Genomic DNA, 72,089 nt, shown 5'->3' on the forward strand with positions numbered 1-72,089 from the left:
CCACGTAGTATTGGTAGTGTCATAAATTTAGATGCCCTCCGTGCCGATTTCCAACCCCATAGAAATCTATCAGTTACAGAGTGTAGTTTCTTCAATTGTATTATAGGTATCTCCAATGGCACGGATCGAAAATAATATAAAACTTTAGGCAAAATGGTCATTTTTAAGACATTACATCTCCCAACTAATGACAAATGTAAACACTCAATTTTCTCAAGTTGGTTTCTTGTAGAATGTAGAATATCTGACCAATTTGCCATGACTAGCTCTTGAAGCGATAATCTAATTTTAATACCAAGATATTTAGCCTCAGTAGTGACCCTATTATCGTTAAGACAGAGTCCTGATGAACATATGACCTGGGTTTTTTTAATGTTAAGTTTATACCCCGATACTTTACCAAATTCACTAGTCAGATTTTCAATCTCGTGTAATGCACTTTCCGGATCAGACGTTATAATCGCTACATCATCAGCGTAAGCTAATACACGTATATTGCCCCCAGGTAAGGCCATAGATTGTATATGTGGAGAGATCATCAGCATTCTTAAAAGTGGTTCTATATAAATAGCAAATAATAATGGTGAGCATGGACATCCCTGGCGTGTGCCCCGAGTAATGTTAACTACTATTGATTCTTGACCTGACAGACATATCCTAGCTATAGGGTGTCTATACATTACTTGTAGAGCAGATATGAATCGAGGTCCAAACCCCATTTTCCCCAAAATCGCCCATAAAAATTCCCACGCTACACGATCAAACGCTTTTTCGGCGTCTAAAAAGATCAAGCCAACGTTTGCGTGTTTTACAGTTGCATAATCCAAAGTTGCAATGACGAGATGTATGTGATTAATCGTACCGCGCCCAGGAAGAAAGCCATGTTGTTGATTAGAAACCAGTGCAGGGACAGCTTGTATCAACCTATTCGCAAGCATTTTAGAATAGAGTTTTGCGTCTGTATTGATAAGAGAAATAGGTCGATATGACCCAGGAAGATGCTGCGGTTTATCTTTCTTTTTAAATACAATTATGCTAGCATTATTCCATGATGGGGGAGGATTTCCATTTTGAGCATCTGAGAACGTTGCCAGCATGTCATCTTTAATATTGGGAAACAATATACGGTAAATCTCTAATGGAAGTTTGTCTGGGCCAGTGGCCTTCCCTAGCGCGAGTTCATTAATAGCATTTTCAAGCTCTTGCATTGTGATTGGTAAGTCTAAATCCTCTTTATTCGCAGGGTCTACTTGTGTTAGGTCACACCTATCAATGTATTGATCAATTGAATCACTAGAGAATTCATCTTGGGTATATAAATCTGTATAGTAATCACGAAATACCTGTAGGATGCCTTCTGGTGACTCTATTAAATTACCGTGTCTATCTTCTAAGGAAGTTATCCGTTGTGCTGTCTGGCGCCCCCGCATTCTTTGGGCCAAACATCTTCCCACATTTTCACCATATTCGTATCGCTCAGCACGGTAACTTTTATATTGACGTGCAATATCCTGACTCCATATCCCATTTATTTTAGCTTTGCATTTGGCAACTCTGGTTTGTGCTGCACTATTATCTCGGTGTAGGCTTATTTCATGTGTAAGGTCTAGCTCTGCATTTGTTGGATCCTGCAAAAGTTGTGTCATCTTTTTTTTCCCTTCCTGTTGCAAACTCCAGCCATAGCTGCAAGTCTCCCCAGGTAGGCCTGCCTTAAAGCAATCCCAAACCATTGCATAAGAGGTAGAGCCTCTATTAAGATCAAAAAAGTGTTTGGCCCATGTTACAACTTGTTGGACATATGTTTCATCTAAAAGCAATTTCCTATTGAATGAAAAAGACCTTTTTATACGTTGAATTTTAAGCAGGGGCACATCTAAAACAATAGGGGCATGATCAGATGTGATGCGTGGCATTATGAACATTCTTGATCCCTCTGCCATAAACCGAGGTAGAAAAATATAATCAAGGCGCACAAATTTCTTATGAGGTGAAGAAAAAAAAGTAAATCCGGGATCACTCGGGTTAGCCAACGGCCATCCATCGATCATGCCATGTTGAAATAGCAGTTGCCGTAGTTCTTTAAATACTTTAGGTTTCCTACCTACGTAATGGCTAAACCCCCTGTCCCAAGTATTCAACTCCCCATGGATATTAAAATCCCCCAGTAAGAAGAGTGGGGTCCGCCATAAAGCCAGTTCTACATTCAAAAATTCTATCACAGCAGTGTCATCCATATTGGATCCATATACTGTACATATAGTAACCACAGCATGACCTATAACACATTCAACAATTGCCCAACGCCCCAAGCTATCCACTTTGCTTCTACCTGTCGTAGATATAGATTGTCGCCCCAATATGGCCACCCCTCGATTCATTGTAGATTGTTGGGAAGCCGCAAATACCGAATACCCAAGGTCATTCAAAACTTTTCTATTGGTCCATGGTATATGCGTTTCTTGAAGACATATTATATCTGGTTGATTCAAACGAATTTCATGCATCACTCGTTTTCGCTTCTGGGTATTATTGAGACCACATACATTAAATGAACATATGCGAAGACTACAACTAGTCATGGCTATTAAATACATACCATGCATATTTACACCCAAAGCAAAACAATACGTATGTTTTAAACATTTTGTGACTTTGACTGAATTTTTTCCCCCCTGTTTCTCCCAAACACGACCCCGTGCCCCCCCAAACCCACTCCCCCCCATCAAACCCCCCCCCCACCCCTTGTGACCCTCCCCCAACATTAAGGCAAAGGGGCCAATCGCCCCGTTGATGCGTGTGAGATCCTCTCTCAAGCTTGGAAGAGTCCGTTAACCAATAAAGATCAAGCATGAGATATAAACAATATACCCAAATAGGAATTTAAGATTAGTAAATTTTCTCATGCTAAAGAGTTTAGATATTCCTTCGCTGGAGCCTCCATTGTAAGAAACCGATTCTGTCCTTTATATATCGTTTTTAGGGTAGATGGTTGAAGGAGAACAGCTTGAGCACCCTGTTTTTTAAATGGCTCAATCAGCTGACGCAATCTCCAGCGGTTTTCAACGGTAGCATGACAATAATCAGGGCGAACAAAAAATTCAATACCCTTTCCAGATCGCTTTCTATCTGGTCTTGCAAGATCATACACTTTTTGTCTCGCCAGAAAGTTATTAACGGATATCAAAATTGCACGGGGGAATTGTTGACTTTGATTGGCCCGTGGAGTTTGCTTACGAAACGGAACACGATGAGCCCTTTGAATCTCTTGAGACCACTGCCAGTCTTTAACCTCTGGGAAAGCTTCTTCAAAAAGTTCTACTATAAACTGTCTCACATCTGATCCCTAGCATCCTTCAGGCACCCCCAGAACTCGTAAGTTATTGCGGCGAAGCCGATTTTCCAAATCCACCAGCTTGATATTCACGTCATCTTTCTGAGCTTTGATTCCATCAATATCAGTTCTATTAAGTGATGCCTGATCTTCTAATGCAGATATACGACCTTCCGCTTCTGTCATCCAATCGGTAAAATCATTGCATGATTTTGCCAGCCGACGTACAGTATTTTGCAGTTTTTTACAGGCATTGTGAGTTTTCAGATGTTCAGCTCTGGCCTCCAAGCGTTGCTCCGTGATGGCTTTCAAAATAATGTCTACGGGAGTTTGACTAGGAGATCCAGAGTTTATGCCATTACTGCCATTTTGCTCAGTAGGAATTACTTGGTCTCCCGAACGGGATTGATCCAAATTTATTGTAGTCACATCTCCATTAGAGATTTCCTCGCTCCAATTACTATCCATTTGTGGATTAGCTGTATTTTCCAAAGAGGAAAACTCCTCATCGTCCTCTAAGCTGCCCTCCAAATCAGAGCCCTCAGAATGCTCAGAAAGCGAGTAGAATTCACTGTCTTTGCTGCTAATTGGATCACCTCCCCCTCCATCAATCCCTTCTTCCTACCCCGTTATCGCTTTGATCCTGGGGGGGTCCAGTTCGAGATCCCCATCAATATCGATATTAACAGCGGCTTCCATGCTAAGCTCCTGCGGTGGCTTAGGCTTTTGTAATATAACAGGTGAGGGAGCAGAAGAGGGAATCGGTGAGACCATTAATTGTTCAAGTGCCTCAACCAGAGTCTTGTCCTGTTCCTTTTCGGCAATAGCAGCCCCCAAACCGTCAATAGCCTTCTTGCTCCCCCCTCCATCTCCATATCCAACACCAGCACCAGCACCAGCATCTACTAGGAACGTATTTGCCATTGGGGTTTTCCCTTTTGTGTTAAACATTTGTGGTATTTTCGGAGTACCTGTTTGGCTAACATCTACTTCTGCTACTTCATTGTTCCCAATTTGTTTTGTCTTTGCTGCTAAAGCAGCTCGTGTACCAGTCTGATTCTCACCGCTGGGTCTTGTTTTCCCACCACGTGCGGTTTTTGGGGCCATAATAGAAGCTTATTAACCACTCAGCGAGGTACGGGCTTTCAATCTAACAATTAAAGCCTAGAGAGTTTTTATCAATATCAGCAGTATTTTCTTCATTAATGGATAAAGTCTTTATTAACAATTGTCAAAAGTACTTCCAATGTTATTAAAGTCGAATCCACCGACTAGCAGACTGCCAGTGCTACTCTCACCGCAACTGAGCACAGTAACAGCCCGTCTCCCTCTGCGTTTTCCTCTCAGCACTTTTTTTTTCCCCCTTTTAAATTTGTCGACTTGTACCTTTACATAGGTGTCTTCTTAACCTCAGGCTTACTCCGTCAATACCGCCGTACCGCCATAGCCTCCAAATGGCTTCAAGCCCTGCGGCCGTGATGACCAGGCAGCAAGCCGCCAGAATGTCCCCCGACAGCCGCCTCAAGCACCGCCGTAACCGCAGTCGAAGCCGCAGCAGAAGCAGCAGTCATCCACGCCTCCACTCCTGAGGCTCCCCGCCCAGCGGCTCAACGGCTCAGCCGGCGTCTCAGCTGTGCCACGTCCCTCTCCAATGATGGGGGGCAGTGGAGCTTTTCCAACACGTTATTTTTTGCCTCGCCTCGGCTCCAAGTAATGGCAACGCAGGTCCGGTAAGGTGGTGTGCGAGCGGCGAGAAGCAGCAGATAGGGCTCCAGTATAGCCTTTTAACGGACCTTCAAGCGGAGCACCTCACACACACGCCTGACGTGCAGGCGCCATCTTGCCGGTTGGTTGAGCACTCATTTTCTGGAGAAAAAAAAAACATATTAGATTTGAGTTATTTTATTTTTAAAATTTCACATAATTCATACACACTATCCTGTTTTTTAATTTCTGCAGCACTTAACTGGAGTTTGAATATTACTTGATACTCATACAATATCCTGCACTTACCCTATTGCAACACTTAAGTGGAGTTAAAACAGTAATTAAAACCCCTACACTATCCAGCACTTTCCCTAATGCAGCACTTACCTGGAGTTAGAATAGTAATTAATACCCCTACACTATCCAGCACTTTCCCTAATGTAGCAATTACCTGGAGTTAAAATAGTATTTAATACCTCTACACTATCCAGCACTTTTCCTAATACAGCACTTACCTGGAGTTAAAATAGTAATTTCTACTCCTACACTATCCAGCACTTTCACTAATGCAGTACTTACCTGGAGTTAGATTAGTAATCAATACCCCTACATTATCCAGCACTTTCCCTAATACAGCACTTACCTGGAGTTAAAATAGTCATTTCTACTTCTACATTATCCAGCACTTTCCCTAATGCAGCACTTACATGGAGTTAGAATAGTAATTAATACCTTTACACTATCCTGCACTTTCACTACTGTAGCAATTTCCCGGAGATAACAAAATATTTGATCACTGTCATTGTATTTTTTATTTGTTTTACCTTCAAAGAAAAAAAAAACTATGAATAGAAATAAAAATGTTTTTGTATGTTTTTGGATTTAAATGTTTTATTAAGTTTTGAAAATATCTGCATTGCTGTTCATCTGTTTAATGTTTACAAACATTACGACTTTGTAACAATCATACATTTTCATTACTACAGCACTTTCCAAGAGTAAGATTAGTAATTAATACCTCTACACTATCCAGTAGTTTTTCTAATGCATCACTTACTTGGAGTTAGAATAGTTTTAAATACTCCTACACTATCCAGCACTTTCTCTAATGCAGCACTTACATGGAGTTAGATTATTCATTAATACCCCCAACACTATCCAGCACTTTCTTTAATGCACTACTTACCTTGAGTTAGAATAGTAATTAATACCCCTGCACTATCCAGCACTTTCACTAATGTAGCACTTACCTGGAGTTAGAATAGTAATTAATACCCCTACAGTATCCAGCACTTTCCCTAATGCAGCACTTACCTGGAGTTAGAATAGTAATTAACACCCCTACACTATCTAGCACTTTCCCTAATGCAGCACTTACCTGGAGTTAAAATAGTCATTTCTACCCTTACACTATCCAGCACTTTCCCTAATGCAGCACTTACCTGGAGTTAGAATAGTAATTAATACCCTTACACTATCCAGCACTTTCCCTAATGCAGCACTTACCTGGAGTTAGATTAATAATTAATACCCCTACACTATCCAGCACTTTCCCTAATGCAGCACTTACCTGGAGTTAGATTAGTAATCAATACCCCTACATTATCCAGCACTTTCCCTAATAAAGCACTTACCTGGAGTTAAAATAGTCATTTCTACTCCTACATTATCCAGCACTTTCCCTAATGCAGCACTTACATGGAGTTAAAATAGTAATTAATACCTTTACACTATCCTGCACTTTCACTACTGTAGCATTTTCCTGGAGATAACAAAATATTTGATCACTGTCATTGTATTTTTTATTTGTTTTACCTTCAAAGATTGGTGTGTTTTTCTTCTTTGGTTGTCTGATTGGCTTGGATTTGGATTTATTTTGGAATTTCAAAAGTTGGTTGGTATTCTATGAATAGAAATAAAAATGTTTTTGTATGTTTTTGGATTTAAATGTTTTATTAAGTTTTGAAAATATCTGCATTGCTATTCATCTGTTTAATGTTTACAAACATTACGACTTTGTAACAATCCTAATGTTTCATTACTAAAGCACTTTCCAGGAGTAAGATTAGTAATTAATACCTCTACACTATCCAGTAGTTTCTCTAATGCATCACTTACTTGAAGTTAGAATAGTTTTAAATACCCCTACACTATCAAGCACTTTCTCTAATGCAGCACTTACCTAGAGTTAGATTAGTAATTAATACCCATACACTATCCAGCACTTTCCTTAATGCAGCACTTACCTGGAGTTAGAATAGTAATTAATACCCTTACACTATCCAGCACTTTCCCTAATGCAGCACTTACCTGGAGTTAGATTAATAATTAATACCCCTACACTATCCAGCACTTTCCCTAATGCAGCACTTACCTGAAGTTAGAATAGTAATTAATACCCTTACACTATCCAGCACTTTCCCTAATGCAGCACTTACCTGGAATTAGAATAGTAATTAATACCCTTACACTATCCAGCACTTTCCCTAATGCAGCACTTACCTGGAGTTAGAATAGTAATTAATGCCTCTACAATATCCAGCACTTTCCCTAATGCAGCACTTACATGGAGTTAGATTAGTAATCAATACCCCTACATTATCCAGCACTTTCCCTAATGCAGCACTTACCTGGAGTTAAAATAGTCATTTCTACCCCTACACTATCCAGCACTTTTCCTATTGCAGCACTTACCTGGAGTTAGAATAGTAGTTTCTACCCTTACACTATCCATCACTTTCCCTAATGCAGCACTTACCTGGAGTTAGATTAATAATTAATACCCCTACACTATCCAACACTTTCCCTTATGCAGCACTTACCTGGACTTAGATTAGTAATCAATACCCCTACATTATCCAGCACTTTCCCTAATACAGCACTTACCTGGAGTTAAAATAGTCATTTCTACTCCTACATTATCCAGCACTTTCCCTAATGCAGCACTTACATGGAGTTAGAATAGTAATTAATACCTTTACACTATCCTTCACTTTCACTACTGTAGCACTTTCCTGGAGATAACAAAATATTTGATCACTGTAATTGTATTTTTATTTGTTTTACCTTCAAAGATTGGTGTGTTTTTCTTCTTTGGTCGTCTGATTGGCTTGGATTTGGATTTCTTTTGGAATTTCAAAAGTTGGTTGGTATTCTATGAACAGAAATAAAAAAAAAATTGTATGTTGTTTGGATTTAAATGTTTTATTAAGTTTTGAAAATATCTGCATTGCTGTTCATCTGTTTAATGTTTACAAGCATTATAACTTTGTAACAATCCTAATCTTTTATTACTACAGCACTTTCCAGGAGTAAGAATAGTAATTAGTACCTCTACACTATACAGCAGTTTCTCTAATGCATCACTTACTTGGAGTTAGAATAGTTTTAAAGACTCCTACACTATCCAGCACTTTCTCTAATGCAGCACTTACATGGAGTTAGATTATTCATTAATACCCCAACACTATGCCTCACTTTCTTTAATGCACAACTTACCTTGAGGTAGAATAGTAATTAATACCCCTGCACTATCCAGCACTTTCACTAATGTAGCACTTACCTGGAGTTAGAATAGTAATTAATACCCCTACAGTATCCAGCACTTTCCCTAATGCAGCACTTACCTGGAGTTAGAATAGTAATTAATACCCCTACACTATCTAGCACTTTCCCTAATGCGGCAATTACCTGGAGTTAGAATAGTCATTTCTACCCTTACACTATCCAGCACTTTCCCTAATCTACCCTTACACTATCCAGCACTTTCCCTAATGCAGCACTTACCTGGAGTTAGAATAGTAATTAATACCCTTACACTATCCAGCACTTTCCCTAATGCAGCACTTACCTGGAGTTAGAATAGAAATTAATACCTCTACACTATCCAGCACTTTCCCTAATGCAGCACTTACCTGGAGTTAGAATAGTTATTTATACCCTTACACTATCCTGCACTTTCCCTAATGCAGCACTTACCTGGAATTAGAATAGTCATTTGTACACCTGCACTATCCAAAACATTTCCCTAATGCAGCACTTACCTGGAGTTAGTATAATAATTAATACCTAATCACTATCCTGCACTTCATGTACTGCAGCACTTTTTAAAAGTAAATATAAAAATATTGATCACTGTTATTGTATTTATAATTTGATTTACCTTCTTATTTTGTTTTGTTCTTTTTGTTTGGTTGTCAGATTGGCATGGATTTGATTTTCGTATGTTATATCAAAAGTTGCTTCATAATCTATGCACAGAAAAAAATAGGATTTTGTATGTTGTTACTTTTAAATATATTATGAAAATTGGAAAATGTATATATATTACTTCAAAAGTTTATTACAGAGATTATTAACGTATTAAAAAATGGAAAATTATCTTACTTTCAATAACTTTTTAATGTTGATGTAATCTGTTTTTTATTGAATCAGTACGAATCTCTGGTGTTTTGATGGCTTTCTTTGTTGTCAGCTCTGTTGATAAATACGATTTAAAATTTAAGTATTGGAACATTTTTTTAAGGTTTAAAAAATATTAATACATTTTTCAAAAAAGTATATATTTACCGGTAAATAAATTTTGAAAAGGAATGTGGTTAATAAAACCTATTCCTTTATTTGGTGATGTTATTGTATCAACAGAGTTTGTACGATTTGTGCTATATAAAAAAAATATCTACAGAGTGTTATCGAAAATTATTTTTAAATATTGTATACATTTCAATTCAAATTGTATGTTTAATTTCATAAATAATTTTCGAATATAAATGTTTTAGGCATTGGTATTAATATATATAGGTTAATAGTTAGAAACGATACATTTTAAATTTAACGTTTAAACCACTATTAAGTTATTATTTCAGTTAATCATTGTTCAAACTTACTTGTATTGAGGAGAAAAATGATCGGAAAAACGCTACTGCTTTAATCAAGTAGAAGGGTCAGAGGGTCAGCATTTGACGACTGCTTTCTCTGGGAGTTGTCAACCAACTGATTATAAAATGGTGTCTCGTTAGTATTTATAAGTTTTTTACAAGTATATCATTTATTGATGAGAAATATCGCGTTAGTAATGTAATAAAAAAATCTGTATAATAATGTGGAAACTCATAATTTAATTTAACCAGAGAAAAAGTATAGTTTAGTGATATTTCATGAAATTTGTTTCGTTTTGGCATCCATTTTGGATGTATTGTTGTGGTTTTATTTCATGAAAAGAGTTGAAGGACTAATAAAATTACAGTTTATTATAAATTGGACTAATAAAGTTACAGATTAGTTTAAAATGATTTTTAATGGCAGCTGTGTGTATCTATAATGTTAGTTTCATTGTTCAATGTATTGTTTTACATGTTAAATATATTTTTATTTAATCGTCGTTTTGGTAAAATATATAAATTTTCAACTATTAATAGTATTTATTTTGATACTCGAATAGTAAGTTTAATAATGGAGTATTAATATTTAGAAATCGGTAGTATTTAGTTTTATTGTGAAAAACTATTGGTTAGAGAAAGTTCAGTAAATTAGATTTGTTTTGGCATCCATTTTGAATGTTGAGTGGTTTGATTTCATGGAAAGAGTAGAAGGACAAAAAAAAATCAGAATGGATGAAAAACGTTTCAAATGGTAGCTATGTGTTTGTATAATATTCGTTTTAGCGTTAAAAATATTGTTATGCTTGTTAAATAAATTTTAATTTAATAGTTGACTTAGTAAAATTAATTAATTTTGTTTTAATATTAGTATTAATTTTAATACTCGGGTATTAATTTTAATACTCGAGTATTTATTTTTACAAATTGGTAGTATTTCTTAATATAACGTTTAGTTTTTCCCCACATTTTAATACACTTCCCCACCCAAACCCCCTATTTTCCCTGGATCCCGTCCCAGGAATTATTTGACAAATTTAAAAAATATATATATATATGCGTTGTAATGGTATGCGTTTTTAAAGATATTGTTGTAATGGTAGTTTCCTATTAAATACATGGTATAGCGTTGTAATAGTATTCATTGTAAAATACTGCGTTGTAATAGTATTTGTGTTGTAAAAAATGCGTTATAAAAGTATGCGTGGTAAAAGTATGCGTTGTAACGTCATACATCCGTGGCGCAAGTCCGACATAAATCTGCCCGAATGGGTCTTATTCACAAACGTAATCTGAGACAAAATCCTAAGTTTTCGACTTTCAGTATTCACAAAGGGCAGTTAGGAGTAGTAAAGTTAGGAATCCTAAGTTTACTACCCCTGAATGCCTTTTGTGTCTACAGAAAGTCATAAAGTTAGGATTTTGTCTCAGATTACTTTGTGAATTGGGACCTGAGACAATGAGCAAATAGATAGCAATATAACACAAATCTTGTGTAGGGATTCTCAAAGTTTTAGATGTTTCTAGTTCCAAAAAGCACAAAACGCCAACCACTGGTATTTGTTTGTGCTAGACTAGTTCAAACTCAAGGGTTAAGGCTGACCAGTTGGAGTGAGGGTTGGATACAGGGACCAGGTTCATCCTGGTGGGTAGTTTACCTTTTGACTTAGTCGGTTATCTGGAGAAACGTCCTCGTTGAGGTCATCTGTGAATCAGGGTGACAGCTGGACCCATAGAGGGGCTCGTTGATGGTAGACCTGGTTAGGCGTCTCAGCTCCAGTGGGAAATTTGAGACTTTCGGCATCGATGGTGAGAAAACTCCATGGGGGCGAAATCCGAAGTCTGGACCGGGAAGGCATCATCGTTGGCAGGTTGCTCCTCCTTCTGGGGGCACTGGATTGCCTGATCAAAAAGACTACATAGAGTACAAGCAATAGCTGCAAAGCTTACACTGAAGAAATCCAGATATGATTCATTCTCTAACACGTAAGAAAGCTACCTTGGCTTCCAGTCGAAGAGGGGATAATTTTTAAATCTATTGCTTTGGTATATAAGGCCCTAAACAGGACATGCCCATTATCATTACAAAGGAATTTTAGGTGCTACAGACCACAGAGGAATCTACGATCTGCCTCTGCCAATTTTGTCTTTGTCCCGAATTTGAGGAGAGCAAGGTCAGGAGGAAGAACATTCCAGGCAAAGGCAAATCAACTGTGGAATACACTTACAGTTTCCCTCATAGCCAGTTTGAGTCTTTCCGGTTTTAGGAAAAAACCTAAAAACTTGTCTCTTTCTGAAATAGTTGGTAGAGCCATAACTACTTTATCTTGAGTATATTGATGCAGAAGAGAGGCAGTTGCACTGTTGGAACCGGCAAGGGTTGATAGCACCAAGATACCTGTCAGGTGAACGTCTGCACTTTAACAAATGTCTGTTACTTACTAAAATGACTAAGTGTCCAGTCTTGCAGCTTTTGAGGGACAACTCTGACAGCAGCCAGCTCTAGGATCTTTGTGGCACCTCTTGGGGTTCAGGACTGAATCTCCTAGAATTCGTCAGCAGGACCAAAGGCAAATTCAGTTGGAACTAGCCAGCTGAACTCAGCAAAGATTTGGTCTTCTTGCAGCTTTTGTGTTCATGTAGCTGAAAAGGAGGCAAGTCTCTTACACCTTGGAGTCCACTCTTCTTTTCTGGATACAAGTGGGGAACAGGTCCAGCCCTCAGACCCCCCCTCCCTGCAGGTAGGTTCAATGCCAGGTTCAGGCCTTCTTTCTCCCACAGGTTCATAGGTGTTCTGAAGAGGGTACTGAGGGTGCTGCTCCTATATCTAGTACCAACCTGTTAGGGGGGATGACTCCTGGCCACTCCCTAAACAATGGGTAAAAAGTTCCCAGGGGTGCCCTGCCCATTTTTGCAGCACTTCCAGTTCTCTGGGTGTTTTAATGTACATCACACCACAGTGCCCCTCTCTACCTAAAAAACAACATGGCAGAATATTTCTTGATTGTACAGAGCTCTGGGAACACCCCTGAGGCGTGTCCTGACATTTTCTCCTCACCTCAAATTTGTGCCAATCTGGCTACTTGTACAATGGCTGGGGCAGTTTGAGGTGTGAGTGATATCTGTCTGAGACAGGGTAGTCCCTTTTGAAGCTTTTGCATTTGATGAGCACATCCTAATGCCATCCCGTCAGAAGGAGGTCACACCTCATCCCAGCCAAGACACTTTTGATCCATTTTGTCAGAGCCACTAACCCCTTCCAGCAGGATGCAGGTGACAGTTGTGGATTAACTCTGAAAAGGCTTCTAGAGGCTTTTGACAAGTAATGCAATTGTTCTAAAAGGGACATTTTCAAGATAGTACTTCAAAATAGGACTTGGCCATTAGATTGGATTTTACATTTCAATTCATTTGAGTCCTTGAATTATTGTTCTGGCTATTCCCAAACTGATGTTATGCATTATAAAGTTTTATAATGTAATCCAGTGCTTTTCTATGAAAGAATTAGCCTTACCACAGTGAAAAATGACATTGGAGATTTTTCATTGCCTGGACATGTAAAACTTAAGAATACATTTTCACCTTTTTAAATACCCTGCACTTGGGCATTTAGGGCCTACCTCAACAGTTACTTATAAGTATTATAAAGAAAGGTTTAAGTCTGCCAAATTGATTATTTTGCCCTGTGAAATTTGCAGTTCTTATGCTTTGTATTCTCACTTGCTTGGTGACACAGTAGGTGCTGCAGTTCACCAGTGACATTTAACTTCCGGGCCTGGATACAATGGGTACCATATATTACGGACCTATAAGTAAGTTCAATGCGCCAACTAGGATTTCTAACCAATTTGACAAGTGTTAGGTGGCAAATCACATGCACTGGGGACTGGATAGCAGGTTCACAGAGTCCAAAAACCAACACCATCAGGTCAAAACAATTGGGGTTCTCATTCAAAAAGATGTATTTTCCTACAGTCTTACAGTACCCCACAGATGTGGTTAGTCCACAAAAGGAGTCCATCCCTTCAATACTAAACCTGATAGGTCCTGTATCTTTTGCCCTCGTTAGTGAAGTGGTAACACAGTAGAATTTCTATGTTGTTTGTAGTTCTTGATTCAGAGAAAAGAGCACTAGAGGATGTAGTCTTTCCATAATTACATTTTTTCAAGCACGTTGAGCAGGGATGAGAAAATGAGATACATTTTCCTTGAATAATTCCACATTAATAACCTACAAGAACTGATAAATCTGGAACACACTGGCACCCAGGTGCACATTTCCATTGAAAGAAAAATAAATAAATATAGTATATCCTTATAATGCTAGAAAATGCCAAACCCGAGAACTTATTTGCAAAGAATCATCTATAAGAAACACATATAATAATAATAATAATAATAATAATCCACATTTGTAAAGCGCACAATCACCCGTATGGGTCTCTAGGCGCTGGGGGCCGTCAGGAAGATTAAGCAAGCTATTGCCCAGAGTCACATGGTGCTGGGCTAATCTGCCACCGGTGCCAGGGATCGAACCGTGAGTCAGTCGCCCTAGCCGCGGCGCCACACCTCTTCAATATAATTGAAAGATAAATATTTAAGGAGCACAAAACTGCAAATCAACAAATGGTTTATTCCTTATCCAATGCATGAAGTGTCCACTGGGATGATAGGTTGGTGAGATTTTCCAGAATCTAGATAAAAAAATAAACCAATGCAAGTTTAGCATCACAAAATAGAAACTCTAAAAGACACAAAATACAGAACCTATTAGATGTGGTATTGAGTGGAACTTTATGAAAGCACCATATCAAAACATTATGAAGTGCAAGTCCTAAAGATGCTTTACTTAATCAGATTATGGGCCTAATTACAAGTGGTCTGTGCCACATGCGATAATGATTGCATCCAATCAGATCTGACAGTAACATGTTTGGACTTTATCGGATGTGATCAGTATCTCCTCTTCCAAATTTTGGGGGAAAACTGAGTGTCCCTGTAAAAAAGGGGGCCTTATTTATGAAGGCCTTGCAACACTTGTGCACTGCAGTTGTGTCACTTTTTTCTGACGAAGCGACGGCGTAAACGATGCACCACATTGCGCCATATTTACAAAGTCCTGCATCTAGGCAGATGTGTCACCTTGTAAAGCCCTGCACCACACTATACCTGCATCAGGTATAATGTATGCAGGGTGGGCATTTCTCTGCAAGAAAGCCTGGTAGAAGTGTTGCAGTGAAATCTATGAGATTGCCCTTCGACACTTCTGGGACACCAATGCATCAAAACCTTAGGGTGACGCAGTGCCATAGGCACAGGCGTACCCCATGCATTGCTGGAGTTGCATTATGCTTTCGACACAACCCTCAATGCGTAACTTTTGCCCCGTATCTGTCTTTCCTTGCGACATGGAGTGCTGTATATTAAATATGGCACATCCATCATGTCGCAAGGACGGCGCAGTGAAAATTGTTGCATCGCTGTTTTGTCACAGCGATACAACACTTTTCATAAATGAGGCCCAGGGTCCTTACTCCTGCTTAAATTCTGGTAGGTTATTATAGGATTGAGAGCGATAAACTTTGCACCACTTGTCACTGTGATTCATGCACAAACAGTTGTTTGCATAGGCATCACAATGTTATGATACACTTGTAACCAGGCCCTAAGACTGTAAATAAAGGATTTTTGTTTCATATTATACTATGATGAACATTGAACCTGCACCATCATGACAACTACGGCAATAATTGGAATACTGGGTCACTTCCATTGCAATCCACACAAGCCTGTGGGGAACCTTATTTTGTGATCATTAATGGCACCACCACAAGAGGCCACTAATTGCATGTTTTAACTGTGGTGTTCGGGTGCCTTGCAAGTGCCACCTGCCTGGATACAAGAAAGATCTGTGGAAGACCTCCCAATTCTATCCACTTAATCAACAACAACAATGTGGTCCTACCACATAAAACTAATGCATTAGTGCAGTCATTCCTTGAGGATAGACAAATGAATCATTGGTTGTTTTAGGTACTTGGGCCAGTAGCCATTGGTCAGGCCTGATACTGAATGGGGAATCACTTGCTTGATACAGGAAAGGACAGATGCTTTGCACAAATTTATCAAACATTTAAGAATTCCCAGCATTAGTAGTGACACAACAATCCAAGTAAAGAGGAGATTGTGGCTCAACGGTGGGACACAACCGAAGCCTTCAAAATTATACATAGTGGATATGGAGCTCAAAGGATCTGTTGCTGTCACTTTGTAAATATCCTTTGTAAATATTACCTGTATGTTGCTGTGCACATCTCTAATACAGCACATGCACAAGAGACCACCAGTGCAAAGGAGGGATCACCCACTTGGAATCGGCAAGCACAAAATGTGCACCAACAGAATCTAGTTTACAGAAGGGACTGCACATGTGCCTTTGGCTCCTACACTGCACAAGGGCCTTGTGTGTGCTGTGGAAAGAAATGTGTGCACGAATGCCTGTTGAGTCAATAAGGCATTTCTGCAATGTGTCCTTTAGTATCTTTTCATAGATCCACAAGTCAAATGACGTGCTAGAGCGCTGGGTAGAATGAAGTTTGCCCAAAAATGCCATCAGCAAACGCTTCATCTACTAAACAACATTGATTGTTTTTCGCCCAACTCCTGCAGGTAGCTATCTGAACATGGGGTCTTATTTATGGCATTTTGGTGCAGTGCAGTGCAGCAAGGCACCTTGCTGTGCTGCCCTATGCCAAAGTTAAAGGGCAGGAAATTACCCTGTTTCAGCAATAAAGTGCATTCCTATCCTTTCTCCCTGCACTGGTGCCGTTTTGGCAGCCCATCGCCAACATAGGCACCCTTTCACCATGGTCAAAGGTGCCTCTGTTGCAGGAAGGAATGTGTAGTAAAGAACCACTACATTTAAGGGTTTCCAAGTACAACTTTATTCTGTCATAGGTAACAGGTGCTTCCAGCTTGGCGGCAGCAGCTCATCTCAACATTCTAACCCACACTCCAGGATGTGGGGTGGTTCATACCAAGAGGCCGGGGAGGAGAGGGGTGGACGGGGAGAGAGAGAAGGAAAGAAAGATTACAACACACCTCCCTCCTATAGAAAAGATAGAGAGAGGATGGGCGAGGGGAGGGTACACAGGGAAGGCGGGGATGGAGAGAAAATATAGGTGTGTTCCCAAGGCACATGCTGTATCAATGGGGTGGGGGTCCCTGCTCTGATATACGTTTGCAGAGATATGGTAATACTCTATAAAACATTGCTCAAGGGAAGGGAAGCGTTAACAGATTGCATTTCCTATGTTAATCAACTGTAACTGTAATATGAATTTGAAATAGTTACGGGGTTGCATTACCAACGTTAAACAACTGTAATAAGTCTGGTGCCTTTAAAAACTCAGGACAGGAGTAAGAAGGCTATGCGGTTACTTTGTCAAACATTAGGCAACCGGAACAGTCTGGGACCAACAGGGAGTGTCACTCATGACAATGGAAGAAGCTAATCCATGTGTGCATTATGTAACACTACGGGCCTTCCCATGTTGGTGAAATCAAGGCATCATAACCTTTTCCATTTAGCTCTCCCATGTCCAAGCTTACTACTCCGTCTATTTCTCTCTGGGATTCCGAACTCCTACTGCTGGAATTCCCCTCCCTTGCCCGAAGATTTAGCATGGCTGTACAATCCTTTTCTCTGGGCAGTAGATTGTGCCAGGACGCACCCCTGAGGCTACCACTGATGAAACCAAACTTCCCTTTCCATGTACTTATCGATACCGGGACTGGGCCTCCTTCTGCTCCCACTTCCTTGGTCATGACTATAATTGCCATCTTTGTCGCGTTTCGTTTTAGACGACCCCCGATCATTTGCATGATTCTCCTCAGGCTTGAGTGTGTCCTGCTGTTCCCTCTTGGGTTTGCCATACATGAAATCAAACGTGTCTTCTGAGCCCTTGCTCTTCGGCTTCTTCCACATACCATATACTGGACCCCTCTTCCCTTCCTTAACTTCTAGTGGGGATCCTTCTAGGTCTATCGGCTTTATGTTGCACTTCCTTTCCATCACTCCATACTCGATCCCTTGTATGTATTCATTTTTTTATTTCTCCTTTAGGCTTGATGTATCTCGCATCTCTCACTCTTTCTAGCTCACTATTGTTCTTAAGCTCCTCTGACCACTTGGTTTGGAACTCATCCATCTTCATTCTGTGCTGCATCACTTTGCAAACGGACTGGTCGGTTTTATTCATCTGCCATCTCCGTTCATTGGTTGTGGTATCTACACTCACCACCAGTCTTCCCAAATTTCCAGCCATCCTCATTTTTTGTTTACTACTGTCCATTCTGTCTGGTTTTTTACGTATTTCTCTTTCCTCCACCTGGCTTTGATATGTGTTTTTTTTCTTGTTGTGTTCATCCCTACTAGCTTCACTCTCCCACTTCTTTTCCTTTGCCGTTTTTTCAAATACTGCCGTGATATTAGGTGGTTGCATGCGAACGTCAACAGTTTCTTCTCTGGTATTTTGTTTGCTTTGATACTCTGCCATCTCATTTTTGTGTCCTTTTATTCTTCTTTCCCATGAAATCCTCAACATCTGTTGATCTCTCCACCCTAGTGTGTTGATACTACCTCTCGTTATGTATATAGTACTCCTCGTATTGTTTTCTTTATAAACTACATCCATGACTTTATAACCTATAATCTGCATTTCCTCCCCTGCATATGTTTTCAGGACTGTGTTGGTCTCTTTAAGTTCACTGCCATATTTTTTTGCAAATTTTCTGTCCCAATCTTTTTTGCTCACCATACTATATCTCGAACCAGTGTCAGTAATCATTTCCATCTCAACTTCTTCTATTAAAACAGTGCATCTCAGAGCTACCATGCTGGCACTGATATCCTCTTTGCCCTCCTTTCTTTCCTTGAAACCTTCATCCATATGTGCTATACCACTGGTGGCTAGTATATAATATTCATCCCACACGTTCAGAATATTTTCATACATGTTTCTGTCAGTGCCTGACATGAAAACTTTCTCCATGTTGTGAAACATTTTCCTTCCACCCTTACCTAAGCTGTGGAGTAGAATTTCCGCTTTAGCTTCCGGTGACAAGGATGCTACTTCTTCTTCCAAAACGGACACATAGTTTTCAAAATACACTTTCCACTCCCTCCACTCTGCAATGTTTTTATCTACCTCCTCCATGAACGGCTCAGGTGGAGAGAGATTGTACTTTCGACCCCACTCCATGTTGAGTGTGCTGCAATACCTCTTCTCTTCCCCGGAATGTGCCACCTCACCACAAATACTGCACTACAGTGCCCAAATGGCACGGAACTGATAAACTCTGACTGGATTCTGAAATAGGAAGGTCTGGTTACGTGCTGCTAAACTCCAAAGGGTGAATATTGATGGCAAATACTAGACTGTTTTGACTGTGTGCTTATTGAACAAGGGCTTGAGGAATGAAAAAGGACGTGACTGTATTTTCTCACTGCAGCGCTATGAGGTACTCACAGGGTGCTGGGTACTTCTCACGCTTACCCCCTGCAGACCCCACGTTCCTTAGAGGATTTTCCTAAATTATCGTTGCCCAATCTGAATCCTGGTGCCTTAATAAATCAACCGCCTGTCCTTATGGCGATCGCCTCCACACATTGTCGTAGTCTTTACACTCTCCCCCTTCGCTCCAAACTGCCCCGTCAGGCATTCGACTTTGAATAACACACACACCTTAGAATGGAGCCAATGCACCTTTAACAACTGAGGACTGGTCGGAAGCTGGGTGCCCTGCACGACCCCCGAAATTCAATTCCTACTCCTTGACAGGTTTACCCTGCTGCATATGCACTAGGATATAGAGACAGGGATCCTGCGTCTGAACTCTAATGGGGTGCTACCACTGATGGGTGGTCACTTAATATATCACCTAGCACTCCCTGCTCCACCGAGATATCCTCACACAGTTTCAATGCGTTGCCTCACAGATATCACCAATGACTCAATATGCTGCCTCAGTTAGTTTAGACTCACGGGAACTAGTGTTCACTGCACCCTCTGTTCACTCTGTTCCACTTGGATCTCACTCTGTTCCTCTTGGATCTCCTCACACTGCTTCAATACACCTTTTCAGTTCTATTTTCCGCTGGGCCAGAGGTGTTACACACCCTCACTGATCCTCTCAAATATTTCAAACGGCTCAATCAGTTGCCGCTGTTTAAATTTCTCTCACAGGAATTAAGGTTCGCTAAACCCCAATACCTCGGGTGTGTCCTCACACCTATCACACGCTGTCACCAACTCCTTTCACTAATCACTTCACGCTGGATTCCGTTGTACACTCCTCCCAGTGTTTCCACTGCTGACACTCACCCTTCTCTCGTGCGTCGCACGCTCCGCCTCAGATAAATCCGCTTCACAGAAATAGCAATGCGACTATTTCCTTGCTCTGCACCCTTTCTGCTCCCACAGCTTCCACGGCTCACCTCTTGGCCTGGTACGAATCCCTCAGGTGCAGACCGGTCTTGATTCCCTGCGCCTTCACCTCTGGGCGGCGGAGTCCTTCGTCTATTTCTCGCTTGCAGAACAGGAACTTCCTGTAGTCAACCTTGCGGTTCCTTAACGCCAGAGCACTGTTCCATTCTCTCCCGATTGTATACCGCCCCTCCCTCCGTGAAAGGCAAGCACCACTCAATGCCGTATTTAAACTTTTACAAAGGAGATTTATTCTGCTGACAGTTTTTTTTTTTCTTGAGCATAAAAAGATTCTCTGCTCAGCCTCGGCTCCCGGACGATCCGGTCTGGGTAGAGCCTGCCCCCTTTAATCACCGGGACGGCTAGGTAAGAGGGCGCTGCTTCAGTCGAATTCCGTTTTCGACCCCTCAGACATCGCAGGCAAGGTATGCCTGCACAGCGCTGCCCCCAGCAGTCACGCTCCCAACCAACAGCAAACGAGCCTCCTCACTTGCTCCCCTCCAGAGTCAGCTTTCACTGTTGTGGGAAATCCGTGTTTCGCTGCCTGACCATTCCTTCACCGTCACTTCACAACCAGCTGTCCCGACTCTTCTTGCGCTGGTTCCCGCTATGCTGCTTAATCCTCCACGGAACGCTCCCAGGGAGCTCTGGTTACCAGATCCACAGACGTATGTCAGACCGCAATTGAGGAAGGAACGTTCCTCTGCTCCACACGGCACCCTCTCACATTCACCGAGGCTTCACACCCGACTTCCTTTTCTTTACTTAGTCGAGAAATTTCACGTCCCCCCACAGGAACACCTCGATGACACAGCCTGGGTTACCGGTTTGCTCCACACGGTACCCTCTCGCCTTCACCGAGGCTTCACACCCGACTTCCTTTTCCTTACTCAGTCGAGAAATTTCACGTCCCCCCACGGGAACACCTCGATGACACAGCCTGGGTTACCGGTTTGTCCGTTGTCCTGTGATCCGCTAATCAACTGGTGAGTACTTCATCTATGTTCAAAATTCCGCACAAGCATCAACTTTTCCAGGGAGGAAAGCACCCAGCCGACCCTGGCTCAGCTCCTCGTCCTCGTCGCCAAGAAATGTAGTAAAGAACCACTACATTTAAGGGTTTCCAAGTACAACTTTATTCTGTCATAGGTAACAGGTGCTTCCAGCTTGGCGGCAGCAGCTCATCTCAACATTCTAACCCACACTCCAGGATGTGGGGTGGTTCATACCAAGAGGCCGGGGAGGAGAGGGGTGGACGGGGAGAGAGAGAAGGAAAGAAAGATTACAACAGAATGTTTTTGAGCGGGAAGGGGCACCTTCCTGCACAAAAACAATCCTACAAGGATTTTTCCTATTTCCCTGTGTGCTGCAAGCATGGAAAGAGGCAAAAAACGTGGAAAAATAAACATATTTCTGTTCAAGAAGATAGGAAAGGAAAGAGGCTGGCAAGGAAGGTGGCAAAAATGAAAGATAAACAAGCTAAGCACAGTGAGCAGATGAAGCATATAACACAAGAATAGAGGCTAAAAGGAACAAGAAGTAGAAAGACTAGCCTGATAGTGGAGAAGGCTGCCGTGCTCTCCTCCTGGTGAACACCAGAATGCAAACAAACATTTGTAAGGACAGACAGACTACCTGGGAGTTTTGCTTGAGAAGGTAAAAACAGTGAGATCACTTCAGGTGTTCTAAAGGAAAATAGGGTTTACAGGGAAACCTCTACTCCACCTGCATGACCGGCATCGATGCCAACTGAGCCAATGGAAAACCTTCAAAGTCATTGAGACACAGTCTACACTTGTCTTGATAGGAACAGCGTGAGCTGTGCCAGGCAGTTTCTGGACTTGGAAATGAGTATGAAATCAGTACTTCTTAATAGCAGTGAGATATGAAAGAAAAGACTGGGCACCCACTGTTCTCTACAGTGTTTCCCTTGGGGGGCGGGGAGAAATAGAGAAGTGGGGGCCCGCTAGAGAGTAGAAGGAGGAACCAACCTACCGTGAGAACTGACCCAGCAGTGGAGACCTCAGTAGCTTAAAAGACTTTTGAGTGAGATGTATGCTGTGTCCTACAAAAAGTGGTTAATTTGAGCGAGTGGCTGCCGGTGGTGAGCACTGGCACTAATTGTTGGGGACCATTGGGAATTGAGCTGTTAGTTGAGTGTCCATCACAAGTATCAGATCCACAATCGTCCTCAGAGGGAACCAAATACCCCATTGTAGTGCTTGACTCTCACAGCATTGTGAAGCTGAGCAGTCCAAGGCCTCCTCAGGTGGTGTGGGCTAGTAATCCTCAATCACTGGCACACAATAACACTCAATAAATGATTGTTCAGTCAGTACTTTTTCTTTAGAAAAAGAAGTACATTTATTATGTGCACACTACTAAATACTACGCAGTAATTTAAAAATATACATATGCAGATGGAACATACAATTAATGACATTGTGTAATCATTGGTGACCCCTATAGGGGCCACCCAACCACATTAAGTGAGGTTCAACAGTCATTTTGTAACAACCACATTACTTTATCATGAGTCATTGTTGTTATTGCAAAAGGCTGAACCAATAAACATGCACAATCATGTTATGATGGACCTCTCACAATAGGGCTTCAGAATCAACCACATCACTGAGACTGCTCTCCTCTTCGCCACAGATGACATCCGCACCCTCCTCGACCGACACAAAAATGCAGCCCTCATCCTCCAGGACCTCTCAGCCACCTGCAAAACCATCTCTCAATACACCCTCTGTGTAGGCTCCACAACGTCGGCATCCATGACAAAGCCCTAAAATTGATCCACTCCTTCCTTACCGGCCAAACGCAGAGAGTCAAACTTCACCGTTCAACTCAGAACCCACAGAGATTAGCTGCAGAGTCCCTCACAGATCCTCCCTGTGCTTCACCCTCTTCAACATCTACATGGCCCCACTTGCAGTCATCATCAGAAGCCACAGACTCAACATCATCTCCTATTCCGACGACACCTCGCTGATTGTCTCCCTCATGGACAAGTCTACAGCCACCAAGAGCACCTTCCATGACGGGACGAAGGCTTCTGCCACCTGGATGAAGGACAGCTGCCTCAAGCTTAACTCAGACAAGAATTAAGTCCTTGTCCTGGGCTCTTCCCCCTCCGCCTGGGATGACTCTTGATGGCAAGCAGCGCTCGGAACTCCCCCACACCATGCACAAAACCTCTACATCATCCTGGACTCCTCGCTCTCAATCAACTGCCAAATCAACGTTTTTTTGTTCTCCTTCTTCCACATGCTCCAACTCCTTCGGAAGATCTTCAAGCGGATCCCAACTGAGTCCTAGTAAATGGTCACCCAGGCGCTAGTCAGCAGCAGACTCAAATACAGCAACACATTCTAAGCTGGCACCACCCAGAAACCCCAGAGAAAACTGCAGACCATCAAGAACGCCTCTGCCAGACTCATCCTGACTATCCAACGACTCATCCACATTACCGTCCACCTGAGAGACCTTTGCTGGCTACCTGTCAACAAGAGAATTTCCTTCAAACTTCACACACACACACCTACAAAGCCCTCCACAACACCGGACCTAAATACCTCAATTACTATCTCTCCCTCTACACTCCACCGAGACATGTCTGCTCCTCCCAACTGGACCAAGCCACAATCCCATGGATCCACAAGACCACGGCTAGAGGAAAATCCTTCTCCTACCTCGCTGCGAGGACCTAGAACTCCCTGCCTCTGCACCTCAGGTAATCACCCTCACTGCCACAATTCAGGTAGGACCTTCAGAGCTGGCTGTTCGACTGACCCGCAACCCCAGCCCCCTCTCCCGCCCAGTGCCTTGAGACCCTCACAGGTGGGTATTTGCGCTTTATAAGAATACTGATTAATTGATTGACTGATTGATTGATTGATGATAACCTAATAAAACATTTATAAGAATCTAGCTTACCCGTCACACGTTGCTGCGATCTCCGAAGAAAGGAAATTCAAGGAAACTCGTTATCATAACATTCAATTGTGGCATTTTTAATGAAACGTATTCATTTTAATATAGAAAACATTTCAAAGTGTCGTTTTAATTCTATTTATTTATTCGAGTGCTTGTGGATACATGATTTTTTTGTTTTTCCTTCTGGTACGTACATCAGTATTCGAAAGATTCTGAGGGCCCTGGGGGGGCCGATATTTTTATTCGAGTGCTTGTGGATGCACGATTTTTTGTTTTTCCGTCTTGTGCGTACATCAGTATTAGAAAGATTATGAGGGCCCTGGAGGGGCTGATATTTTAAAAACAATTATGCCAGAAACCTTTGCGGGAGTGTACTCAACAACTTCCCAAAGTTTCCTGGCGATCAGATGAATGCTGTTTTAATTCTATTTAATTATTCAAGTGCTTATGGATACCCGATTTTTAGTTTTTCCGTCTTGTGCTTACATCAGTATTCAAAAGATTATGAGGGCCCTGGGGGCCGATATTTAAAAAATTGTTATGCAATAAACCTTTGCGGGAGTGTACTCACCAACTTCACAAAGTTTCATGGCGATCGGATGAATGGTGTTTTAATTCTATTTATTTATTCGAGTGCTTTTGGATGCACGATTTGTTGTTTTTCCATCTGGTGCGTACATCAGTATTCGAAAGATTATGAGGGCCCTGGAGAGCCGATATTTAAAAAAATGTTATGCCAGAAACCTTCGCAAGCGTGTATTCAACAACTTCCCAAAGTTTCATGGCGATCGGATGAATGGTGTAGTAATGCATAAAGGACAAACAGAAAGACAGACAGACAGACAGACATACATTCGTTTTTATATATATAGGGCCCGATTCACAGAATTAACTAAGACTCAATCCTAAACTTACTACTATTTTGGTATTCACAGAATGCACTTACTACTTTTGGCATTCACAGAATGAACTTACTACTTTTGGTATTCACAGAAGTTAGGATTTTGTCTTAAGTTTGTCTTAAGACAGACTTAAGACAGACTTTTTTTTTTGTTTTTGTTTTTTAAAGAACCTTTATTGTTACAGTACGGAGATACAAACATGGGCCTACAACCAATCCGGTCGGCCGCTATTCAAATCAATTAAAAAGTAATGTAGTATAAAAACATACAGCGGTCCGGAGTTCAAGAGCTGAGTAGCATCCAGGATATATCATATAAATAAAGTACCATGCGATAATAAGGATCTGAGACGGTTCATTTTGTAATAACGAAAAATAAAATGAAAATCAATGTCGCATAATCACACACACCCCTAATACAGCTAACTAAAGCAAAAGATTTTACGCCAGTGATGTACATAGATGAAAAAGATGGGGAGGGGGTATATGAGTCAGGATAGATGCAATAAATACCAAGCAATCATGGCGAACTAGCCCCACCCCTCAAGGCGAAACACAATATGGGAGACATGGAAGACGACAACATCGAAAAAGGAAAAGGGCAAAGGGCTATAGAAACAAAGATAGAACAAAATAACAAACCCATCCCCCAACCCTCAACCCTGCACCCCTGCAAAAGGCTACGGCCTACCCCCCCAGCAGCGTGCCTGTCGCCCTAAATAAGAGACCCGAAATACAGAGAAGAAAAAGAGAAAAAGAAGAGAAAAAATACAGGAGAAGGGCCCTCGATCTGGTCATCCGGCCCCTCCCACCTCCGCGTGCAAAAATCGTATAAACAGTAATGGTAAAAGAAGTACAGGTAGCAGCAATCACGTATAACGCAATCAATGACAACCCCGCTAAGCGCCCCTCAAATCACCATCAACCAGCCATGAGTCCCTCCATATTCCAATCGAATTCACCCCTGGCCTCGTTTGTCAATAGTACCAACTTTGAACCATCCCTCAAACAGGATACAAAGTAGCACAAAGGGTCCGATTACACCGGGAGGATCAGGCAGTGTCGCCGCTCCAGAGGACCCCAGCCACCGAAATTTCGCCGATGATGCATGGCGGAAGTCTGATTGGAACAATGTCAACACCGCCAACAGTCTCGAGTCCGAACACAGTCCCGCCAGACACAGAAAGGGAAACACACGATGCTGGAAGCGCCAAAACCCCGACGGGGCCGCCCAAGCCGTGTATCGATGCTGTTCCTCCACTTGCCGATCAGAGAAAGGCCCCGGTGAGACAATCACATGCGCAACAGATGCATCCACAGTAAGCTCATGAACCAAATCTATCCACGTCTCTAAGAATGTAGACTCATCCGGGGAATACGTCGATGAAGCAGAGGCAGACACATCGGCGCCTCCTTGAGAGCGATCCGTGCCGTTACAAGATGGCGGGACGACAATGGCGGCCATCCTTTGTCCCAAATCTCGGCCCTCTCGGGTCTGCAGGGTTGTTAGTGCAGCCAGTATATGTTTGGGCGTGGGCGGTTTCTCACATAGCCAGACCCCGGGATTCTCTTGTGCACCGGTTTCTCTGCTCGGGTGAGGGGTGCACGGGAAAGTATCATCCGCCATTTCAGCCATCGCGTTCTCTTTCCCCTCCACCGCACCTCAGGAGCGGGTCCGACCCCCGGGATCAGCAGGATTCACAGCGGGATCTCAATAGTCAGGGCAGGCAGCAGAAAGGAGAGTCACCGAAAGGCTAAACAAGCTCCCTGCTGCCCGGGAGTCACCCACCGGTTCCCAGGGAGGGCTGTTAACATAACCGGGTATCACACCGAAGGGGAACTGGGCATCATGGACTCTCTCCGTCCCAGCTATTTCGCACCTCCCGCAGGGCAACCCACTATTGGGGGTGGGTTGGTATCATCTCTTCCGGCTCGCAGATCTCAGGTTCTCTCCGACCGGCTTCCCATCGCAACCAGAGGCCGCTGGTGTTGCAATCACTCCCCTCACTCGAGATCCCGGCCTCAGCACCTCGAAGGCCACCAAAGAGACGGAGACAGTTCCTCGGGTCTACTGCGCGGTGGAGCCTCAAAAGCAGATGGTAAGTGAATGCTTCCCTTCACCTACTTAAATTAGCAAATACTGCTCAGGTTTATCGCCAGGATATATGTGCGGGGCGGGAGGGCTCACGGAGCCAAGCGGTATGCCTAAGACAGACTTAAGACAAACTTAAGACAAAATCCTAAATTCTGTGAATACCAAAAGTAGTAAATTCATTCTGTGAAAGTCAAAAGTAGTAAGTGCATTCTGTGAATACCAAAATAGGAGTAAGTTTAGGATTGAGTCTTAAGTTCATTCTGTGAATCGGGCCCATAGATAAGCCTTGTGTTTATGGATTTATTTAATATATTAGGCATTAAACTGTAATGTTAGAAACAGCCCCTAAAAAGTATCACTGTAAAGCAGCATGATTAAAAAGCATTGCAGTGTAAACATACATTCAGCACCTAGAGGGCATAACAACATGAAAAAGCATTGTAGTCTAACCAAACAATCAGCCCCTAGAGGGGATAACCACATGAACAGCGCATTACACATTTTTAGGCCATCCAGGCTCTCTAAAATTTTACCATATACAAGGCTCCTAGATGTAGAACAAAAGCTCCATCCCTTGAACAATGGGAAAGGTGGTCATAACGTGATCAATTTAGTGGTGGTCCTATTATCCTAGGATCACCACAGGCTGAACTATGGTCACAAATATATGTAGAACAAAGGGCTCCGCAAAGCATTATGGAACAAGTCTCTGTGAGGGGTGAATATTATAACAGTGACTCTCCCGCTGTGCCAGGGAGAGCCGTAGTGATGTTTTTCTTGTTGTTTGCCTTTGTTTAGAATGTGGCTTCGTTCCACGTTTCCCACTTTTCATTGGGGGTGGTGCCCAGGCCCACCCAGGCACCCCAGAGATTGCTTTTGTTGGAGGGCAGCATGGGGAGCCCACTCCAGCTCTCCTTGCTGGCACCCCTTGCCGGCAACGCAATAAATCAATCATGTGTTTGTTAAGCGCTACTACTCAACCGTGAGGGTCTCAAGGCACTGGGGGAGGGGGGGTTTGTAGGTTCCAGTCCATCAAGAAGGGGGTCTGTCGAAGAGCCAGGACTTGAGGTTTCTTGTGAAGATGGGGAGAGGTGTTGTCTAAAAAAACACGAGGAGATGCCTGGTCCAAAGTGCTGTTTGTGTGTCGTGTCAGAACTAAAACCGTGAGTCCATCAAACCACAATTGAAATAACACTGGGCTGAAAAAATTCCCATCAGCCCACCCTTATGGTGGAATATCGTCATGTGGGATACGAATCATAAATCCAGATCTCACCCAACGCACCTGGTGATGATGTGGAGATGGATTTTGAAAGTATTCTTCTAAACCAATCAATCAATCAATCAATCAAGGACATTTATAGAGCGCACTACTTACCCGTAGGGTCTCAAGGCGCTGGGGGGGGGGGGGGTGCCGCTACTGCTCGAACAGCCATGTCTTCAGCTTCTTCCTGAAGGAGAGGTGGTCCTGGGTCAGGCGCAGGTCGGTCGGGAGGGAGTTCCAGGTCTTGGCGGCCAGGTAGGAGAAGGACCTTCCTCCTGTAGTCGCTCTTCGGACGCAGGGGACGGCGGCGAGGGCGTGGTTGGCTGATCGGAGGTGGCGTTTGGGAGCGTAGAAGTTGACTCGGTTGTTGAGGTAGCTCGGGCCCTGGTCGTGTAGGGCTTTGTGTGCGTGGGTGAGGAGGCGGAAGGTGATTCTTTTGTTGACGGGGAGCCAATGCAGGTCTCTCAGATGTCCGGAGATGTGGCTGGTTCGTGGGATGTCGAGGATGAGTCTGGCTGAGGCGTTCTGGATCCGCTGGAGTCTCTTCTGGAGCTTGGCGGTGGTACCGGCGTAGAGGGCGTTGCCGTAGTCCAGTCGACTGGTGACGAGGGCCTGGGTGACGGTCTTCCTGGTCTCGGTGGGGATCCACCAGAAGATCTTCCGTAGCATGCGTAGGATGTTGAAGCACGCCGAGGAGACGTTGTTGACTTGTCTGGTCATGGAGAGGGAGGAGTCCAGGATGAAGCCCAGGTTTCGTGCGTGGTCTGTTGGTTTGGGTGCGGTGACCAGGGCGGGAGGCCACCAGGAGTCGTCCCAGGCGGAGGGTGAGGAGCCCAGGATGAGGACCTCCGTCTTGTCCGAGTTCAGTTTCAGGCGGCTGGTCGTCATCCACTCGGCTACCTCTTTCATCCCTTCGTGTAGGTTGGCTCTGGCGGCGGCGGGGTCGTTGGTCAGGGAGAGGATCAGCTGGGTGTCGTCGGCGTAGGAGATTATGCTGAGGTTGTGTTGTCGTGCGATGGCCGCGAGGGGGCTCATGTAGACGTTGAAGAGGGTGGGGCTCAGCGAGGATCCTTGAGGGACGCCGCAGATGACTTCGGTGGCCTCTGACTTGTACGGTGGTAGGCGGACTCTCTGTGTTCTTCCGTCGAGGAAGGAGATGATCCATTCCAGAGCCTTCTCCTGGATTCCGACGTTGCTGAGGCGCTGTACTAGGGTGCGGTGGCAGACAGTGTCGAATGCCGCGGAGAGGTCTAGGAGGATGAGGGCCGCTGTTTCTCCTTTGTCCATCAGGGCTCGGATGTCATCGGTGGCGGCGATGAGGGCGGTCTCGGTGCTGTGGTTGGCCCGGAAGCCAGACTGTGAGGGGTCGAGGGATCCATTCGTCTCCAGGAAGGCGGCCAGCTGCTTGTTGACGGTCTTCTCGATGACTTTAGCTGGAAACGGGAGGAGCGAGATGGGGCGGTAATTCTTGAGTTCGGTGGGGTCCGCTGTGGGTTTCTTGAGTAGAGCGCTGAGTTCGGCGTGCTTCCAGCTCTCAGGGAAGGTGGCGGTGTCGAAGGATGTGTTGATGATGTCTCGCAGGTGGGGTGCGATGACAGCGTCGGCCTTGTTGAAGACGTGGTGAGGGCAGGGGTCGGTCGGCGAACCGGAGTGGATGGAGTTCATCGTGCGGATGGTGTCTTCGGTGCTGATCGGAGTCCAGGCGTGGAGGGGGGTGGTTGTTCGGTCTTGGTGTGCGTTGGTTGGTTGTTGAAGCTGTTGTGTATGTCCGCGATCTTGTTGTGGAAGTATGAGGCGAGGGAGTTGCAGAGGTCTTGCGATGGGGTGATGTCGTTGTTTCCTGCGCTGGGGTTGGAAAGCTCTTTCACGATGTTGAAGAGTTCCTTGCAGTTGTGTGCGTTGTTGTCCAGCCGGTCCTTGAATGCAGTTTTCTTGGCGGCGCGGATCAGCTGGTGGTGCTTCCGGGTGGCAAGCTTGAAGGTGGTCATGTTGTCCGGTGTTGGTTCCCTTCTCCAGGCTTTCTCGAGGGCTCGGCAGTTCTTCTTGGAGCTCTTGAGTTCGTCGGTGAACCATGGGGCTTTCTTGCTGCCTGGTCTGCTGGGCGGGATCCTCAGCGGGGCGAGCTCGTCTGCGCAGTTGCTGATCCACTTTGTGAGGTTGACGGCGGCCTGGCTGGGGTTCGCTGAGCTGGCAGGCGGGTGCTGGCTCAGTGAGGTGGCGAGCTGGTCGGCTGTGATCTTGTTCCAGCTTCTGCGGGCAGCCTGTTGCTGGTAGTGGTGGGTCGTCGTTCTTTTGAAGGTGAAGTGGACGCAGCTGTGGTCCGTCCATTGAAGCTCTGTGGCGTGGCTGAAGTCGATGTCTGTGCTGGATGAGAAGACTGCGTCGAGTGTGTGTCCGGCGAGGTGGGTGGGGGTGGACACCAGTTGCTTGAGTCCAAGATTGGCGAGGTTGTCGAGCAGGGTGCTGGTGTTGCGGTCGTTGTTGTTCTCCAGGTGGAAGTTGAGGTCCCCCAGGAGGATGTAGTCAGCGGAGGGGAGGGCATGCGGGCTGACGAAGTCGGCGATGTCCTCGCTGAATTGGGAGCGTGGTCCCGGAGGTCGGTAGATCAGGGTGCCTCTGAGGGTGGTCTTCGGGTCGGTGTGGATCTGGAAATGCAGGTGTTCGGCGGTGGTCAGGGTGTTGTCGGTGCTGGTCGTGAGACGAATGGTGTTCCTGTGGATGATGGCGATGCCTCCTCCCATCTGGTTGGCGGTGCGATCCCTCCGGGTGATCTTGTAGCCCTTTGGGATGGCGATGGCGATGTCGGGAGCTGAAGAGGCGTTCATCCAGGTCTCTGTGAGGAAGGCAACGTCAGGAGCTGTGGTGTCGAGGAGGTTCCAGAGTTCGATGGCGTGTCTGTGGACGCAGCGGGTGTTGAGCAGGATGCACTTGAGGTGGGTGCTGCTGGTGTTCGACTTGGCTGGTGCTGGTGCGAGGCAGGTCCGGATGCAGGTGAACTTGCAGGCGTGGCAGCTGAAGGGTCCGTGGGTGTGCTTCGGAGTGGCTCGGTAGCAACCTGGGAATCGGCCGGTGTTGAGAGCGGTGAGGGTGGCGGCGGAGTACGTCAAGCGGGTCGGTCGGGGTCTTCGTGGGCCAGGGGTCCTGGCGCTGGGCGCGGTCCGGTCGCGGACGGGCGCAGACGGGCTTACCTTTGGCGCGCCTTCGGCGCACAATCGGCGCACCCGCTGCGCGTGACCGCTGCGCGTTCGCACGGTCGCCATATATGGCGAAGTGCGCGGGGGGGCGGAGCAGCTGGGAGGCGGGAGCGGGGAGGGTACAGAAGGCAAAAGGGGCGGGGTAAGCGGCGGTGGCGGGAAGCGGGGAGGGAGGGAGGGCGAACGGCGGCAGGTAACAGGGGGAAGCAAATTACAAATAAACAAGCTATACTAAACGACTAAACTGTCTAAAGACGGCAAAAAAACAGCAGGGGCAGGGAAATACGATCACAGAGAAACAAGCAATAAGGAACGGCAAAACAAGACAGAAAACGGCAAAAAACGGCAGGGGCAGGGAAATACGATCACAGAGAAACAAGCAATAAGGAACGACAAAACAGACAAACGGCAAAAAAACAGCAGGGGCAGGTCAGCCGGTCACGGCCCACGCCGCTCGGGGGCAGGGGGCGTGGTCACGCGGCGGCAGGCAGCAGCGAGGCAGTCAGGCAGGGGAGGCACTCGCAGCAGCTGGTGGCCGTGCGGCGCGGGGGTGTCCTAGAGCTAGGTCACACTCACCTGCGCCGCACGGTCGCCATATATGGCCAAGTGCGCGGGGGGGCGGAGCAGCTGGGAGGCGGGAGCGGGGAGGGTACAGAAGGCAAAAGGGGCGGGGTAAGCGGCGGTGGCGGGAAGCGGGGAGGGAGGGAGGGCGAACGGCGGCAGGTAACAGGGGGAAGCAAATTACAAATAAACAAGCTATACTAAACGACTAAACTGTCTAAAGACGGCAAAAAAACAGCAGGGGCAGGGAAATACGATCACAGAGAAACAAGCAATAAGGAACGGCAAAACAAGACAGAAAACGGCAAAAAACGGCAGGGGCAGGGAAATACGATCACAGAGAAACAAGCAATAAGGAACGACAAAACAGACAGAAACGGCAAAAAAACAGCAGGGGCAGGTCAGCCGGTCACGGACCACGCCGCTCGGGGGCAGGGGGCGTGGTCACGCGGCGGCAGGCAGCAGCGAGGCAGTCAGGCAGGGGAGGCACTCGCAGCAGCTGGTGGCCGTGCGGCGCGGGGGTGTCCTATAGCTAGGTCACCACAGTGTTTTTCAGGTAGTACTAATGGAGTGCAGTGCTAGTGAAAAGTAAAGTGAAGAAATAGTGAAGATAAAATTGGCTCCTGGGACAAAAATTAAGTTTAATAGGTATTGTCCTAAGGTCAAGAATTAAAAGAACGCCTGATAGTTTGAAATAATAACTATCTGATGGCGCAGTGCAGTGGGGTCAACATGTTTCAGCTCAAATGGACATAATGTCCAAGCTTTCTTCAGGACCGGGTGGTAATAGCGACTGCAAATGTGAAAATTATTAATGACAATAGTGCTACTAATCATGCACAAAAATAGTGGATTACTCCTACCAGGAACTTGGAACCCAAATATTTTCTGGCGGATATCCAATCATTCATTCCTTCCTGGAGAGAAAAGAAAAAATGGTGCACAACAGCAAGCAGTGAAATAATGCATGATGGTATCTCGGTAAAAAGAACACAACACAACAACACAAACAGGGCAAGAGAGAAAATCTCTGTGCCACTCAGAAGACAAAAAGTTATCCTGGTATTACCAATATGAAAATAGAAACATTAGTTTATGAAGTATAACTTACCCAGCGTTTTGTGGGAAGTTACCTCACCTCACCCGGCACCCGCTCGGGGAGAAGGAGGCCCCGCTCTGTTAGAATGGAAATGAAAAATGACAAAAAAGAAAGACAACCTCAGAGCCTGTTCAGAGGTATGTCGATACATCGATCAGTCATTCCCAATGGTCTACTAACTGAAAACCAGTTGTCCAAAAAGAGACTCAAACCCAAATAGACAAATGGCTATGACTAAGAATGGAAAGCCAGTGTTTAAAACAAGAACCTGATAAACTCTCATCTACTAGCCAAGAAGAGAGACTAAAGGCTGTCTTGTAAAGCAAGTCAATTCATGTTGACAGAAAGCTATATTACAAGTAGCAAACTGGTGAAAAGGGGAAAAGAAGGATCCCTTAAGACAGACAGGAAAAAGCAGGAAAACAAGAGCTCCGTCATATCTGCATCCCACAACATAAGATCTCACACAGTCATGAGGGACCCTACCTGTCCGTCGGTGCCTCTGGGCCAGCGTCCGAGAGGGAGTGGAGGTGACTACTCGCTGCTCGCGTGTCTGTTTATATGCTAGGTTGATTGATTAATTAGCTGCACCTGGCCGAGTCTGACGGAATCAGAAAACGGCGCTGAATCGGAGTTAGGACACATTTTCCTTAATGCGCATGCGCCGATGGTCAACACGGTAGCGCATGCGCCTCCCGAAGATACTGTTTTGACCGCGCATGCGCGTCAAACCAAAACTTCGGCGAGCGCCTTCGGCAGAATGAAAACCGAAGGAAATACAATGAATAGACCTTCGTGGCTATACTATTGATCCTAACTCTCGTATTGAACAATGCCGTATTGCCCTGAGCTTGGGTATAGTGTGAATTATGTTGAAATCCAATGATGAAATATAGAAATACAAAGTTAGAAAATAAAGAGAAGCGACCAACACAGCCATGTCAGGATGAGGTAGTACAATTAATGAAATCACTAGAATGTACATACTTTGATATATTTTGAGGGGCAGGATGCAAAACCCTAAGTTGGAAATAACTCTATATTACATAGGCTTATGGGGTGCAGCATGGATGTTTTCAGGTGTTCAATTAAGGGCATGATATACACATATAGGACTGGTCATTCATAGTGATGTCCACGGTATATCATCGTTAAGGCCATTGGTGTCACTTTTAAGATGGAAAATCCATTTCTGTTCTTTAATGAACAAGAATCTTGACACATCACTTATGTGGGGGGGAATGTACGGATGTTCTAAAACCACCCCCTTCATGTCATCCGCTGTATGTTTGAGAGTTAAAAAATGGTTGGTAAGACTCGTGGATTGTTTTTGTCTGTCTGAGGTGGAGAGGGAGGGCGTTTCAGACTCTGGCCGCGGGGAAGGAGAAGGAGCGGCTGCCTGATCTGGTCTGTCTGGTGCGGGGGACATTGGCGTAGGAGATCTGGGCTGATCGTAGGGTCCAATGGGGTGCTTGGAATTGGAGTCGGCTGCTCAGGTATGCTGGTCCGGTGTCGTGGAGGGCCTTGTGAGCGTGGATGAGCATCTTGAAGGTGACTCTAGCTTCGATGGGGAGCCAGTGGAGTGTGCTCAGATGCTGGGAGATGTGGCAGTGTCTTGACAGGTTGAGGACCTTTCTTACAGCAGCGCTCTGGATGTTCTGTAGCTTACTTGTGAGATTTTTGTTTATTCCAGCGTAGTCGAGTCTGCTGGTGACCTGGGTGTGAGTGACGGTCTTTCTGTGTTCGTTGGGGATCCATTTGAAGGTCTTGCGTAGGAGGCAGAGGGTGTGGCAGCAGGAGGACAAGACAGCGTTAATCTGGCGGTCCATTTTGAGTTCGGGGTCCAGGATGATTCCCAGGTTGCGTGCATGGTCTGTGGGGGTGAGCAGACTTCCGAGGGCGGGGGCCACCAGGTGTTGTTTCAGGCATCAGGGTGTAGGTCCATGATGATTACTTCTGTTTTGTTGGTGTTTATTTTAAGGCAGCTGTTTTTCATCCATTTGGCGACTGCTTCAATGCCTTCTTCAAAATCACGTGCTGCCAGCTCAGGTGTTGTTGGGGCTGCCTCCTGGCGCTCAGGGACACTACGGACTCTAAGCTCCTTCCACCTCCTGCAATCGGAGCTCAACGGTGCTCCCCCATCATTGTAATCGCAGAGTAGTGAGGCAGCGCTTTCCCGCAGCTTGCAGGAAATCGGGATCAAGGATGGGGTTCTGACCCCTGGAACATAAATCTCCCCTGGGGATGGGGTCCCCAGGTGAGAAAGGAACATGGGTAGTGGGCCCTATGAACCCCATCTACCCTAACATTGTAGATACTACTTTTTTGCACAGTCCGCCGGGTCCTGGTCCACCATGGGAGAAATCGATCAAACGTGAAGTCCCAAGCACTCCGAGAGAGAAAATGTAGGTAGTTGGGCCAGATTTGGATGACCCTCGGCTCATTTTACTTCATGTGGTCAGCTCTATCCATCAGAGGCAGTTGCAACCACCCTCCTCACCTCCAAAGCAGTGCAGTCCTCCAAAAGCTGGTCCTCCTGGCTTCCAACACCAATTCACTTTGTGGCAGTGTTGGTGGGTGAAGGAAAGTCCAAGGCTTTCCCAACTGGTCCTCAAGGGGAGTAAGGAGGCCAGCCTCACTGGCCTTTGGGGAGACCTACTGGTTGTGGGATCAACTGGACAGAGTCCTGGGTCTTGATATGGGGACAGGGGTTGCTCCTTTCAATTCTCCATGGCAGTCTCAGGATCCAGCTGCGAATTAGGAAGAAAATCCACAGGAAAAAGAGTGCCTTCCCCTTGTGCAAGAGTTTATAAAAGGGAAAGGAAGGTTCCAGAAGACAGGCACGTCTAACCAATCCTGGGTTGCCACATCAAGTCTCCATGCCTGTCCCAACCTCCTGCACAGCCTGTTGAAACAATCCAAAATGGCATCATCAGGAGCCACTTGTCACACCAGGTCCTGGGGACTCAGCTCTGCCCCCCGCTGACATCATTGCCAGGACCTTGCACACTAGAAATATCAAAGGGGGCCCCATGGTGGGTTGTCTCCAGTTTTCTGGTCACTCTTCTTTGTTCAGTGGGCTTGGGCAAGCCCATCCCTGCTTAGTGTTGCAGCTGGGTGATTGATTGTGATCGTTCTGCCCCACCCCTTTACTCCTCAGGGGCTGGGAGAAGTACTGTTAATTGCTACTTTTGTGTGGGGCGGGCTTTGTTTCTGCTGCTTTAGACAATGTCATTACTGGGGACAGCATGGTGACACAAGCTGAGCTGAGCCAGGAAAATATGGAAACTCTGAATGACTCAAAAGATGTACAGTTATCATTTTGGAAGTTACAAATGTGGTTTTCTCACATAGGTTACACTGCAATACAAGATGTCAATGGTCTCTGTAGGCCAAGGGGAAGTGAGACTGCATTCTAAGGCAGCTCCCTTCCTAAGTGTATAAAGGAGTGTCACTGTAGTTAAAACAGTAAAGCACGCTGACTACCCTAAGCACACTGACTTCCATAAAAGTGTACACTACCCACATGAGGCCTTTTCCAGATGAATACCTAACCCTGCAGAGTACCCTTCGCGTCAGGCTGCTCGTGTGCTATTACCAGATTATGCACAAAAGTAGTCTCCCATGTGCATTACTGTTGGTGTCAAAGCTGTAGTGATACTCATCTACAGTAAAATGTCAAAAAATAGGTGACCAGAAAAGCAAAAAATCTGGGTGTAGTAGAGGGGCAGAGCCCAGTGCAACAGGGACCAACACTTATTTTTCCACATCAGATATTTACTGAGCACTAGAGAAGGAATGACACACATATCAGAAAGACGGAGCAAGAGACAGAAGACAAAACAGTCACAAAGGGAGAAAGCAGGAACCTGCAATAGTGAGATAAAGGGGCAATAGGTGTCTTGTAGTGAACTGAACTACCAACCTTGGTATATGGTGCACCAACATATAATCGCACCAGTCACTGGCTTCTGAGCAGAGCTTCGGGCACCAGCACTCATTCTTTTACCAATCAATCACTGCTTACAAACAAAACTGAATGTCATGGCACACCTCTATTTGTAGAGCTGATGGTTTTAGGGATGAGGCAAAAACCAGTAGGATGCCTCTGTGGATTTCCTGGGAGCTTCACAACTAGAAATGGTAGCGATATATTGCTCTGTTTAAGAACAGAGGCAAAGATGAAGACTCTCTCCTTTTTTATCTGGGTCAGCAAAGGCCAGAAAAAATCACCTCAACTCATCTTTCAGAAGTCTCACCTTTGGACCCATGGTTATCCCATTATGAGTTTCTCAAGAGAGGTGAGCAAAACTCTCATAATGGATAGTCAACATCAACATTCAATTGAAGGCTCTCACTACGGCACACAAAATCATATATACTTTTGGTGCACCCATTTTGTTCGGTCTAATGCAGCCCTATTTTCCTAAGAGAGCATTGCATCCAGCACAGCTCAATCTGGCGATAACTCTACGGTTACAGAGGAAAAATGCTGGTGGCCGATCTTTTCGAGTATTAGCCCCTGCCCTCTAGAACAATATACCCCTTGAGCTCAGGATTATTCTGAGCCATTTGGAATGTAGGAAAAAGGTAAAAACCAGGCTCTTTACTTATTAGAGATCTGTTTGTTTCTACTCTCCCCTAGGTTTGGTTTATTGGGTTAGGTGAGAAGCACTGGGAAGTCCCTTTGCTGGGGCTGCCATTAACTTTTTTAATTCTATTAACTTTAACATCAAGTGGAAGCACTGAGGGCGATATGAAAGCAAGATATAGAGCATGAGTGCAACAGAGGGTGCTTAAAAGGCAGTTTATGAAAGGGTGGTCCAAGAAAATAAAGCTTTGGTCTAGAAGACGGAGTCTCTTGAGAACAAGACAGAATGCAGCAGGGCCTGTGCCACATGGCAGATAAGATGACCCCTACTACAAGGCAGCATACAAATTAGCAGATTCTTTATGCCTGATCACTAAGGAGGAAAACATACATATAAAATGTGTTGTAGTAAAACTTAAACAATGATTTACTATTGGAGAGCAGGGGGCTGGTGATGGGCCTACACTCATAGTGAGTTTCATTAACTAGCAGGGCAGGGAAAGAATCATAGGAGGGGCGAGAAAGAAGAAAGAGGCGCTTGGCTATGGATGAAGGATACTGTTTTTTCCTGCTCTATTGGGTCCTGGTGCTATACAGAGGTACAGAAGGATTAACAACACCAAAACAGGATACTGGTCTGAGGGATATAAGTTACCAGTGAGGAATGGTAGAGAGAAACCTGCTCAGAGATCCATTGGAGAACCATCCCAGAAGTGCAAAGTGAGGAATGGAGGAGAAGCCAATTTGAGACTACCTGAGAATAGACACAGCGTACAAATTATAAACAGTAACAGAGTCCAATACCAGCAGATTGCTCAACGCTGCCATTCTACAGTCACAAACACAGGATGTTTTAACAATGATACATTTGAAAATACGTAAGAAGCCTCTGCAACATCTGGGTTTGAAATTAGTTTACTGATTGAGGGGAGTGCAATTCTAGTCAGGCAGCAACCACAATTTCTGTCAGGGTGAAGTCACAGGCAAACACCATATTAAAATGTGTTTAACCCCCTGGTAGCTTGACACAAAACCAGCTAGGATTATCTTAGTGGCAAAGTTTAAAGTATTTATGCAGCACTTCAGACAGTAATACAGTGAAAACACAATGCAAGAAAAATCCCACCCCAATTTAGAAAAAGAGATTAAAGATTAATAAATTATTTGAGATGATAATGACAAAAATCCAATAATTAATTACAGACATCTAAGAGAAAATAGCACTTATAAGAACAAAGCGCCAACTGTGGGTATCTGGTCACACCAGACTGGGACAAAGTTACAAATTCAAGTCAACTGCAATGAAGTACGGGCTGGATACTGGGATCTATTTTGGCCCACTGAAAAGAATGCCTTGACTCATGGTTTGTGGAGAGTTGTGAGATCCTGCATTGAGGATGTATCACACAGTGGCAGCTCAGAAGAGCTGCAAGGCTACGATTCGAAATATAGCATTGGGATGCGTTGTGCTGTGGCAGTTCTGAAGGAGAGCTGCGAAGAGATGCATCGCACTGCGTCAGTTCTGCCCACAGAACCACAGCTGGGCTGGCAGAGCATTTCCAAGGGTCTAGGACAGGGAGGGCAAGACTCGAAGCAAGTAGAGTCCAGGTGCTGGGTTCAAGATGGTTGGAGTCTTTTCTGTCCCTGAATCTTTGATTAGGAGTACAGCCAATTAGCCCTTGGAGTCACTCTGGTAGTCCTCGGTACAAGATGCAGGTCCGGTACTTTCACGCAGGCAGTAGGGCAGAAGGCAGTAGGGCAGCAGAGCAGCATGGCAGCAGGGCAACAGAGTAGCAGTCCTTCTGGCAGAACAGCACAGCAATCCTTCTGAGTCTTCCATAGGTCCAGTAGTGTACTGAAGAGCTCTGAGGGTCCAATATTCATACCTGGTGACCACTTTGTGTTAGGAGAAGGTTCTGGAGGCTTCCACCCCCAGAGGTCTAGAATGTCCTCCCTCCCTGCCCTGTCCCCAACTTGCCAGGGGGTCACAAAAGACTAGTGCCAAACCATTTGTGAGTGTGCTCAGACAAAACCTTTGTGATGTGCAAATGTGATAGGTGACAGCTCCTTCCCTCATCAAGTCAGAAATGGTCCATCCTGCCAATACCTATTGTCCTTTGTCTCACTGTCTGGGAGAAATACACAGAGACCATCTGCCAGCTACACCTAGTCATGTGATCCACAATGCAGGCTGCAGGCACCAAATGGTTAGGACAAGATAAAGACTACTTTCTATAAGTCAATATGCAAAAGAGTGGGCCACCTAGCCCATGGAATAATTATAGTTGCTAAGGCTGTGTTACCATTCTGCACCATTTCTTGTTCTTTTGTTTTATTTGTAGTGTCCACCACAAAAAGTTCCTAAGCCCTAAAAAGGCATCTTCACATACTCTTTTGCATATTGACTGGTTACGGATCCCTCCCCTGGCTCCCTAGCATGATCTCTACCCATCATCTTATACTTTCCATAAGGGACATTTTCAGAATAGTGGCTTAATATCCGACTTTACCATTAAAGAGGGTTTTAAATGACAAGCAAACTGAACATTCCTACCTGCTTCTAATAGAAAGGTTTCCTTTATTAAATGTAATAAGTTAACCCAATGTTATCCTATGTGAGAGGTAGGCCTCAGAGTAGTGAAAAACGAATGTAGGAGTTCTTCACTATCAAGACATGTAAAAACTAAAAGTACATGTCTAACTTTTGTAATATGCTGCACGCTGCCCTTTGAGCTGTTGAGGGCCTGCCCTAGGGATAACTTACATGCATTAAAAAGGGAGTTTAGGCCTGGCAAGTGGTATACCTCAGCAGGTTGAAATAGCAGTTTAAAACTTCACACACAGACTGCAATGGCAGGCCTCTGACATATTTAAATAGCTACCTAACTGGGTGGCACAATGGCCCTGTGTATATGTAGTAACACTTTACTAGGGAAATATAAATATCCTAATTAGGTGTAAGCCAATATTACCATGTTTAGAGGAGAGAGAACCAGCACTTTAGCACTGGTTAGGGGTTGACAAGTAGACAGAGTCCTATGTCCAACAAAAACAATATTGGCACAAAAATGGAGAGTAAGGCAAAAAGTTGGGGGGAATACCACACTAAGGCTGCCCGATCCAACAAGCTGTAACTGAATTGTACCCTGGGTCATTGAGGTATTTGCATGCCACGTTTGCAAGATCTTTTAAGGAAAAACAAAATGTCCACCTTTTTCTATAGTGCAATGAGTTGACAGCCCTGCAATGCTTAGTAAGTCACAATAACGCCATCCGAATAAGAAATATTAAAAAAGTTAGGAAAGAGTATTAATGTTTACACACTGAAGAAGGCAGATGCAGTTCACTAGAAGTGTACTCACAGAAATCTTCCAGGAAGAGGTGGAGTGGTTGTCTTTGATTGCTCAGAGCTCATAATTTGCATAATGGAAAACCGAGGGCTTGATCAGTAAAAGGAATCCATAAAACACATCTAATTAAGAAACAAAATGAAAATGTGGAGAGCTAATGAGAAAAAGTCTTTGGCAGAGAGACCTGATCCTTCACAGCTGCAGTTGTTGGGAGCGCAGATGTTTGAATGGGATGCAACACCTTCAGCAACTGGTGATTGCTCGGGGAGCAGAGATGGAGGGCGGATCTTTTTTCCACGAAGTCCCTGCTTCTTTCGCTTGCAGTTTCCATTCTTATAAGGAATAAAATAATATATGATACTGTTTTTTTAATATTTGGTAAAACGTTTAATTTATTTTCCACATGTAATACACGATAGCATTTGCAAAAATGTTGCAAATTAAGCTTGCTGGCCTTCTTCGTGGCATACATTCACGCAAGCAAATGTCGCCTGAGATACTTTATCAATGTATTTACCAGGTTTCTTGTCAGACGGTGGACTCAGGGCCGGACTGGCCGTTGTGGGCACTGGGCAATCCCCCAGTGCGCCGCAAGGGTGGGGCCGGTTTTGGGCCCCTGGGGGTCGTTTTTGTTACAGGGCTGTTTATGCAGCATAGCTGCAAAATCGGCAATGTAACAAAATCGGCCGAAAAACCGGCCCCGGCAAAGAGCTCGGTCCCCCCCTAGCCCCGCTCCCCTCCCCCCCCCCCAGACCCCCTGGCCCACCCTCCACCCGGGGCCGGCCGAGCACTTTGCCGGGGCCGGTTTTGGTTCCCAGTCTGGCCCTGGGTGGACTTTGCTCGAAGAATGCGGGACCAGTCCTGATTCATGGGTTCCCGCCAGACATTTTCTCCACGAGTTGTAAAGAGTACTGCTGTTACAATTTATAAACGCACAGTTTTTTTGTTAATCATTCAATTGTTCTGCAGTTTGCTGGGTCTCTTCAGGGGTCCTGCCACGGCCCTTGCATGCTTAATTGGTTGTTTGGCTGCTATATTGCCCAGCACTTCAGTGCCTTTACTGGAGGTAGGATATGCTGCTGGTAAACTCTCATAGTCCTATATTGAAGTGGTGGATTGCTGAACTTGTGTTGTTACAGGTTGATGTGGTGTGCTGGTGCGAGGCTCTAGTAATAATATCAACCCAACTATGGGGCATATTTACAAGAAAGTGGCGAAGCGTGTCATTAAGCCAAGAAGGCTAAAAACACGCTTTGTCACTTTAAAATCGCACAGCTGCACCATATTCCCTAGAATATGGTGCAGCCCCGCGTTTTCCCCAGCGCTGGAGCTAAATTAAGCTGCATAGCTTCAGCGCAGGCCCCCTTACACCTCAGCGCAAGGGTGCCTGCACATAAACAATCTTTAAATGCTGTTTTATAACTAAATTGGCATTTTTAAAAATAATTGTTAATGGCAGGAAAGGGACCTTCCTGCACATAAACAGTCGTTGGTGTTTTGCTGTTTCTATGTGTGCTGCACAACACAGCACACATCGACGTAGCAAAAATGAGGAGAACTAAAGCATTTTTCCTTTGTTTCGCCTGTTTAAGACCAGATTTTCCCTGCTCTTAATTTTGGCTCTGCTTCCTAATTGCGCTTCTCTTTTAAATAGTGGGCAGCGTCATAATCAATGGGTGTTGCGGTGGAACATCCACCACAGCACCCATTGCCTGCCCCTTTCATGCTAAGTGTACAGTGAAAGGGGGCCTTATTTACAAGGCAGCGTTAAACCACATTAGGTGGCTTAACGCTGCCTTGTAAATAAGGCAAAGCTCCTATCGCCATCATAACATCACTAAAAGTGACGTTGTTGTGGTGATAGGGGCGAGTAAATGCCCCCCTAAATGGAATATCTGTCCTTTCATGGCTTTGCATGACGAGGATTAGGTGGCACAGATAGGCAGTGCCAGGGTGAGACTTGGGAACCAAAAGCAGTCCTGACAAAAATGCTCAAACCACTCCTGCTCCCTTTGATTCTTTGTGTCATCTCTCTCTTTCCAACATCTACCTCCAGCCCCTTGTGGCTGCGATGGCCCGCATGTACTGCCAAGTGTTTAATTATGCAGACGACACACAAATAATCCTTCAGATTGACAATTCTTCCCAGGCCCATGCATGTGTGCAAAACATACTTAGGTACACGGTCAACTGGATGACATCCAATTTGCTTAAAATCAATCCTGTAAAACTGAGGTCCTCGCCATTACTACCAAAAACAACTCCTGGAATGACCTCTTCTGGCCACAAGAGCTTGGTACTACCCCAACACCAGTCCCGGTTTAAAAAAGCTTAGGCATCAAAATAGATGCCAAACTTTCAATGTCGAACCAGGTTTCCACCGTGGTTGGGACCTGCCTGGGCTTACTGAGACAACTGCGGAAACTAGCCCCCCTCCTCTCATTTGCCACACTACAGATGGTCGTGTCAGCAATGATTGTGTCACGGCTGGATTACGGCAATGCCTTATACATTGGTCTCCCTGAGAAACTGCTTAGTAAACCACAAGTGGTCATGAACGATGCGGCTAGGCTGATCTTCAGGCTCCCAAGCCGGGGACACGTTACTCCTTTACTGCAGCAGTTGCACTGGCTCCCCATTAAACAGAGAGCGAGGTTTAAAGGCCTCTGCATCACCCACAAAGCGATTAATGTCCAGGTCCCAGTATACATCAAGGAGCGCCTCAGGAAATATGTGCCTGGACGAACCCTCCGGTCGTCCGAAGCAGGTCTACTGGCCTGCCCACATTTCAAAACAACATCTAATGGCGGCAGAGCATTTTCTGTATTGATCCCTCAATTATGGAATAGGCTACCAGAGAGCCTACGCAAGGAATCCGCCCTCCTCCCCTTCAGAAAAAGACTCAAGACTCCTCTGTTTAAGGAGGCCCTGGACAGAGCATAAGCCCCTCTGGGTGTTATACATATGACTGTTGGCGAAGTTTAGTTACTCTCTCACAGCGCTAACAGACCTGCCGGTGATTACGCGCTCTATAAATCCCAAATAACAATACATAACATAACATAAGATCACATAACAACCACCCATTCTTTCTCTCTCTTGCCTTCTCTCTTCTCTCTGGTTGTTTTCTCGCTGCCTTCCCCCTCCCACCCTACCCTCTCGTGCTCTCTCTCTTGAAACTGCCTATTCCTGCTGCAGTTAACCTGGGGTGGGGAAAGTGATAAGGGCACCAGAGGCGCCTGGTCTTATAAAACTGGCTTAATATGGCCAAAGTCTGTGGAGGAAATGGTAGGTGGATTCAAAGGTTTGATGGCCCAGGGCGGTGCCCTAGTTAAGCTCTTTTTAATATTCACAAAAAGGTATAGAAAGAACACAAAAAAAATCATATGAAAAGGAGCCATTATTAGTGAGGTAGGTTGGAATTTGAAACTCATTGTGAGTGTTAGCCATCACTGGGCTGCTGGCATTTGAGGCCTGCAGATCACCATGTCTGTGTTTGCCTTCAAATAAACTCTCTTTATATGCAACTCTTCTTTAAGGGAAAAAAAGCTGTGTTTTATGTTTAAATGTTTTTGTTAGCATTTTCAAAAACAGAAAATATTCCATCAACATTGGCAGTAATAGGCAAGAGAATATGTCATACATACATTTCTGCAATATAAAAAAGGGCATATTGCTCGCAGGGAAAGATGTACATTCGTGTCACTGTCAAAGCCAGGAGAACATTGCATTGCGATAGATAGTACATTTTATGTGAAACAAAGAACTGAAACAACTCCTCCCCTCGACCCCGTCTGATATCCCTCGGCCCTAGACTGACCAAATCTTGTTTCACCACAAAAACGCTTTCCTTAATACAGTGGAAGTAGGTGGCAGCTCTGTCCCCAGGTCGGAGAGTTGCAACACCCTCGGGTATCTGGGCTGCGTGATTTAATTGAATTCTGCTAGGAGCAATTTTAAAAATGTGCTCCATATTTTCTGAAATGAGGCAGCTTAGCCGCTCAATGTGGCAGAAACTAGTTCCATCCCAATGATGTGCCATATAGGATGAAGCCACCCCACGTATGTAGGAGGAGTATTCGTCCCCCAATGCATCAAGATATTCTGTAAAGCTGCACCCAGTGCTAACCCCATCTGTCACCCTTTCCTGCTCTTCAGGGGAAATGTAATGGGGTTGGGTAGGCCCAAGACCACATACACTGGGAGTCACGGGATTTCAGTGTCGAATCGATTATCTATCTCATCTAGAATTTTGTACCAAAAGGAGGACAGCATTGGGCATTCCTACAGTATATGAATCAGAGTGCCCTCTTTGTCACAGCTTTGCCAGTAGGTGGGACTCCTTTGAGGATTGCCCCTGTGGAGACGTGCGGTTGTTAGATACCAATATGTCGCTATTTTCATAGCAGTTTCAATACTAGGTACATTTCAGGCAGTGTGCTTTGGTCTGTGATAAATGCCCTCCCAGTCCTTCCCAGAGAGGTCACCTCCCAATTCTATCTCCCATCGCCGCTGACTCGGGGTTGCCTGCGGGCATGGGCCATCCCGGAGCATGTCGTACATTTCTCATATTATACCTTTGTCTGTGAGCTTACTGATTAGCCATTTTTCATATTTAGTCAATTTGCGACCCTCCTGTTCCCGCATCCCGGGCTGGAGGACCCGGATTGGGGTATCTGCAAATACCCCAATCTCTCGGTCTCAGGGATCCCAAAGTCTAACTTCAACTGGGGAAACGATATTACCCCAGAAAGATCAAATAGGTGACCCACCGAACGGCACGAGGTGTCAAGCCATTCCCTAAATGATTTATCAGACATGCCATGAGTGAATTCGCTATTGCCAAACAGAGTGGTCAGCGGGGAAGGAAAAGTCGTGAGTTTCTTGGATGTCGCCTCCCCCTCCCATACCGCCATTACTGACTTAGTGACCGGAGAACCCATTAGGCCCGCGGCGGTTGTGACCTCCGGAGAAAGGAGACCTTCCACAAGGAAGTGCCGGCTAGCGCTCTGTCCTGAAAGAGTCACCTCTTTTTGGACTCCGGCCTCGCCCACTCCACTAAGAAACACAATTGGGCCGCTTTATAGTAGTTAAGGAGATCCGGTATCCCAAGGCCCCCATTTTCGTGGCTCATGTATCCTAGGGCCTTACTCATTAGTTTTCTCTTCCCTGCCCATACAAACTGATTGATGCTACGCTGCAGCGATGTAAGCACTCCAGCGGGGGCTGACCTGGCAAGGTCTGAAACAAGTAGAGTGCTCTAGGAAGTAGGGACATTTTGACCGCAGCCACCCGCCCAAGGAGAGATAAGTGATGCTTGCTCCAGTACCCTAAATCTGTCCCGCTTGATGCGACAGCCTAGCGTAGTTCAACTAGGCCGTTCGTTGAACCGTTGCTGCCAAATCCAGGCCGAGGTACGGAATTGTATCCGCAACATTTATACCGGCTACTCAGGCGCCTGTGGATGTCGGTGAGGTCAAGGAAGAGGACGCTGCCGAACCGAGAGTCAGTGCCAGGGATTTACCCACATTGACCCGAGAGCTAGAGACCTGGCTGAATGCATCCAACCCCTCCAGGAAGGCGGGAAGGGAGAGCCTAGGTTCTGTCAAAGCCGCTAGTACATCATCAGCGTAAAAGCTGATGGGGTGAGTTTCTCCCAACCCCCCAAAGGGGATCCCCTTAATTCTAGTGCTATCTCTGACCCACTGCGCCAAAAGTTCTATGTAGAGAGCGAACAATAACGGTGACAGCAGGCACCCCTGCCTGGTCCCGCTTTGAATAGCAAAGGGTGTGGAGGAGGTGCCATTGACTCTGATGGGCGCTGTATGCTTGGCATAGCAGCAATCCAACCATTCTCGGATCCGCTCACCTAAGTCAAATTTCACCATTGTGTGTCCCAGGAACCCCCAGTCTACCTGATCAAATGCTTTTTCGGCATCGATCGTCAAAAGGAGGGCATCCATTTGCGTGTGGTGAACCTTATCTATGAGATGGAGCATTCTCTTCGTGTTATCGCTGCATTGTCGGGACTGGTTAAACCCTGCCTGATCCGGTTCTATCAAATTTGGCATGTAGGGGCTCAGACGCGATGCAAGGATTCTCGTGAAGATCTTGAAATCTACATTTAGTAGAGAAATTGGGCGATACAAGCCACATTGTTGCTTGTCCTTTCCTGGCTTGGGCAATACGACTATTGCTGCCGCAAACATGGTGTCTGGGATCTGGGTAGGGCCTCCGAAGGTGTTAAAGAGCCTAGTTAATATCGGCTCTAGGATAGAGCAGAATGGGAACGAATCCCGCCGGGGCCCGGAGATTTAAGGAGATCCAGTCCCGAGATCGATGTGATGACCTCCTCTATGCGGATGGGGGCGTCCAAAGATGCCGCCTGGGTTGGAGACAAAACTGAAATAGAGACAGATTGTAGGTAATCTGCAATGTTGCAGCCGGGTTGGAAGTCCCCTGCATAAAACTTCTGATAGAATTCGTGGAATGCCGGGGCTATCTCTGCATCCCCGCTAATTTCTCCCCCGCCTTCCCTCTGTAGCAAGGAAACCTGCGTTTGCTGTTTAGCCTATTGGGCAGGAGCCGGCTTGTGCAATCCCCCCTACATAGTAGGAATGCTTCAAGTGGACTGCCGATATTCCGCTCTATCCAAATCTAGGTAAGCAAGTTGCGTCCTCGCCGCCGTCAACTGCTGCCAGACTCTAAGGGCCCCAGTCCTGCTATGCACCCATTCAAGCTCCTCTACCTGTGCTGACAATTTGGCTCTCACTTCTTTGCGTTCTCTGTTTTGGGCTGCTGCACATAGACCGACGTTAATAGCGCGCTGACTGGGAGAGTAGTTCTCTTGAAACGCTGCATTTAATTCTTATTACCTCGCGTGCTGTTTTAAAGAAAGTTTCTAAATTGTTTTTAAATTGCTTTTTGTGGCTCAAATGCTTTGGTTCTAGTTTGCATACCTGCACATAAAACTGTCAATCATTCATCTCGCGCTTTTAGCGAGAAAGTAGGGCACTTTTGTTCCCCGAACGCCATCTTGGGTGAGGGAGCATGGGCCAGTGGCACGTTCGGTAGTGATATTTTAGGTCGCGCTACAGTATTGAAGAACAGCTTCTGCCGGTCTATTTAAGGCTGGAAATGCAAGCGCGCAGCGCGCGCCGATGGCAAGCCGTCTGCGCCCGTCCGCGCACCGGCCGCCCCTAGCGCCTGTCATGCTGCCCGATTGGATCAAGCTCAGGGCAGGATAGAGTATTCGAGAGAGAGGCTGCTCACCATTGGTAAGAGGGGAGAGGAGGAGAACCATCAATATATAGCTGACCGGATGGGGGATAGACAAAATAACAGATACTTAAATTGTGGGCTGATGAATTGTAGGTCCCTAATTAAACATCACTTCGAGGTCTCCAACATGGTAGAGGATTTGAATCTGGATGTTGTATTCCTCACAGAGACCTGGACACGCATAGACTCCTCTGTGAAACTGGGCTTTGCGTGCCCAGAAGGCTATAAAGTCTTCCATAAACCAAGGGGGGTTGGGAGAGGAGGGGGAATAGGGGTGTTATATAAGCAAATGTGGAATTTTGCCCCCCTCGTGATTGAGGCAGTTGATGGGATAGAACTACTGGGCTTTTCACTTCAGGAGGATAAAGGGAGACTAATCACGGGGAATGGATTGCTATAGACTCCCATGCTCTGATACACAGCACCAAGCATTGCTTGATACCATCACTGATCTGACCCTGACTCACTCGAGGATGATCCTATTAGGAGATTTTAACCTAAGGGACCATGGAACTCTAGGCACCCACCTAAGAGATTTAACGCAAACTTGCGAAAACCTCAATTTATTCCAACTGGTACGAAAACCCACACACCAAGGAGGGCACGCTTTAGATCTTATATTTGCTAATCAGGAAGAGACCAAGATAGAGGACATATTGCCTCAAAGCTGGTCAGACCACTCTCTAATCCATTTCCACACATTTATTACAGGGCCGGAAGACAATAACAGTCGTAAGACTACCTACCGAAAGGGCAGAGAATGGTCTAAACTAGTAAAAAATAAGATTATGTTATCTCCCCCGAAACATAGTCTTTTTGTCCCTGCAAGTTCTGTGGATGAAAATTATCAGGTTTACTGTGACTATATAACTAGCTCACTGGATAAAAAAATCCCAACTAAGAAAATTAAAACCAGGAAAAAGGCCTCTGCCCCATGGTACAGTGAAGAGTTAAAGTCATTACGAATGGTTTGTAAGAAGGCGGAGAGGAAATGGAGGAGGGCATACATGGAAAGGGACAAAAATGAGCTGAAACTGGCTAAGATATAAGGATGCGATAGTCAGAGCTAAGGCAGATTTCAATGCCAATTCCATTCTGCTTGCCCCTAACAGCATGAAGGCACTCTTTCATATCGTCAGGGATCTCTCCCACCCTACCTGCATTAGCATTAAGGTGGTCGTGTCACAGGAAGTCTGCAATGCAATTGCCATACATTTCGAAGATAAAATCACGAAAATCGTTGGCAATCTTTGTCCTAATAACATCAGCAATTTGAGTGATCTGCCTGAGAGGTCAGGGGAGGGATCTGGAACAGACACCTGTCTGGAATACTTTCAAGCCCCCGCGGAGGATCTCTTTAACTCTTTAGTTCACAGTACTACTCCAAGGGACCCTCCCCCACATAGAATTTGGAAAACATCTGGGCAGGAATGCCTTCCGTGGCTCCGACTAATTTGCAATCAATCTCTGGATGAAGGAGTGGTTCCGGAGGCCTGGAAATAAACAGTAGTTACACCACTGCTCAAGAAACCTTCATTAGATCCTATGGTTCCGGCTAACTTCAGATCCATCTCTTTATTACCATACCCAATTAAAATCCTTGAGAAGTTAGTTAGCAGGACTTTGTGTTGTTATTTAGAAGATAATCACCTCCTAGACAGGGATCAGTTTGGTTTTCGCCCGGGCCACAGCACGGAGACCGCTTTGGTTACCGTAATGGACAATCTACGGATGCGTGCCGATAATGGAGAGTCATCTGTCTTAGTGTTACTAGACATGTCGGCCGCATTCGACACGGTGAGACACACTATTTTGGTGGAAAGATTAAGACGCTTGGGGTAAAAGGGCGTGCCCTGCAGTGGCTGCAATCCTACCTACCTATCAGGGAGGCAACAGGCTGTGACTATGTCATCCTTTGAGTCCAGTAATTCCCCTGTACATCATGGGGTCCCGCAAGGGTCAGCAATAAGTCCCATTCTTTTCAACATTTACTTGCGTCCTCTTCTTTCCTTAATTAAGTCTTACGGAGTTAATGTGGTTAATTACGCGGACGACACCCAATTGGTGTTTTCCCTGGAAGGGAAACAGGCGGTGTCCATGGACACCTTTCAGGAATGCATGCTCCAGACAGTATGCTGGCTTAGACAAATCTCCTTACAATTTAATGGGGGGAAAACAGAAGTGATATTCTGCCCACCCATTAGTATGCAGTTACATCCTAAAATGGAGTTTAGGCTTACCACGGAAGATGATCCCCTGTTCCCGTGCGTAATTTGGGGTTTCAAATGGATGGTAATCTTCAAATAAATGGAAACTCAAGCAAATAAAACTGCTAGTGTCTGCTTCTCCTTGATGCGGATGCTGCGACAGATCCTCCCGCTTTTACCTAAAGACACCCGGTCACTGGTAGTAAGGAGTGTAATCCTTAGTAGACTGGACTACTGCAATGCCCTGTACCTGGAAGCCCCACAATATATATTACGGAGCTTGCATAGAGTCCAGACTATGGCAGCAAAATTAGCACTGAATAGGCAATGTAGAGCTTCGACAACCTTAGCCCTAAGAGACCTACATTGCCTGCCCATTAAAGAAAGAGTTTGCTTCAAATCCCTATGCATTGTGTATAAAGCAGTGCACAATGTGGGCCCTATTCCACTACAGGAGAGATTTGTATGGTATAATCCAAACAGGCAGCTCCGTTCTTCCAATGTAAACCTAATTAAGACCATCAGATTTAAAAAATCCAGATTGGGAGGCAGAGCGTTTGGTGTAGCAGCCACGACAATGGAACGATCTACCTCAGTCCATTAGACAGGCCTTTTTGTTGACCTGCTTTAGAAAAGAGCTGAAAACTTGGCTGTTCCCTAGGATGGAAGATTACATCTCCCTCTATCAATGCTAGGCTGTTAACGTGCTATTTACCATCTAGGTCGAGCGCCAGGATACCCGTAGTGTGACAGTTTATATGCGCTATACAAATATACAATACAATACAATACAATAAGGTCCCCCTGTACCACCTCTTTCAGTGCCTCCTTCAGTGTCGTGACTGCAATGTCCGGAGTATCATTTATGGTGAGATAATCCCTAATACAGGTAAGAAGTTGCTGCTCCACCTCCGTGTTGTGGAGCATGTGTTCCTTAGGTCACCAACTTCTATTCCGATGTATGCGTGGGTACAGCAAGACCTGCACCGTCAATGCATCATGATCCGACAAAGCCATGGGTTCAATGCACCACAGCATTGTCTCCCCAGTCCCCAGAAAGTGGTCTAAGCGGGCATAAGAATTATGGGCATGGGAGTAGAATGTGTATTGTTCCGATGAGGGGTGCGCCGCCCTCCATATATCAATCAAGCCCATTTCCCTCAACCATTCTTTCCCTTCCTCAAGAGCTCCCCTCAATGAAAAGAAGATGCGTGTGACCTGTCCATATTAGAGTCCATGACTATATTGAGGTCACCCCCACCAGTGTCATGTGTCCTGCGGTGCCAGTACATCTGCCAGGGTAGCTTAGAGAAAAGTTTCCTGGCCTGAATTAGGGGCGTACATGGAGCTAATCACTAGGAGCTGGTTACCAAATTGGAGAGTATAAGCCAATAACCTCCCCTTGAGTTCTGCCACTTTCTCCTTTACCTCCCTCTTACAACGTCTAGAGATGAGAATGGCTACCCCGGCCTTTTTCTCCCCCAAGGAGGAGAAGTACTGGAGAGGGAAGGCCTGTGATGGCATGTGGTGGGTATATTCGGGGAGGAGGTTCGTCTCTTGTAGGAGACACACGTCCGCCTCCGCATTCTCCAAGTATGACAGGATTGCTCGCCTCTTCACCGGTTTGTTAAGCCGCTTTACATTAATTGTGAGAAGTTTAACAGATGCCATGGCGAAGGGAGGTGGAAGTTGTTGGCACGGCTCCCAATCCAGTGGGTAGGTGTTGTACATAGGGGTGCAGCCAGATGTGGTATGGTAACACTTTCATGGTAACGTCAGGGCACTCTAGCAAGTCATGCAACTGTGAATCGTGAATATCGGACCTCCCTCCCCCCCACTACAGTTCACTTATCTGGCCCCAGTGCAGTTCAGGCGTCAGTCCCCAGTCTGTCGTTCCTGCGCCATCATCTCTGGATTCGGCTTCAAATGAGGTCCCCGATCTCCTCCTGCCACCCAATCTTTGATACCTATCCCATTGATTTCTCCTATCTTGGCTTGGGGTCTCGTCAGCGAAGGCTGTTCTATGTCTAGAAACTGGCATGCCTCCTGCAGGGAATGGATTTGCCGTAGCTTGCCATCCCATTTGAAAATGATGCGAAACGGGTGCCCCCATGAGTAAGAGATGCCCTGGTTGCAAAGATGGGTCGTAACCATCTGAAAGTCCCTTCATTTCTGGAGGGTGGTGGCCGCCAAGTCCTGATATAAGGTGACCTCTGAAAACCAGGGGTTGGGCATCTCGTGCTCTGCACACGATAAGCTCTTTGAGCTAGAAATCCGGTGGGAAGGCCAGGATATCAGGAGGAGGTGCCAGGACCCTCCGCTGCAAACCTACTCTGTGAGCCCTGTCTATTTTGATCGCCAAGTCTGGAGGTTCCTGCAGTACATGGCAGAAGAGATCCTGGAGGTACCCAGTGATGTCTTTATCTGCCTCGTTGGAAGGAACAGCCCTCACCCATTGATGTTTCTATGGGATCGGTCTTCCAAGTCCTCTGTGTGAGCCTGGAGATCGATTTGTTGTGCCTGAAAGCAGATCACTTCTATCTGCAGTTGTTCAACTTCCTCGTTGTGAGATTGTTCGTGGTCCTCCATAGTCACCACCCTTTCACCTACTGCATCCAAGTCCCTGCGCATCTCCTTCATTTCATCGGCAAAGTCTTTTTTAAGGGTGTGGAGATCTTCTCTCAGGGCCGAGAATAGCTGGGACAAGAAGGCTCTTGTGACTGGCTCGTCTGCTTGCTCCATCTCTTGCCCCCAGAGTGGGCCAGAGAGATGCGGCCCCCTCCGCCATTCGCACCCTACATCTTACCAAACAAGTCCTTCATGGTCCTATCATCCTTCCCCTTTTCCTTTTGCTTCTCTTTCTTTCCCTGTTTGGTGGACATGCTTGGGCCGCGGCCGTGAGGACAAGTCAGCCGTCGATGTGCAGAGATCTCCCCTGAAACAGGGGAATGGGGCCCAGGGAATGTGTCCTCTCTTCACGGTGTGGGAATCAGATGGCCTCCCACCACACCTCCAGCTGCTGTACCACACGTGGGTTGGGTGTGCTGTGAGGTTGCACCTGGACAGATGATCCGGGGGAGTCACCCCCAACCACCAAGAGAGGGTGAGGCAATGCTTGCCCTGCGAGCTGACAGCAGGGAGGCCCTGTTAGTAGTGCTCCTTTTCTGAGGGACAGGCTCTCAACGTATTCACCCACAGGGATCGTCCAGTTGCAATGGCGCCTCCCACGGGGCCGACTTCGCCAACCGGAAAGCGCCCTTCTCGTCTAGGCCCCAACGCCGGGCAGATCAAGCTAGGCCTTGTGGTGAGTTTGGTGGGGCCTGTAGTAATGCTCCCCTCAGATGTGGTGGTGTAACGTTCTGTGTATCTCGCCAGAAAGGTGCTAGCACTGTACCTCCCCCACACTGGGAAGTATCAAACATCAAGCAATCTGTGTGGGGCTGCGGGTCGGCTCACCCCAGTTCCTTCCGGTGAGTCCTGTGCCTCCTGCTTCTGTGGATAGCCAAAGTTAGTGCAAGAGCCCTCCAGCTGTGCCCCCAGGGGTCCAGAACTAATCGAACAGTGCCAACTCCACACAGCCCAGTGGCACGGTGACCAGGCCCCCCGGCCCTCTTCCAGGGGCAGTGCTGCGTAGATGCACCCGGGATGGGCACAGGCTATCGCAAGTGGGAGAAGTGCGCAGGGATCGCCAGGGCTCTCTCCTCGGGCCTCACGTCCGCCGCCTCCGAGTATTGTAGCAGCAACCCTGTTGACCGAGGTTCCCAAGACGCCACCGGGCAGGCGCGCTCCCGAGGACACCGGCACCGCCGCTCTGCAGCCTCTGAACTCACCTCTCTCACCCGATCACTGGAGGGTGTCTGCCGGGCCGCTCCAATCAGCTCAAGATGGCAAGAGTTTTCCGGACCCCTCAGGCGTCTCCTGGAAGCACCTGCAGCGCGCCAGCCGTCTGTCTTAGCCCGCATTGAGGGCCTGGCCGCCATCTTGAGTCCGGGTGCTCGACACACTAGGACTCCGTTTCGTGGGTGTATGGCGTTAGGAGACAGTGAAATAGCTGGCCCATGTGTTCCGGCCGCCATTCTCTACAGCTCCGGTGGTCCGCAGCTCATAAGCGGTGCCGGAAAGCGCCCAGGCCGGCAGGGTTCAAATTGTATGATATTTACTCCTGTTAAGTTACATAATTATAAATGCCTGCAGGGTACGGGAAGCAGTTTGCAAAGAACAACTAATGCTACTCCAAACCCTTCACCTGCTACTCTGCCTGCCTGGTGGATTTGGTTTATAGATGAAACATAAAAGAAAACAGTGACAAAAGATACAGCATTGCTTCAAACAACACTACATATCTCTAGGAATGTCTCAAAGCAGTTTATTGCTACCTATGGCAGCAAAAATAAAACTGACAACTGCAAAGTCAAGGAAGTTTTTAAATGTTTCCACATCGAACCTGGACAAAGCTTTCCAGTTTTGTGCAATTTTATTATTTCAAAATTCTGCAACCACAGACCTGCACAATTGGGATGCCTTCAAGTACCTGGCATTCCGCCAATCGAGGGAGGAACATTCCTCGACCGCGGTGCAGCAGTATACGCTTCTGAGGTAACCCTTTTTGATTGACACTAACTTAAGAATAAGCAGGCGTGGCCCATGCTGGTGAGAGCGGTGGGGGAGCGTGGGGGGTCTGTAGATTGACGACGACGAGGGAAATGTAATTAAAAATAAACAAAAAAACAATTATGCGGCTGCGGTGAGCGCAAGGTAAGTGTTTTTGTTTTTTTTTTAAGTTTCCCTCATTGTCGTCTGATGATCCAGGTAACAACACAAATATATACCATAGAGTTAACACCAAGAAAGGCAAAATTATCAATTATTGTGCATGCGCTTTTCGATTCACCTATACACTGCTGGTTTACATAAAAGCCATCTTGGTCTCAAAGTAACACAGTCATCGCAGTGTCTTGGTCAGTTCTCTGGCACTGTTGCTCGCCATTACACAAGCTATAGTCAAGTTGGCCTTCTCTGTTTTATAGAAAGCAGCTAACCAAGTAAAAAAAGCTGATGGTTTTAAAGCTTTCAAATTGTTTGTTTTATCCTTAAAGAAAAAGCTAAAGCCGTGGCTATGAACTGACTAAAGACTTCATTAAAACCACATAGGATATTGCCCAATCCCTGGTTCAAAGTCTGGTTTCAAAACCTTTGTAATGTGGCTTTAAGTTTAAGAAGACAGGCTGCCAATTAGAAATGTAATTTTTTTTTATTCATTATTTAAAAAAATCTTTAAATGCAGCAGTTTCCTTCTGTTCTCTAATACAGTTTATATGCTTTGTCCCTTAAAGCCCTGCCAAGTATAAGCAGATGACGGGGCAGAGAAGGTTTCCCAGGTTCCAGTCAGGCACAAACGTGCTGCCTGCTTACCACCAGTTGAACGTACATGTGGCCTGTTTCTTTGAATGCAGTCTGTAGTACTTTCAGGTTCTCTGCTTCTGTGGCCATTGGTCAGTTGGGGGGTAGAAAGAGATCTCCGGAGCATCTGCCAAATCCATAAGACCCTTTCCACAGTCAGACACTTTCAGGAATGAGGTTACTAATTTGGGAGATGGTTACTCCAACCAACTTAATAAATCCACTCTGGTTAAGTCAAAACGCACTTCTGAGAGACTCAAGCTTTGGTAGCAATGGCACGTGCAGCAGGCGATCCCCAGATAAATGGGTGTTAAGTTCAAGCTGTATCACCAAGTTTAAAGTGAAGAATACAACTCTATAAAATTCTCAAATCAATTTAGAAAAATGGAGAAAAACATTTTGGGCCAACTGCAATAGAGCCGAGGTCGGATACACTAAGCTGGCCAAAATTGTTACCTTCAGGCTTAGAGCCTGATTTTGAGCTTGGCAGTAAGGGAACGTCTTGTGTAAAAATGCACTGGGTGCAATTTGAGAACACACTTTTAATTTCTGGAGCACAGCCAAGCAACTTAAATAACAGAACCGCAGTTGAAACGGCACTTGAAACCACGTTGCCTAGTTAGCGGTCTGCCCACCATTTACGATTGCTGTTTGCAAAATGAAAGACCGCCGGAGCACTGCCACCACCACTGGTCAATTGCTGACCTCCTTGGCAGTGGCATGGGTAAAGCAGCTACCAGGGGGCGGTAGTGACAAGTTCACCGTTGTCAGAATTACGAGTTTGCTCTCTGCCGAACCGACCGTAGAGGAAAGACCACCTACTGTGAGTCCGCGGAATCAAAGGAATTGGGATGCATACTCACCCATTTCCTTTTCTTTCCTTTGGTCTCCCACGTGGATCCCTTCCTCCAGGGCCCCCCTTCACTGCAAAATGTTGACCCCAAAGAAAACGACCCGGTTAGCGCTGAAATCCAGGTAAGCCTGTTTTGCAGTATTTAGCCATGGACTGGACTGGGTACATATGATCTGGACTCCAGCAATGGGAAAGTACAGATAGTAGATATTTTTTCAAAATGTGTCATGAATATGTAAAAATGTAACACTTGTGCAGTCAAAATATACACACCTGCATCTACACATATGAAAAAATGTTCCCTGCTATCAGAAACACTGCTGTTGATCCAGCTTGGTCATCGTAATATGGTGGGCAGGAGACCGCCGCCGTGGTGTTATGACAGTAAGACCGCAGGCACTCCCTCTGGTTGAGGATTTTTTGGGAAAAGTAACTTGAGAGACTAATTGTTCTTTCTCTCACCAGGAATGGCAGTCTATAGCCCAGGTAGGAAGTATGGCCCTGAGAGCAGCCAATTTTAAAAGAATGGCTTTTTTGTCAAGGTGGGTGGTCTACTATACCCCCAAAACATTAAATAAGCGCTATCCGGAAGTGGAGAATAAATGCTTTCGATGCCAGTCACATGGTGAAGAAGACTGGCTTCATACATTTTTTACATGCCCAAAGCTTGAAGTTTTTTGGAGCAATATCTTTTTAGCTATAAACCAGGCCATTAAAAAGAAGATCGATCCCGAGAGAGAAGTGGCCCTTTTCGGGTTTTCTAAAGCAAGGTCAGATTTGACCAAAGCTGAAGAGGTGTGCATTACAATTTGCTCCACAGTAGCACTCTCTTTTATTCTCCAAAATTGGAGATCGGAAGAGGTCCCTTCTTATCCTAAATGGTTAAACAAAATGCAAAGGATAAGGGGATTTGAAGAAGCATATGCTAAAAGGGTTGGGGCAACACAAAAGTTTACAGCGTTTTTTTTTTTTTTTGATAATTGGGATATATTTACAGAAGTCTTGCACTTTAGGTTTTTATAGTTGAAAGGTTTGACTGTGTTGTCATTGGGATATATCAACAAAAATTTATCACTTTAGCACATTGCACTTTAAGCCTTTATATTCTAGAGGATGTATGATTGCACTGTAATAATGTCAATTTTTGCACAGTTCGAAGGTTCGATACAGCTATCAATGGATTTCTATTTTTATTGGTCACTTAAAGGCACGTAGTGACCATGAGAAGAAGTGCTTTTTCTGCAGTAAATATGAAGATACAGTACTATTATATCTGATGGTAACTAGGTGCAAGTCACTTTAGGGTCTTATAGTATTGTTTCTCGATGCTTCTCAAATATGAGTTATGGTTGGTTGGAGGCTCTTATCGTGTTTGAAAAAACAACAATGGAAGGTTGGATGTCTCCCAATTTATGCACTTTAATGTAAATAGTGTTTGTAATTACGTGTTTCAAGGCAGTCTGCACTTAGTAATATGTGTTATTTATTAATGTTCATCCATGTTCTATGGATTTCAAGTGGACAAATGTACAGAATGTGTATCTCTGAAAAGTGTGGATTTATTCCTGACGACCAATTGTATCATAACGCTGATTTGCCTTTTGCTCTGCTAAACAAAAATACAATTTGTTTTTTTAAATAGACCGCAAAATTCGTTATCAGCCTGTTAGTCGCTGAATTGAAAGTCAACATCTTCAGTGGGCAGAGTTGAAGACTATGAACAGCAAGGGTCTCTCAAAGTTAGGTAGGTTGTCTTTGAGCTCCTGCTGAAACTGGTGGTTTTAGCACAAAAAGTTCATTGCGGGACAAACCTGGATTTTGAATCTGCCAAATTCGCTTAGCAGGTCAGAGAGATGTATCGACTTGCACTGGTCAAGTCTTTACCTTCAGACTTAGGGCTTGATTATGACTACGGCAGTCTGATGGACCAACAGGTGGTGGTGCAGGCACCAACACACCGGCGGTCCGACCGCTCTATTAGGAATTTGTCGTCTGACCGCCAAAGGACATATGCAACCGCCGGGGTTCCGTGATCCCTCGATGGTGTTGCTGCGGTGTGAGACCGCAATATGCTGGCCGTGCTGGTGCGGCACCATCTAGCAAATTACGAGGTTCCTCACATTCTCCCTTTTCATGACGGCGAGCCTGCCATGAATTGGGTGACGGGGATAAAACAAAGGGGGCCCTGCACCCCCTGTTCCTGCAAGACATGGACTTCATAGTCCATGCTGTGCAGAAAAAGGCTGTGGAGCTCCCATTGTGGTGCCTTTTTAATAGGCCGCCCAAGGACTGCCACTCAGACCAGGAGAAAACTCCAAATCTGGCAGGTGGCTGGTGGTCAAGTTTGGAGGTGTCAAGAATATCGGGATATCAAAAATATCGTTAACAGGAATATCAAATGTAAAAATATTGTTTTTATTGTTGTTCCTAATATTGGTGCATATAATATTGATGTAGAATATATTGTTGTATGTAATATCGCTTGTAAGTATTAATTAGTATATAATGTATTGTAATGTGTTTGGTTGTATCTGTTTAATAGTTGTTTTATATGTGTTTGTTATAAAAAAAAAATTATGAAATCATTGAAATTTAGTTTTATTTGTATTAATGTATAAAAAATAATTCTTTAATATGTTTTTTAGTATCTGGATATTGGATTTTTAGAGGATTTTTTTTAAATGTATATTTTAAATTACCTTCATTCTAATAATTTTGAAGACATGAAAATTAGTAATTTAGATTTTTTTACTTTTATTTTGTCATTTAAATATTTTTAAACCATTTGAATTACATGTTAATTAAGCTATACATTAATGGTATTACATATTTTAAAAATTATAAACAATTTGAAATTTTAAACTATGTAACCATTTTTCATAAAATATCATATTTAGACATTTTTGTAATGTACATTTTTTATTTTTTTTATTTTTGTAAACTGTTTAAATTGTAGAAATATTTTAAGTTTCAGTTTTTTACTTTTAGTTGGTGACGGTTACATTTAAAAAACTATAGTTTTATTGTATCAGTCTTTATTAAGATTAGAAATTTTGAATTAATTTTTTGACTGATGTAATTACATATTATATTAATTATTAAAAAATAAAAAAGATTTGGGGGCCAACTAGGATGGCGGACGGACCGCCGCCCCAGAGGTGGAGGGACCGTCCGCACGGGCAGCGGTGGTCCTTCGTGCAAATTAGGATGTGACCGCCACCCTGGCGGTCACATCCTGTATGTTTAACATTGCGGCGGGTGCTGCTTGAAGCAGCACCCGCCGCAATGTTAAAACAGCATGTTTTACATTTACATGCACAAAACGGCAGGCACCGTGCGGTGCCTGCCGCTTTGTGCATGTAAATGTTGAGGGGTAACATAGGTACCCCCCATGTGCACCCCCCACCCCCCAACACTCCTGGGGGCCCGCAACGGGCCCCCAAACACCAATGTCCACATGCTTTTCCACGGCGGAAAACCCGCCGTGGAAAACATGTCTCCGCCGGCATCCTAATATGGCTGGCGGTGTCTGATAGACACCTCCACGTTATTAGAGCTTTTCCGCCGCGGTCGGAAGGCGACCGCGGCGGAAAAGCGGCAGACGGAAACATGACCCACCCAGCCATCCTAATCTGGCGGGGGGTCTTTTCTGTGTCCGCAGCGGTGAATCCGCATCCTCCGGGCCGGCGGTGGCCCTTGGTCTGTTGGTAAAAAATTTGTCAAAATTGTGAGGTCTTTGATAGATTCATATTTATTTTATAATTTGCTTTGGCTATCATTTCTAAGTAATGCACTCCTTTGTTGTTTATGAAGAGTTTGACTTTAAATTGTAGCATGTTGTACATTCTTTTAGCTTGTTTGCTAAGTTTAGGGGCAATTTGGCTAACAGATTGCTCCATTCATTGTTGTTGGTAGCAGCTGCGGCCCATGCAAGTAAGAGCGGTGGGGCGCTAGGGCCGGGCGGAGGAGGATTTCGAAAGACGACGACGAGGGAAATTTAATTATTCATTTTATTTTCCCTCGCAGCCTACCTGGCCTCACTCTCTTACCTACATGGGCAGCGGCTGGTTGGTAGGTTTGCTCTTTTTGTAAGCTTCTATATATTTATAGAGTGTAGGTTGGGTTCTGCCTTGGATCCTTCCACTGTGTTCTTTGTTTTGGTGCCTGTGCCAATGTGCACTCATAGACATTTCATCATGGTATTTGGAATTAGGGTTGTCCTATTAGCCCAGAGCGATGCAGTCTTCCAACCCAAGTGTCTTTGAAATAGTTCATTAGGGGGCTAAGTTTGTCTTCATTTTGTTATTAAAAGGGCTTTTCAGAGGAAAACCCCTAAATGGGTTCCTGTGGAGAAAAAGAATGTTCTCGGTTTGCAGGTCAGTAAATGACCCACAGCGCTGGGTGTCTGGGGTTAGAACAAAGATTACCCAAGGTTCAAGTTGACACTCAAAGTGCACCACCAGCAGCACCAGGTGGCCAGATGCAGAGTGCAGGGTGCTCATGATAGCCAATGGGGCACCTCAGTTGGGGGCTTCTCACAGACAGGCCACTCGGTCTTGGAAACAGAGCTCCTAGGGTTAGGGCAGAGGGGGTACCAGGTCAGCACTAAATCCACCTCACCAACGGCACAGGGACGGCTGGGTGCAGGGGGCTTAGAAGGTGTCAAGAGCCCAATGCAATCATATAGAGGTTACTGGTTTTGGATTTTGGCTGCAGGCTTGGTCCAGGATGTCTTCCGGGGAGAACCAACAGCAGGGAAGGTAAGTTGGAGGGCTAGGGACATGGGTGCACTTCAGGTAGTCTTCTCCAGCGCACAGGGCGGCCAGATGCAGGGGTGCCTTTTGAGGTCAAATCAGGATCACTCATAGTTTGGAGGTTCTCTGTGCAGAGGCTGCAGGCGATGCTGGGGAGTCCCGGGGTCAACCCCCGGGGGACTAAGCCTCGGCTGGCTCAGAGTCTTTTTTGGGAGTTTCTTTTGAACAGAGCTGCTGTTCACAGGAGATCCAGTCTTTCTTGAAGGCAGTCTGTCCTCCCCGAAGTTGTGGAGGTCGCTGGCTGCAAGACAAGTCCACTTTTGGCGCCGGATCTCTGAAAACTGCAGACGGGCTGATAGGGATTGGGTCAAGTCAGTTCTTCTCTACAGTCTCCTCTGCTGTGCAATTTCTTCCGTCTTTCTTCTTCGTAGGTTTCAGGAATCTGAGGATGCAAGGTTCAGGGTTGCCCTTAAATACTACATTTAGGGGTGTAACAGGTGTGTGCAGGTTGGAACCAAAATGTTCCTTCATTGAGGGGAGTACACCCCCTATTACTCGACCCTGCAGTGGGAGGGGGGGCATAAGCCTCTCTCTAATTGGCTGAGTCCCCTTAAGTTCAAGATAGAGGTGACTGAGATGTGTGCTTCACCTCGCTTCTCCCACCTGAGGGGTGGGGTTGGCAGAGGTGGCCACACTTCTCTTCATTCCCCATTCCTCCTAAGGATTCTCCTGCCGAAAGGGGTGGTTAGAAACAGTGGGAGCTAGTTGCTGGGGGCAGCAAAAGGCAGGGACAGCTAACAAGGGTGGCAGGCCTTTGATGCTTCCCCTTCGTGGACCCAGCCCATCTTGTGAAAGAGGCATGACACCTCTGCCCAGTATGGGCTTTGTTTCTGGACCCAGAGAGTGGAGGTCCTTCACCCAGGGGTACAGGAACCTGTCTGGTTGTGGCAAAGGGCAGGTAGCCATTCAGAAAACACACAAGGGCTGGCCTTTTTTCAGGGGGCATCTCTAAGATGACCAATGGGTGCATTTTACATTAAATCCCACACTGGCATCAGTGTGGGTTCAAAGGGCTTCCAATGTTTCAGTAAAGTCATTATGGAGCTGTGACGTTTGTAATCACCAACTCCCAGACCATATACTCTTTATGGCTTTACTGCTCTTACAATGTCTAAAATGGACTCAGGCACTGTAGGGGTACAGTGGCCAAGCAATTGTACCCTCACCTGTGGTCTAATGGACCCTGCTAGAGGGGTGACTTACCTAGGCCACAGTCAGTGGATTGCAGGTATGGCACACAGGGATGTGTGTCATGTTGACTCGTCACTTTTCTCTGCACCAAAAGACGCAGCCTGCAATGGCAGTGCGTGGGTATTAAGGTGCAAAGTATCTAAGGGTGGCACAATAGCTGCTGCTGCCCTTAGATGCCTTCCCTGGCCATAGTGCCCTTGATGCTCATGGTACAAGGGGCTTACCTGTGCCCAGAGATGTGCCAATTGTGGATTCAAATGTACAGTTTTGGGAAAAAACACAGGCCCTGGGAACCTGATTGGTAAGGACCCAGGGAATATCAAGTCAAAGTGCATCAGTAATCTGGCACAAAGTGAGGGGGTTACTGCAACCAAACCCCACTTTCCCTCAGCTGGTATCTAAAATAGGGAAAACGAAATGTGCAATTTCTCCAACGCCACTGCCTATAAAACATCTTTTATAAGGTTCCTGTTTATAGTTACATGACCCCTCCTCCCCCACTCATGGGACACCTAGGGAATACTTTAGGGTTCCTGAATACGCAAAAATAGTGTGGGTCCTCACTCCACAGTGCTCCTAGCGCTAAAGTCGATTTTGGGAGTCAAGTCACTATAACTGATAGCAACTGATAGCACTATATTGGGGAAAGTGAAAAGGGCAATTTCCCTATCCCCAAATATATAAAATATATTTTATAAGGGCGCTCCTTATAATGATATGATCCCCACCCCTGGGACACCTAGGAGAGACCCTAGGGGTACCTCAAATGCCACAATATTGTAGTTATCACTTTTTAAGTGTCCCTACCACCAAAGATTAGTTTGGGCCCAATTTACATTTAAAAACAGTGCTGCAACTCAGGGCTGCTTTTAAAATGACCCCAGGCTCTCTGTAGTGCACATGCAAGTGCAACAAAAGCTGCTGGCCCCTAAACTACCATGCCTATTATGTACTAGTGACGTAAAGGTAGTTGTAAGACCCCCTGTCCTATTGTGTACTAGGGACTTATCGGGTAGGTCATTCCAATCATAGGTGTAGCCTAACACATAGTGTGCACTAATGCACGTGTGTGTTTTCACTGGGTGTGGTCAACATAGCACTGGCTCTGCCTGCCTAGAGCAGAGCCCAGGGCACTGTCAGAGTTAGAAAACCAGGATCTAGGGTTTAAAATGGGACAAAAAGTGGGGGTACACTGCAAGCAGGTCTTGATTTCCAACATATATCTACTAAAACATATCTGTGGACATTCATAATCTGAACATATGCTCAGGATAATGTTTTTACAGTTTTATCCAGAGCAGATTAACATTTATGGATGTCTGTAATGTGGTTGAGATGTATATTTGTTTAAAACAACTCTCTTTGGGCTCAGACTACGTCTGTTAGGAAATGAGATTTTTATATCCTACCACGACTACTGGAGCAGCCAAGCCGGGGAGTTATTGAGTTGAGTTATAATCCACGATTCCAAAAGCATAAACTGTCTTAAAGCCTTTGTATCAAGTTGTATCAACAGTCATTCCTAGTAAAACAGTGCCATATGAGTGGAAGTTATTAAAAAACATGGATATAAATATTGAAAATGAAGTTGGATGGTGCATGTACTCAACCATGAGACACAGCAGAGGATGATGTGTGTTGCAATACAAATTGAAAATAGCATACAAGATTTTGTGTCTCAGTCTAATGCTTGGCAGGTGCCAGGGGAAATTTAAAATCTTAATACCTCTAAACATAAGCAGTCAGTGGAAAATAGTCAAATGAAAACAAGCAAGGAGAGGGAATGAGGTTCAAATCATGCTTTAATATTTAGTTCTAGGAAAGCTAAGAAACGTGACATAACAGGAAACATCAGATTTATGAAGCATTGTTTCCATGAAATGATTGAAAAAAGGGCAAATGTCTAATTCCTAACAGATGATATATTCTGTAACAATTGAAGGTGCTAAATTAAGTCAAACTTGGAGACCTGGATTAACACATTGTTTTAAGAGGCAAATATGTAAGCACAAAAGTACACATGAGATAAACGTTGAAAAAATTAAAATGCGTTTATGGGTATAAAGATACCAAACAGAAGAAAGCCCACACAAAATACAGGCGAAGGCAAAACCTAACTGCAAATTATAAGCAAGTAATGAATTGGCACTCAAACCCATTTGCAGCTCTACTTGTACATTAAAATTAGACATGCCTTCAGTCTCACCTTCACATATTGACTGCATTGCCCATGCATGACTACTTCAGTGAAAAGCAGAAATTTGCATGCGTACACAACAAACACTGCCCTGTCTTAAATATAATGAAAAAAGGGAACATACAGCACAACACAGCCTCTCAGAAAGTCTACTAAACGACAAGTGCAAACACAACATGAGTTTGAACACAAAAGCCAAAAATTTTGCTCTTAGCTACTGAAATAAGAAGGATGCATTTGACACAAAATGCCGCGGTGAAGTCACCAATGACAACAAAGAAACTATGAACATCTATGAAATGTGACTTGAAGCAGTATTCTCAAATTTTTTATGGTCCTATGGTAAAATAAGAAGGTCACTAACATATTTATCACTTCCGCAAGAGAGGGGTGGCTTGCCAGCACCTAATATTAGGTTCTACCAAAGGGCATGCCTTATGAGTCACATGACAATATTATTGGATACCTCTCCTAACCACACTGACCCATCTGAGCCTCCTTCTATTTTTAAACTACTAGTGGGTGATGACGCTCAAGGGCTGCTGCTATGACGAACAGAAAGAGGGTGTTATATTAGAACAAAATATAAAATTATGGATGGAATATGGAAAATGTGGAAAGCTATCCAGAAAACACTACTAATTCCAAAATTGAATTATCATGCCCCACTATGGGATTCTAAAATCTTCCCTCAATTGAGCGATGATAGGATGGGGGCTATTTGGGAACAACAAGGAATCAGAAGAATGGGGGATATGTTTGATAAAGGCACAGGGAAGCCACTCGCTTTTACCAATATCCAAATTAAATTTGGCATCCCCTCTACCCACACTTTTAAGTATCTTCACATTTATCAATTAATGAATGGGATTAGGCCCCGCATTCATCCAGGAGGGGAAATCAAAATAATCAAGCATATGCTCGGAGGAGTAGCTTGGATTAAAATTATATACAAATCCCTGACCGACTCAATACTAAACGATATGGATAAAATAGAAACATCATGGATGACGAAATTAGGGGACCCTGATTTTGACCTCGATAAGTCCCTCCAGCTTGCGAATAAAGTGTTCCGCTCTACCAACCTAAGGGCACAACAATATAAAGTCCTCTTTAATCTATATTTTACCCCGGCCAAACTCTTTAAATGGGACAAAAGGGAGGAGGATAAGTGTCCGAGATGCCAGGAGGGACCTGCCGACTTAATCCACATGTTCTCACAATGTAAAACAAGCATTTGCAATGCAATAGGTCTCGCATTAGGAAAGTTTGAGCTATTGGTATTGTAAATGGCAAAGTTTTTGTTTATGTGTTGTTTTTGAAAATAGCAAAATTAATAGCTTTGTCATTTACAATGCCAATAGTTATAACTTTCGCAAATGTGATACCTATAGCATTTGTAATGCAATATGTTTTGTATTTACATGACTTAGATGTATTGCTATTACAAATAATAATGGCGTTTAATTTTTTTAAATAACTAATACTTAAATAAAAGTTATTGTAATTTATAATGGCAATAGCTTAAACTTTTCTAAAGAACTTTTGTGAAATTATGTGCAGTGTATTTTATTGTGACGAAAATCCAAGAACAGAAGTGAAATATTAACATCTTTTTGTGACATTTGCAATAAAGCTTGAAACATTGATAGCGTATATTTGAACCAGTTGTTGTTGAATGGTTGCACAGATTGATTCTGTGGTGGCACTGAGTGATGCAACGGTCTTGCCTTTGCAAAAGTTAGAGCTATTGGCATTGTAAATGACAAATTTTGTATTTATGTGTTGGTTTTGAAAACAGATAAATAAATGGCATTGTCGTTTACAATGCCAATACCTTAATCTCTCGCAAATGCGAGACCTATTGCATTTGCACCCACACTGACAGAGAGCCACACACACACAGAGCCTCACACACAGAATCACACACACACACAGAGCTACATACACACAGCCACACACACAGCCACACACACAGTCACAAACACACAGATGTGGTGGTGGATGTGGTGGTGGATGTGGTGGTGGTGGATGTGGTGGTGGTGGATGTGGTGGTGGTGGATGACGTGGTGGTGGATGTGGTGGTGGTGGATGTGGTGGTGGTGGATGTGGTGGTGGGGGATGTGGTGGTGGTGAATGTGGTTGTGGTGGATGTGGTGGTGGATGAGGTGGTGGATGAGGTGGTGGATGAGGTAGTGGTGGATGTGGTGGTGGTGGATGTGGTGGTGGATGTGGTGGTGGTGGTGGATGTGGTGGTGGTGGTGGTGGTGGATGTGGATGTGGTTGTGGTGGATGTGGTGGTGGATGTGGTGGTGGTGGATGTGGTGGTGGTGGATGTGGTGGTGGTGGATGTGGTGGTGGATGTGGTGGTGGATGTGGTGGGTGTGGATGTGGTGGTGCTGGGTGCGGTGGTGCTGGGTGCGGTGGTGGTGGTGGATCTGGTAGTGGTGGATGTGGTGGTGGATGTGGTGGTGGTGGATGTGGATGTGGTGTTGGATGTGGTGGTGGATGTGGAGGTGGATGTGGAGGTGGATGTGGTGGATGTGGTGGCAGTGGTGGATGTGGTGGTGGTGGATGTGGATGTGGTGTTGGATGTGGTGGTGGATGTGGAGGTGGATGTGGTGGATGTGGTGGCGGTGGTGGATGATGTGGTGGTGAATGATGTGGTGGTGGTGGATGTGGTGGTGGTGGATGTAGTGGATGTGGTGGTGGATGTGGTGGTGGTGGATGTGTTGGTGGATTAAAATATATATTTTTCAATAAATGATACTCAATTCGGGGATACATTCGTACATACTTAATCAAAACACTGAAATATGTTGAAAAATAAACGTTTCCATTGTAAAGTCTTTATCACTTGTTTTCAAAACATTTACTGCCGGATTTGCATATGGCTCGGCACATACTCTGCTCTAAGAGCCAATCGAGATCTCTGCTTTTGCCACTGAACTAATACCGTATCTTGGACTTCCTCCAAATTGCATGATAACCTTACGCATTGAATTTGCTGGGTAAGCAGGATAAAACATGAACAACAACCTGCGTAGAAATACAAACTAAAAATATGTTTCCATTTGTTGGAGCAAATGTTACCCAAAACTGTCAGAGTATCTTGACATAGACACTAAGAGGGCAGAATGTATTAATGAAGCACATTTGTTAGGAAACAATGATGAGCAAACACTCTTAGTTTGGATGTGGTTCACTGAGATTTTAAGCACAAGTCCTCAAGAGCCATCAAATCAATTAGACTGGAAGTGCTGATAAACTAGCTATGCTTGGAGTTCGTTTTACATATGCCAGGTGGAAAAAATAAATTAGCGGCGGTTCTGTTCTAGCTTTTGTCGTATTGCTGTACAGCAAACTACGCCATAGAAAATATTATTGTGTGGGTGTTTTTTTTCTCCAAATCACACCATAATAAATAATAATTATCGACACAAATAAAATAGATACTTACAGTTTTCTATATTAAAATAGGTGTCCCTGATGTTTTTTATAAGAGTATACTCCCTCAGGCTTCATTTAAAAAATAAATAGTATTCTCGCAACCCGCCCCCATAGCTAGATCGAAGAACTGTTTAACCGGCTTCTGCTGTCCTGGATGAATGAAAGTGAGCTACAAAACACGGACTGGATTCTACTTGAACCGCACACAGCAAAGCTCCACTTGCATCATCCAAATTCGACGAAGGCTGGATCCGGTGTCCTGCCTCCCGGGGAACTCACAGCTCAACCGGCAAAGGCAAGACACTTCGTTTAGCAGGCCTTAAAGAGAAAGGATTGCAGTTTTCTGTTACCTTACAACAACTGCGAGGGCAGGGAAATCTTCGCGAGAGCGCGTGCTGCAGTCCGTCCAGAGCTCGCACCGCCGGCCTGCGACCAGGAAGTCAGGCAGGCCGGCGCGACAACCGGAAACAGGAAGTAGGAGGGCGGGAGCCTACCCCGCCTCCCACGGAAGAACCGCGATTGTTTGGACCACCGGAGCAGGCAGGAGCCTACCCTGCGCCCCGGTGCCAAAGGAGGGAGGAAGAGTCCTGCTGCCGGACCCTGCAGCTGCCGATGAGGAGAGCCAGCCGCCGGACCCTGCAGCTGCCGATGAGGAGAGCCAGCCGCCGGACCCTGCAGCTGCTGATGAGGAGAGCCAGCCGCCGATGAGGAGAGCCAGCCGCCGCACCAAGGAAGCCGGTGAGTGGGGCTTCGCCTTGTTGCTGAGCTGCGGGGGCATGTATGTGCGCGCGCGTGCGGCGGCGGGGGGCTGTGTATGTGTGTGAGCGTGCGTGCGCGTGTGTATGTGTCTTGGAGTGCGTGTGTGTGTGACTGTGGGGGGGGAGCGGGTGTGTGTGAGCGAGTGTCTGTCTGTGTATATGCGCGCGCATGTGCACGGCGCGGGACGGAACGTGCACGTTCGCGCACCCAAATCTGCCTTTCAAGCTCGTAACACCCTCTTGTCCTTCCTTCCCCGAGACAGGCAACATTAGGTCTCCAGCTGGACACCTGCATCCTTCGGATGCAGTTTACCAGCTCGACCTAAAAATGAGGGGAATCTGTGCTGGGATTGAGAAGTTTCTGGGGTTGCTAGATATCCAGGTAAACCTGTCCCCTAACCTTATAATATCTGGTATTGGTAACAAGCATGACCTAGAATGGGATAAGGAGGCTTTCTTATTTGTATGCTTAGCAGTCCTTCGGATCCTGGTGGCAGCAGGATGGAAGGATAACACAGCTCCTACTTTTCAAATGTGGCTTACTAGATTGCTAGGTATCCATAACACTGAAGCCGCTCTCTATAAAAACAGGGGAAAAAAGATGAGGTTGTGGGGGCTCTGCGTTTGGGCTCTCCTCGCATTGTGGAGACAATCCCCCTAAAAGGTTATTACTGTGTCTGCATATAGGTATGAACATCTCCCCCAATGTCTAATGTATCTTTTATCTTTTATGTTTTATCCCTTATCTTTTTTCCTATCTTTTATCCTCATGCTAATTCTAACTACCTGAGAACTGTTCATTTTGTTTTCTACGATTTGTAATCTATCTCACTATGATATTCCATGGTTGAAATGTTTGTTTTCTTTTTATGAACTTATGGATCAAATGTATCGTACCAGGTAAAATTAAAATAAAAAAATATTTAATAAAAAAAAAAAGAAATGTGACGTCACATTTATAGTGAATAATAAACCATGGCAAAATAGTAGTAGGTCACGGTGTGCGCAAGAGACCACAACATGATCCCACTATCACAGACATGAAATATCCCCAGATTTTGAGCCCTGGGAAAGGGTCAAAATTGCCATCCTACTGACTCCCAAACCAAAACTGCACAACAGTCAGATGTTCTTTAAACAACTACCCCACACAGGCAGCACTACAAACTTGGCACCCTTAGAAGCATTTCATACCAAGGCTATACATACTAATATACATCCTAATGCCACATTGAGCTACAGAACTCATGCAAATACAATCATCACACTTCGTCTTATCAGTAACTAACAACTTCCTGTTTGGAGAACAGAAGCAGTCATGCCCTGGGAAATAGTGCAGCATATTCAATCCAACTGAAAACACCCTGTTTTTAATTAAATCTTTATTTATTTTTTATCACAATATACCTTGCAAATGCAAGTACTGAACATCAAAATATACCATAAAACCAGTGGTTAGTTTGTAAAACAATGAGTGCGGCTGCCCCAACATCTGCAGAGAAGACCGCGGCTAGCACTATTGAATGTTGGCGCTCAGAATACAAAGGTTAAGTAGCCTTAAATCCACCTCGAGCCTCTTTAATCCACTGGCAGACACTCTCTGTCCCCTTATCTCAGTTTGCATGTTCCTACTTTCTCCCTTTAGAAGGTGTTTCCTGTTTCCGTCTTTATCTGCCTCCGTATTTCCACTTTGTTTGCCTTTCTCTCTCTTGCTGTCTGTGAATGTCTAATGAGAAAAACATAAGTGCCGGTCCCCAAAAATGAGTGCCAGTGGCCCCCACCGGCAACCACCGGCTCAAATTAAGCAATTAAGTACTGCATAGAACAGTTCCATAACCAACCAACAAATATAATATCAGAAAGCACGTTAGTAGGTGATGTGATAAGACACATTCTGTGACAATCCTGGGCTAAAATATATTATATAATCTACTCTAGTTGATGGAACTAAAAGGAAAAGGTACATACCCACTCCTTTTTGTCTGTCACTGTGCCCAAACGACCCCCCCAAATGATATTACTGCAGTAGCCCCAATAGGACAAAGCCTATACTCAGGCAATATCGATGACTAATCTACAGGGACTGTACATCAATCACTATGCAATATCGATGACTAATCTACAGGGACTGTACTTCAATCACTATAGTGGTGCTCAAAATCAATGAAACAAGCATAGCATGTAGTGTTTGTATACCCACATGACCGTCCATTTCGGCAGTACAGCTCAAAGAATACGCTAATAACAGCCTATCAGGTAAAAAAGCCCTAATATTTTTTCAAACCTAGACATTTGGCCCTAAAGTTTGTATATTAGTCTTTCAAGTGCCTTCATGCTTGCCAGTTTGCTGCACCACTCATCCGTACCAAGAGTGCTTTGTATCACTAATGTTGAAAGACACATGCGGTGCTATTCATAAAGGCAAGTTACAATTGTGAGTAATTTGCTCATGTAAATTAACTTTTACACTTTTATTTGACTACTACTGTTGGCTATTCAAAATCTGGGTGTGAGTGACTCAAAAGTGTAGGCTTACACA

Source organism: Lissotriton helveticus, chromosome 1_1 (genome assembly GCF_964261635.1).
Source record: "Lissotriton helveticus chromosome 1_1, aLisHel1.1, whole genome shotgun sequence".
In the NCBI taxonomy this organism is placed as follows: Eukaryota; Metazoa; Chordata; class Amphibia; order Caudata; family Salamandridae; genus Lissotriton; species Lissotriton helveticus.